General features: G+C 44.3%; 1 long non-coding RNA gene across 2 annotated transcripts; it reads left to right on the top strand.

Annotated features, from left to right (window-relative positions):
* Nucleotides 1–27,559: 27,559 nt before the first annotated feature.
* On the top strand, nucleotides 27,560–70,987 carry LOC308484983. 2 transcript variants are annotated; one of them, XR_013990264.1, is made up of 3 exons: nucleotides 27,560–27,817; nucleotides 66,387–66,528; nucleotides 70,742–70,987. It is a non-coding gene; the product is annotated as an uncharacterized lncRNA (long non-coding RNA). The 2 variants fall into 2 exon arrangements; XR_013990265.1 differs by lacking the exon at nucleotides 27,560–27,817 and adding an exon at nucleotides 64,022–64,521.
* Nucleotides 70,988–72,089: the final 1,102 nt, after the last annotated feature.

The following is a 72,089-nucleotide window of genomic DNA, read 5'->3' as shown; positions in this document are numbered from 1 at the left end:
TGCTTCTGGCAAAGCAGAGCAGCAGTTACCTTCCCACCGGAGTGATACCTATTTATCTACTTGCACTTGTGCTTTTTGAACTGCTAGGTGGGCAGGAGCAGGGACTGAGCAACGGGTGCTCACCCCGTTGCGGGGATTTGAACTGCCAACCTTCCGATCGGCAAGCCCTACGCTCTGTGGTTTAGATGACAGCGCCACCCATCATTTTCCATAGTATTGTTTAATTCAGGCGCCAATTTTTGTAAACTGTGAAAATGTACTTATCAAAGCAGACTTAATAATTCTCTAATCTCCCTAAAACCAGCTAAAGGTAGATTGCAATAATACTGAAGTAACTTGGGAAAGTGCTATAAAGTGCTATAAAGATCGTCAGCTCATGTTAGCGCTATATTTAGGCACGTGAAATGCTTTGGGGAATATGAACAATTTATATTTTGAGTGATATCCAAACTAACACTATGCACCGACACGAGTGGTTACCTGGCAATGAGATTTTATTGTACAGAGAGGTGCTTCCATACAGATCTGAGATTATACTTCAGCTCATTGGTATCTACGAGATGATATTATCACCTTCTTTCTGGGCGATGGAGAATTAGCTTCGTGTTTGGAAGTTGTTAAGGGAAACAGAGGTAGATAAGATCGCTTGGAGTCCTGTGCTTTATACTGCCATGCCAAAGCTGAAGGTTTTAAAAATAAACATGGAAACTCCCAAGCCAACAGACCCCCTTTCGGACTTTGAGGCAGGAAGGAAGCAAATTTCATTTTGATGCAAGATGTAACAGCTCTATTCTGAACAATGTTTCACTGACAAAAGGCAATGAGAGGGGATGCACACACAAAAATCTCCTCTGGGCCTCTGCCAGCAGATCTGCCTGATCATCTGTAGTTGAGCTTTGGTGAAGAAACATTGATGGAAAAACAAAGCAGAGTAGACAGCTAAGGACCTGAGGAGGTAGGGAGAAAGAGCCAGAGGGGGGTGGCGACAGGAATCTTGCCAACCTCTCTCCCTGTGTGTACAAAACAAACAGACTAGAGGTTACAAAGGGAGTCATCACTCAGCAGATGGCTTGCAGATGGAAGTAGGCTGAGTGAGTGAGGAATAAGGAAAGGGACGACAGGTTCTTTTCCTCTAGCTAGGAGTCCTTTAAGAGCTGCAGACTGAACCTGGTGGCAGATTCACCTTAATTCCAGGGACTTGCTTTTGAAGGATGTGCGCTCCTATCCTATGTGTGCTCTTTCAAAATAAGACTCTGGAATTCAGAGGGAGCAAGGAACTGCTCCACTGCCCTTAACTTCTTGCCTAATGGGCACACACAGTCTAGAAGGATGCACACAGAAATAAATGGTTTTAGGCATGCCTAGGCTTTAAAAGACGCCTGCTTCTTGGGAGAAAAGCAATGACAAATCTAGACAAATCACGACTAAACAACTAAACAAGGCTTTAAAAACCTGTTAAACCAAGGTGAATGTTCATTTATATATTTATTTCACAAAATCAATACACCAATTGATTGTCAAAAGGCAGTCTTGTCGTCTATCTGCTGCACATCATATATTTATTGTTCTGTTCTGCTGTTTTTGTATTGATAGCATTTATTTTTTTTACTCCTTTGCCCTATGATTGCTCTAACATAATGAAGTTACAAGATACAGATGTAATTAATAAATAATTTGGACTATATCTCATTCTTTTCTTGGTCCCCCCCCCCTCCAAGTCTCTGGAGCAGATTTGTTTGTGGTTGGGGACAGTAAGTCCTGTTGAACAAGCAGCAGTCATTGTGGAAATACAATGACTTTGTGGATACAGTTCTTTAAGTCCCATTGGCTACAGTGGGACTGGACCTGCAATCCTATACCCACATACCTGGGAGTAAGACCCATTGAACTCTATGGGACTTCTGCACAGAAATGCATTGCACTCTTTAGAATGTCAGAACAGCCCTGATGGATCAGACGAAATGCCCATCTAGTCCAACCAGAGATGCCCACAGGAAACTTGCAAGCCATACAAGAGAATGGTCCCAGCAACTGGTTTTTAGAACCATACTTGCTCCGACAGTGGAGATATAAGCAAGAACTTTCTATGAAGCCAGAACAAGTTTTAAATTCAAATTTTATTAAACGGTCACAGACCAGGTTAACTCGTACAGCTAGTCAGCGAAGCATAACACCGGAAAAAACAAAGGACAATTTCAATACAGATTAGGCCATAACAGCAAAAGAACAAGTTTTACTCTGGAGAATTATTGAATCCAGAAAAGTGTTCTACCCTCTCATCTACTCTGATCGTTTTCTGCCATTCTGTTTATGATTCTTCATATTCCGTGAAAAGAACTTTCTGAACATCTATCCTTTATTCCCTTTATCTAAATTTTGAATTGGCTACCAATTGTAGTATCATTTCATTTTTTTGAATTTCTGGCTTGGATCCAAAGTAACAGAGATTGTTGAGTTCCAGTTAACCAGAAAAAAAGTTGAGGTTCTGTTTGATCCCCTATGGATGAGGGAAGATTATTCCTCTCCTTCTAGCATGCAATATATTTCGATTTCTTTACCTAGTCAGAGCCATAATTTATCACGGACGTTTATTTTACATCGCAATGCTGAAATATCAGCTTGCGATCATTCTAGCTATATCTCAGTGGATGCAAAAGCATATTTTTCTGGTAGTTTTTTTTGTACCTTTCCCTGATATTTGTATTTTATGTAAATGTGTAACTGTGCCTTAGGGTGTTTGCATAAGCTGTGTTTGGAAACGTAAATCTAATTAATATCACACATCCATCTTCTGGCTTCCAGTTTAGCCTTGCAGCCTGACAAGGAGGAATGATTTAGTCCCACAGTGTATCTTAACCTTGTGGGAAAGTTGAGTAGGTAAGGCAGCTCCACCTTTCAGTAAAAGCACCTTCCTTTGCCAACACTTTCAGGTATTTAAACTGACCCCTGAATCTTTTGGGACACAGGTAGTCAATGGGGTGCCCTTCGGATGTTTTGAACTACAACTTGCCCTGACGTTGGTCTTGCTGGTAGGGGCTGATGGGAGTTGCAGACCACAATGTATGAAGGACACCATTTTCGCTAACCCTGCTTTGAGATGTGCGGGGAAAACCCTGATCAGCCATGACCAAAGTTGGCAAGTTGCCTGTGCATCATCCTCAACCAGGTCATTTTAAATATAAGATCTGGGTGAAATACATTCAACTATTATTCATCCTCCTCCTTCTCCTCCACCACATCTGGATGGAACTCCACCAACTTTTGCCTCACGTAGTCACTTGAGAAGAGGTACTGTCAGGGACTGGGCAGAGGAGGAATGGTGGAGACCACTTTCCCAGCCTGACCCTTCCAGAGAAGAAGAAGACAGTTCATAAATACAATAGGGGTTTGAGGGAGGTCACAGCTCCTATGGAAAGAGCTCCTATGGAAAGAGCTGGTCCTTGAGGTATTGCGGTCCTGAGCCATTGAAGGCTTTATAGGTCAAAACCAGCACTTTGAATTGGGCCCGGAAACTAATTGGTAGCCAGTGCAGTCGGACCAGGATGGGTGTAATATGCTCAAACCGTCCTGCTCCGGTGAGCAACCTGGCTGCTGAATTCTGCACCAGCTGAAGTTTCCGAACCGTCTTCAGAGGCAGCCCTGAGCCGTTTAGTCTTGTTGGCTTTTATACTAGCTTAATACTGCATTTAATTCTAAAAATTGCATTTGCTAATAAGTTTTATGCTAATTTCAACTGGCATTTCTTGCTGGGCTTTTTGTTATTGTGATTTATTTTATTTGGGTTTTAATTGCAAATTGTGTTTTGTATGTTATCGTTTATGTAAACTGCCCAGTTAGATGGGTGGGTTGCAAACGTAATAATCAACGATAAAATAAGTGGTACTATATTAGAAAAATGAAAGCCAGATGCAGGGCTCTCCGTATTCTGCAGATCTGTGCAGGTGCTTTTGGTGCATGGGATTTGCTGCTAAAGATTGGGCACCCTGAGACTCTCAGCTCATTTTCCCCCCCTGCGAGAAGCACGAGAGTCTAGATCACATGGCTGCAAAGACAGGCTGGGATGTGTGTGGATAATGTCTGGTGCACACTCTGATTTGGGAGGAGAGAGGAAATGTAGGGATTCAGTGATACTGAAACTCTTGAGTGGCAGAAGCAGAAAAGGTTCTGCAAAATGGAAAACCGGACATATGTTTGTATATTGTTATGTACTGAGTTGAATAGGATCCAAAATGCAGCAGTCTGATTGGTCCTAGAACAATGCAGCAGCATGATTGGTCCACAGGAGCCACCCAATCCAGCTCCAGGTGGAAGTGAATCCGCAACCTGATTGGCCTACAGGATTAGCCAATCACGTGCAGCCCATTGTGTAAATAATGTATATAAAGCAGATATTGTGGGGGAACTTCCATTCCTCCTCACCACTATGAGCTGAATAAAGAACATGAAATCCACTTGAGGCATCTGATCAAGATCTGTATTATGAGGCATCTGATCAAGATCTGCTTTGAGCTTAAAAAATATATTTGTAAATATTTATATCTCTCATGCCAGGGAGAGACCAGCTGAATACTCTGGCAGCTGTTCAAGGGCCCCACTGATCTATAGCAGTATTTCAGGGTTGTAAAAGGAAATTACAGGCTGGGAGCAAAAGGTCACACTGACCATACAAATTACAGAATACAATCAAGCTGCAAAAACACAATTAAGAGCTGGTAAATAGTGAAATTTATTGTTTAACAGAAGACTCGAGCCATATTTTCATAAGGTTAAAGGGTAAATTGAAGAAGTTGCTTTTAGAAACAGCAGCTGGCTAGGGAAAAAGGCTTCTCTCTGAAGCTGCTCTGAAGCTTCAGAGAACTTAGAGAACTTAGCTTTTACTAAGTTCACTTTGAAAAGGCCTTTCCTTCTAAAAATCTATCTATGTTATGTATGAAATATATTGGCTTAAATGTAATTATGCAAAGGATTTAGAAAGTAAGAAATGTTAGATTCTTATGTTAGATTCTTATTTCATAGATGGTGTGTGAGAAGGTGAACTCAAGATCTCTTTAAGATAAAAAAAATTAAAAACCATGCACCATCTGCTTTAGCCATCTGGTTTGCAGTGAATAGGGCAATAGGGGCCAAAGGTTATCTGGTAATTAAGGTGCCTGGTCGAGGTAAATATAAGATATATGGCTACTTGTCTGCCATTTATGGATAGAAGGAAATATAGCTCTTTGTCTCCCATAAAAGGTAATAGGAAATGGGTGTATCTTTTATGATTGGTTCTAGCAAACAACTAATAGGAATTTCAACCAGGCTGATTGGACAGAGGCAGCCAAAGGAGGAGCAAGGGGGCTGGGCTGAGGAAATATAAGTGCTGGCCATCAGGGCTGGAGTGGGCAGAGCTTTGGTATCCATATACCACTGTGTCTCTCATTTATTTGTCTGACAAATAAATTATTATTTTAATTTCTCTATTGCTGCGTTGAATATTTCATTCCAGCTAAGCGTTAACCACAAGCAGGGTGCTACACACTCTTGACTCCGAGTATATTTCACATATATTCTACAAGTCAGAGAATCCAGCCTTCCTGGTGTAGAGCAAAGCTGGCAGCAGTTTTGAGGGGCCGCCTCCTGACCAAATGTCTTCTGAAAGGCTCTCTTGTCAGGCTTACCTGCTGCTGGCAGGCACACCGCGATCTTCAGTGGGTGTCTCCAAGCTGCCAACCATTTTAATTACCCACAAATATGCTCCATGGCACTGGGGGGGAGTGACACCACACTGTGGTGTCTCGCAGGCCCAGATGCCTAGTAAAAACAACCAAAGGCCGGCATCCGAAGTGTGTTCTGTTGGGCTCTCCGCAGGAGCCCAAAGTGCTGACACGGATGCAGAATTTGGCTTAACGTGGCTCAAGATTTCCATTTTATTTAGCACAGCCATACACAGCGTGTTGCCAGTCCAACTCCCTTTACCGAAGTCCCGCCAGGGCCTGACGCAGAAGTGTTGGCAACCTTTTAAAATGTCTGGCTGACTGGCTGGCTTCTGGGGACGAGCCAATTCCAAGGGTGGGGTTTTTTAAAAACTCTGTTATGCTTTCAGTCATTTAAATTCTGTTTTATTATGACCTATTTGTAATTTGTTTTTAACCTATTGTTGCCCCAACAACTAAGCCTTAGTAGAATTGTCCTGGCCAGAAAGTGAATTTAGCAATTAAAACAAAAAACAACAAGAAACTGCACGAGAGCAGAAGCTCATGGAAGGTTTTGTTAAAAACCAAACCTGACATTAATGTCATTTTCAATTTTTTTTTTTTTTTTTAGGTTGCTCATCAGCCAAAAAAGGCTCCCATAGCAGCTTGTAAATCACTAAAATAATAATAATAATAATAATAATAATAATAATAATAATAATAATAATTGCCCTCAGGCCTACAATATATTAAAAAGGACACAAAAGGAAAATGGATTGGAAGAGAAGAGAAAAAAATCATCCCAGTGGCATATCCATAGCTTTTAATGTTTTAATGTTAAGCTTCAGAATGCACCCTATCCTGAAGGACTGGAGCTGGTAACCATTTCAAATAATAATAATAATAATAATAATAATAATAATAATAATAATTTATTATTATTTATACGCTGCCCATCCGGCTGGGCTTCCCCAGCCACTCTGGGCGGCTTCCAACAAAATATTAAAATACTGTAATGCATCAAACATTAAAAGCTTCCCTAAACAGGGCTGCCTTCAGATGTCTTCTAAAAGTCTGGTAGTTGTTGTTCTCTTTGACATCTAGTGGGAGGGCATTCCACAGGGCGGGCGCCACTACCGAGAAGGCCCTCTGCCTGGTTTGCTGTAACTTGGCTTTTCACAGTGAGGGAACCACCAGAAGGCCCTCGGCGCTGGACCTCAGTGTCCGGGCTGAACGATGGGGGTGGAGACGCTCCTTCAGGTATACTGGACCGAGGCCATTTAGGGCTTTAAAGGTCAGCACCAACACTTTGAATTGTGCTCAGAATACCATTGAACTAACCTTCTCAGAAGCCTATAGCCCACAGCTGTCAACTTTTCCCTTTTCTTGTGAGGAATCCTATTCGGAATAAGGGAATTTCCCTTTTAAAAAAGGGAAATGTTGATGGACTACATGGAACTGGCGGAAATGACTGGCAGAATCCGAGACCAGGGAGAAGAGTCGGTGGAAGAAGACTGGAAAAAGTTTAAAGACTATTTACAGAAATACTGCAAAATTAATGAATGTTAGAAAAATGTTGGAATGAAGTTATATGGCTTTAGTAGAAATGTTATAAGGAATTAAGTGTAAATAGATTAATAGAGTATTAAAGGGAAAAATAAGGTTAGAACGAGTTAAGATAATTATAGGATAGAAAATAGAGGACGATGGCAAGGAATTGCTGAAATAATTAATAGAAGTGGAATACAAAAAGGGAGGTGTGAGGAGGTCATGGAAATAAGTGGATGAAAGATGGGATAACGAAATTGTTTGATTTATTTTATTGCTTTTGTTTTTGTTGATTTGTTGTGTTGTATTGTATTGTTTTTTTCCTTTTTTAATGTCTAAGTTTTTGGAAAAATAATAAATATTATTATAAAAAATAAAAAAAAATAAAAAAGGGAAACATTGACAGCTATGCTATAGCCGCTCCCAGAGGGATCGTGGCCGTTCCCTTCTCTTTCTACCTGCTCCCACAGCAATTCACAGTGGAGCCACACCCCACCTCCAAGATGTGACTTACTTCTTTACTCCTTTGGAGCCCCATATTTCGTATGCCATTCTCACTTCTAGCCTCCATAGGGAAGCTATTCTTCTCCACAAGGCAGCACCCCCCCCCCACACACATTGGTTTTATTTTTCTCCATTGTGGCTCTCAGCTTGTGTGTGTATGTGTGCAAATATGCATGGGGTGTGTGCCAAACTGGCTCTTTAACCTGGGTGAAAAAAAGCCTAGTTTCTCCACTGCCGCTGGGGGGAGCACAGAGAGAAGAAACGCCATGGTGCACCCTGTAGCAGCACATCCGGATGCCTTCATCTGCCCTAGCTGCAACAAAACATGTCTCTCCCATATTGGTTTCTACAGTCACTGTAGCAGGCACTGTGATGCCCCAGTTGTTTGGCTTCACCTCTGAAGGCTCACTCTTCCATTGTCTCTCAAGACAGGAAAATGCCAACAACTATAATGGACTACTTTTGGTCTTTCGGTGAGCCAATCGAATGAATGAAGGAAAGTAGCTAACTTCCATTTATCCTTGCTTATCTTGGGCACACGTGTGGACGCTGGATATCGATTTGTGAGGAGGTGCACATCTCCCAGACATCGAAGCTCATTTTACACACAACCACATTCTCTTGTTGCATACAAATCTGAAACACCTTTCCCGCATTTAAAATATTTAAAATAAAAAAGTCAAAACAGAAACAATTGCACGCTCTTGATGTGTGCTCTGAGCAAATACACAAGTTTAGCTTCCTAGTGTAAAGTGGCCATTGAAATAGCAAGCCAATAATAATTTAAAAATTGCTTATCTCCTCCCATGGGATCTTTCTGAAATTCTGCTACATTTGGTTATGGGTTTAAACCCATTAGTGCTTGCCTGTTTTAAAATACATATTAAGTATTGGGTTTGCAGAGGGAATTTCGTTGTGCCCCTAATCAAAACTGTTACTCAACAGTGTCTGGAAGCTCAGGTTAGATGCCAGACCTTTAATGGTCGGGATTCTTTCTGGGAATTAGGACACTTCTGGGAACTTGGTATGTATAGACTGGTACATCTAGTTATTACACTGCACTGTATTTCGTTATTTCTTCCAGGATGCTTTATGAGAACCCAGTAAATTATTCTTGCAGTGGTACAGCTTGATCATGCCATACATGCAGAATTACTGTAATTACTGTAATGTATTCTTGCAGTGGTACAGCTTGATCATGCCATACATGCAGAATTACTGTAACTTTTTTTTTAAAAAAACACCACAATGACAATGTAAGACATGAGGTGGGGGAAATTCTTCTGCCAAGGAAATACCTTTCTTGTGATGGAGATGGGCAACATTTCAGATTTCTCTAGAGGGGAGAAAGATTTCATAATGTCTACAAGGGGGAGGAAGATTATTGGTAAGGTCTATAGCAATACATGTTATGAACCCCCTTTTAAAGCAAGAGTACACAACTTGGACCTTTTAGCCATGTACCTTAGTACAAAGGTGCATTTCATTATTTTTTTTAAGGCCATGAGTAAGTTTTCTTAGGTTTGTGTAGGCTTTGTGTTATAAGTTGTGGTGGCTGCAAGAATTGCCCTGATTTAGGTCACTCCCGCAACCTAGGTTTACACCACTTCAACAGTCACGGCTTTCCCCAGAGAATTATGGGAAATGAAGTTTGCTAAGGGTCTCTAAACAACTCTCAGAACCCTTAACCAACCACATTTCCCAGGATTCTCTGGGAGGAGAAGCCATAGCTGTCAAAGTGATATAAGAGTGCTTTAAATGCAGGGTGTGGACATGTCCTTAGTGAGCTTTGATTAACAAACATCTCCCGGCTTGGCCTCAATTACCTGCAAGAGTTTGGAAACTGCTTTCCCACGATGTGCATTCCACATTGCTTTGGGAGTGTGTAGATCAGGGGTGGGAAAACTTTACCAGCCTGAAGGTCACATTCCCTTGTGAGGAACCTTCCGGAAGCCACAATGCAATGGTGGGCGGAGCCAGAAGCAAACGAGCGCAGAGCAATGGATGCGACTCTTGCCTTTGCGCAGAATCCACTAGAGGTTTATGTGCACACCTCTCTCCATCCAAGCAAAGAAGAGACACTGCAGATAGGCAAAAGACCTCAAGGTGGGCATGGCGCACGGTTGGCCTGGAGAGAGGTACGGCCACAGGTGTGCCTCAAAGGCCAGACAGAGAGTCCTGGAAGGAAGCAGGTAGATGCTATCAATAATAATAATTTTTTTAAAAAAATTATATCCCACCCTCCCCAGCCGAAGCCAGGCTCAGAGCAGCTAACAACAATAAAAGTAACACAGTATTCTAAAATCAATTCATTTTAAAACCAAATCAGAATCAAATTAAGAGCAACCATTGGGCTAGAGTTCTACGGGGATTACCAAAGGAGGGGGTAAGCGTTCCACCAGATCGGGGCCACAGCCGAAAAAGCCCTGGCTCTGGTTGAGGCCAGCCTAACCTCCCTGTGGCCCAGGACCTCCAAGATGTTTTTGTTTGAAGCTCATCCGTGGGACATACTAGGAGAGGCGGTCCCGTAGATACGAGGGTCCTAGGTCGTATGGGGCTTTAAAGGTCAAAACCAGCACCTTAAACCTGATCCTGTACTCCACCGGGAGCCAGTGCAGCTGGTATAGCACCGGGTGAATGTGATCTCGCAGCGAAGACCCCGTAAGGAGTCTCGCCGCGGCATTCTGCACCCGCTGGAGTTTCTGGGTCACTCTCAAGGGCAGCCCCAGGTAGAGTGAGTTACAATAATCAAGTCTGGAGGTGACCGTTGCGTGGATCACAGTAGCTAGGTCAGGGCGAGAGAGGTAAGGAGCCAACTACTTAGCTTGGCAGAGATGAAAATATGCCGCCTTTGTTATAGCTGCAATCTGCGCCTCCATGGAAAGGGAGGTGTCGAAGATTACTCCCAAATTCTTAACAGTTCTTTAATGCGGTTCTTTCCACACAAACATCCTGATGAGCCCAGAACCTCTGGAATTCTTGTGCTTTAAGCATCCGCCTAAACTACATCCTATGTGGGGTTTACTCCACTCAGGCAAATAAGGTCCAAATGCTGATATGAGTCCAGAAGCTATAAGACTGCCATCCTCCCTCAGAAGCAAGTTGTTCACACTGAAGGAGCCCAACAGAATGGAAGCAATATAGCAGCAGGTGACTTGGGATCGTCTCTCCAGAACCATGTGGTTCCTAAGAACAGGGGGATTCTGGGTTATGGGATTAGCAACCTGTCTCAAACTGTTTACAATAAGGATGGAGAATCTAGTCCTCCAGATGTTGTTGGAGTCCAACACCTGTCAGCCCCAGCTGCTATGGCCAATGGCCAGGGATGATGGGAGCTGTAGTTTAAGAACTCCTGGAGGGCCACAATCCCCTATCTCTGGTCTATAGGGCCTTCCTCTCACCTAAAGCTTGAATGGCACAATGAAGATTAACTAGTCCCGACAAGCCTTGCCCTGATCAGTCCTGGAAGAGCTGACAAATAATGTCCACAAGTGTGGAGTGTTCATACCGACGGATCAAGTTACAGAACTGGCTCTTCTTTTTATTTTTATTTTATTTATATCGCATGAATGGTAGTATAACTAACTTTTAGTTTCTTGTATTCCGTGCCAAAATCTTACAAAACGTTTTAAAACAATGTCCATGCCTTTCTTTTTTCTTTTAAATATTATAAACAGTGCATTCAAAGTGCCATTTTTTTAAATAAAACAAAACATGAGAAAACTGCTGTCTAGCTTTGGACTATAAGTTCCTCACGGACAGGGGCATAGCATGATTTTGAAGGCGTGTGAACCAGGTGCGCTCTGCCTGTCACCGGGGATCTAGAGCCTGGCCTGGCCTTGCCGCCGTGTCCCTAGTGCCAGGACTCACCATGAACACCTCCCTTGTTCTTTTGTAATGAGTTCCAGTGAGCTCCAGCTGAAAATAAAGCTCTGCAAATCAGTCTCTTTCTGGTCTCTGTCACTTTTGCGTGTGTTTACCTGGAAGTCCTTTGACATTAGGCCATTTTCAGAGAAGCCTTGGCCCATACCATAGTCAACTTCCTAACAACAACTTCTTCTTCTTCTTCTCCTTCTTCTTCTTCTTCTTCCCCCACCCATGTGGCTGGGTTTCCCAAAGGAACATTAAAAATACAATAAAAGATCAAACATTAAAAACTTCCCTAAACAGGGCTGTCTTCAGATGTCTTCTAAAAGTCAGATAGTTGTTTATTTCCTCAACATCTGATGGGAGGGTGTTCCACAGGGCGGGTGCCACTACCGAGAAGGCCCTCTGCCTGGTTCCCTGTAGCTTCATCTCTCACAGTGAGGGAACCACCAGAAGGCCCTTGGAGCTGGACCTCAGTGTCTGGGCTGAATGATGGGAGGGAGATGCTCCTTCAGGTATACTGGGCCGAGCAAGAATAACTACTGATCAAGGTTCTAAAATTATTTGCGGGGTTTTTAGGAATATCCCTTCTACATTAGAACCAGGACACTGAGCCCAGAGAGACTTTTGCTCTCATGAATTGTGCTGTTGTTATGCAACTCTGATCAGTCTGCGCACCTTTCTGTTTTTAATGTACCTAATACCTCCATTGTGATTTTCTGTTTTGGTCTCCCGGCATTTCTTTCAGACCGAGGGTTAAACTTCGCAGAAACTTAGCAGGTATGGCTTTGGCTTTGAAACAAGGGACTGGAGGGCATATCTTACTTGACATGTTGCATTGTGAATTTTGAGCAAGGGTGTGGGAGGTCTAGCCTGACTTTGTTTGCAATCTGCACAGGTGTGCTTAGAACTTCAAAGCCAGCTACAGTAGAGTTTACAGCTGGGAGAGGGGGGGGGAACATTTGTCAAACCCACAACAGCAAAAATCTGCTGAATATTCAGGTGGAGCCTTTTCCCCTCAAGTAATCAGCTCTGAACATCTATTTCCACATAAATGGAGGGTCTTCTCTGTAACACCTGAGACGCTGATCAACTTGAAACAGGTTTCCCCTCCCACACAACAGTTGGATTTGTCCTGCCTGTTAAATATTATCTTGCACTTTCAATCTAATTTAATTTATACCAGTGAAGAGCATGGTTGATGAGGCCGTGCTTCAGATGTGGCAGTGACAACAGTTTTGCATCCCCACCCTGGAAACAGGTGTGGCGAAACATGGAATGTGAGTAGTGGTCTGAGTGCGCTAACCAGCATTCTTTGCAATGTCTGCATCTTTAAAGGGCATTGCACATTGCGCTCTCTTTGCATCAGATTGCTCGGGAGGAGTGTGTGAGAGAGATACTTCAAAGGCGGCCTTCTGAAAGCGAATGCCATCTTTCAATTGACTGCCACAACCTTCAAGGGAGATATCAAATCGTATAGCGTTTTGCATGAACGTGGGGTCAAACCGGTGCTCATTTGTGAAAGACATAATAACTTTGTCCTCAGTGACCACAGAACTACTTTTATTCCAGTGCCTGGAGATAGTTTATCACGTTGAAGAAGAAGAAGAAGAAGAGTTTGGATTTGATATCCCGCCTTTCACTCCCCTTCAGGAGTCTCAAAGCGGCTAACATTCTCCTTTCCCTTCCTCCCCCACAACAAACACTCTGTGAGGTGAGTGGGGCTGAGAGACTTCAAAGAAGTGTGACTGGCCCAAGGTCACCCAGCAGCTGCATGTGGAGGAGCGGAGACGCAAACCCGGTTCCCCAGATTAGGAGACTACCGCTCTTAACCACTACACCACACTGGCTCTCACGTTGGATTTTCTTCCTCCGCTTTGAAAACAGATGTGAAACCTCAGCTGATCCTCGTCACGACGCAAGGAGAACTCAAAGGACTCCTATGCAGGGATGGAAGGATATGTTGATTTTGGCTCTCATTTTTCCAATCTGAAATTCAGTCCTTGGTGATGATTTTTTAAAATAAAAAAAATAAATCAGCATTTTAGTGCAAATATCTCCTAATAAACCCATTTTTAAATGCAGTTTGGACTAATGTACACATTTTTGCAAGCAATTCCCCCTATAATATATTTCGCATGTTATTTTAACTAATATATGCATTTTTATCCACAGTTTTGCCTAATACACTCGTACCTTGGTTCTCGGATGCCTTGTGACTCGAACGTTTTGGCTCCCAAATGCCATCTGATGCCATCTGAACATCTGATGGCTTCTGATTGAGTGCAGGAAGCTTCTGCAGCCAATTGGAAGCCATACCTTGGTTTTCGAATGTTTTCGGAAGTCGAACAGACTTCCGGAATGGATTCCATTCGAGAGCCAAGGTACGACTGTATGTGCATTTTGATAACCATTGGTTGGAAAGCTGCATCACAAAATTCAGACAAGTGTCAATTTCAAAGGATGGCCATAGCTGTCAACTTACAGATTTGAAAATAAGGGACCAGCAGCCAAAATAAGGGACCTGCTGCCTCACCTGTTCCAGGCACTCCAGTCTTCCTGTCCTCCTGCAGTCTGGTCAAACTCATGCTGGTAGCTTCGAGAACACTGCCCAACCAATTTTGTAACCAGAGGTTCAACTAAATAGAATCTGAATCACATGCACCACAAGGCCTATGCAGCCTCAACTTAAGATGGCTCCCTGGCCTGGCTTTGCACTGCAAAGTTTGCAGCAGCACGTGCAACAAAATGGCGTCCAGCATTCAAAAACCCCCTCAGCTTGCATTAACTAGCCACACACAAGGCATGCAAGCTCCACCCCCCAGTCGTTCTTAGACTTCTTATTGGGTGAGCAACACAGTTGGAGCCTCCCTCCTACCTGGCCAGCAGGGAGGGAGGGAGGGAGAGGAGTTGCTTCCTTTGAAATTTAAGGGACATCATTTAAGGGACATTTAAGGGACATCCATCAATAAGGGACAGCAGCGGGACATGGCGCTGGAATAAGGGACTGTCCCTTCAAATAAGGGACACTTGACAGCTATGAGGATGGCTGTGTTTTGGTTCACTTTTTGTTTAGGAAAGTGTGAATTAGTTAGAGCTGGCTTTAACTGTGTACCAAATCAAATTTGTCCTCCATCCCTACTGACAACTTAATCTTGTCCTGTCTGAATTGGCAGTACAGCCTGGAATGTACCCAACCCATCTCTGTAGCTGCATTATTTAGCAGAAGACGAATAATTACTATATTTGGAGAATTATAAAAAAATGAATTTTGAGGACTTCCTCCTACTTCTAGATGTAAATCAATTAGATGTTGGAACTTTGAATTCTCTTCTATGCAATGGTAGAGTGGTGACCTGGCCAATAAGGAGAAAATTACTTATAATAAATACAGTGATTGTATCACAAACTTTTGATGTTATTTGGCCATCAATCAAACATGGGGGTTTCTCTTTTTTGAGGGGGACCCTGTTCTGATTCTTTCTCATTTTCTCTTTCTACCTGCTCTTTTCCTGAAAATGTTATCGGCTTTGAGTAACCATCACAACAGCAAACAATGCACTAAGTTGTAAATTGCGTTGCAGACATGACTTCAGACCTAGTGGACCACATTTAGATTTGGAGTGCAAGTCTGATCCATTTGAGATCAATCCGAGTTAATTGGAAGCGGGGTACATTCCCAGACTGCCTTTGTAATGGATGGCAGTGAGTACAAGGAGGGTTAAAAACTTGGGAACTGCAGTCTTCATAACCAACTCTCTGACTTTGGAGGGTGCTTTGCTGGGTCAACCGAAAACTAGCTAACAAAACCAGCACAACATTCGTTTTCGTTTGCTTCGCGATGATCTCAGTCTCCCTGGAGACTGCCGTGTATTGCAAAACAGAGGCTCGAGCCCTGCAGATGGTTAGGGCGGGGCTATCCATCTTAGGATGGCCTCAACAGGGTGTGTCCTTTGAAGACTGGGGGTGAGCCCTGCGTATCTTATCTGCTGGAGTCAGCTGCCAGTGTTAGACGAGTACATGTTGTTTCTTTTTAAAGCGCTGGTCGTGTGATCCTCCATCAGAAATGCTTGGGAGTCTTTTTTCCCTGTTCAAAAACATTAGTTTAGGAAGTAAAAAACAAGAACCCCATAAAGAATACAGTAAGATTCAGGAGAAAGCAATGAGAACGGAACAAAGGATCTAGGGCTATAATTCTGTGTATTGTTTCCTGGAAGTAAGCTCATTGTACACAGTGGGACATCTCAGTAAACATGCATAAAATTGCCCTGTCAGATTAATTGCTTAAACAGCTACTATCGCACGGACTTGCTAAGGAACCTTGGAATTCATGTTATTATTCCTTCATATATTAGAGAGACTTAGTGTGTAGCTTGTTAAATGAGGAATACAATTGCAAGTGTGCCTTTGGAGAGGGGTGTGTGTGCAATATGCCAAATTTGGTTGTCTGTTAGGCATTAGGAACCTAGGAAGCAGGATTATGTAGATTCAGTATTGCCTGCACTGACTGCACTTTCTAGGGTTTCAGAGAGGGTGTCTCCCTGCCTTACCCGGGGATGCCAGGATTTGAACCTGTGACCTTTTGCATGCAGACCAGATACCTTAACAACTGGGCTACAGCCCTTCCGCTTTGTCACATCTTTACCATTCCCAACATGATTCTGGATAGGTTATCATTTTGGAAGGAAGAATAAGTGTGATGTGGGCTGAAATAGTTCTGAAACAAAGAGGAAGTGAGCAGGGAGAAGAAGAAGAAGAAGAGTTTGGATTTGATATCCCGCTTTATCACTACCCGAAGGAGTCTCAAAGCGGCTAACATTCTCCTTTCCCTTCCTCCCCTACCACAAACACTCTGTGAGGTGAGTGGGGCTGAGAGACTTCTGAGAAGTGTGACTAGCCCAAGGTCACCCAGCAGCTGCATGTGGAGGAGCAGAGACGTGAACCCGGTTCCCCAGATTACGAGTCTACCGCTCTTAACCACTACACCACACTGGCAATAAAGGTAACTCTTTTGGGGAATAGTCCCTCTGCTCCTCCCAGCCCCATTTTCATCCCCAAACTGTTTGCCTTATAATGTTCCTCACATTCCAGCTGGAAACGACATAGTGGAAGGGTGCAGGGAGCAGTGGCGTAGCGTAGGTTGCCAGGGCCCAGGGCTGCGCAGTGGAGGTGGGTGGGAGAGAGGGAAACCGACAGAGCACGCATGCGCATTCAACTGCCCAACTGCACCCGCGTCACCCAGGAGATTGCAGCTGCAGAGATAAGAAAAGAAGAGTTGTTCCATTGTCTGGATACGTCACTTCCTGGTTTGCATGGAGAAGCTGTTTTCAATGGAGTCCAGTCACAGAAGCACACAGGTGTGTTGAGGCAGCACCGGGTGTTGAGATTGTGTGCCCCCTAACAATTTTTCACCTGGGACAACCATGCCACTGGCAGGGAGTGAGTCCTGCTGCACCTTAAAGATTAACCTGATTTATTGTGGTGTGTTCTTTGAGGCAAAGCTTACTTCACCAGATAAACAAAAGATACCGCCAGGAGAAGAAAGCCAAACATATGTCACTCTGCAAGGAGCACCCTAGAAGGGAGTAAACTTTCCTGATCCAAAGGATATCAAACAGAACCCGAATTCAAAAAATAGAATTCCAAGGCGATTTTTCAAGGAGCTGCAACGTAGCTCTCCCTATTACCTTGGATCCAAACCAGAAACTAAACGAAACCAGTACTGCTAAGCGGTTCACAACTGAAACAAAGAGAATAAAAGGCAAGGCTTTTAGACAGTTATTTTCAGCGTATTTAAGGAAGGCTCTCTCTCCTTTCAGTCATAGACAGATTGGCAGAAAACCAGAAAGCATAGAAGGGAGGGTGGAAGACAAGCAAATTCTGGAGCTGGTTATTCTCTAGGGTAAAAATGGTTCCTTGTCCATACAACAAGTACAATCCTATACATGCCTACTCAGATATAAGTCTCATTGAGTTTGCAAGGGCTTCCTCCCGGTTCCAGGTAAGATTGCAGCTGAAATTCTTATTTAATAGAAAAGGAGAGACCACAGCCTCTCACCATGTTTTCATGTGACAGCCCTGCTTTCCTGTGAAGCACCTACCTCTCCGTAACATGTTTTTCATTCAGTACAATTTGTTCTCCTTTTTCTGTCCAGCGTGACTGCTGGGTTTTTGTTGTTGTTTTCTCACTAAATCGCACTCGGCTCCACCTAGCAAACCACTCCCTTGAGGTCAGGCTGCATCCTTCCCTTTCAGATAAACGTAGAGAGGAACAGATGCTGAAGGGCCCTATGTGTTATTTCTCACCGAGGGTAAAAATTCAGCACTTCTCATTTCCCCTGGTCCTGATTATGGACTCAGTCAAGAGCAAATCTTTGAAACACCAAAGTTATTCTGCAGTTTTCAGGCATTGTTTTGCTTGCGTTATAAGGTTGCACAGTAACCATGCAGAGAGTGAATTCTGCTTTTATCTAATCCAGTCACCTCTATAATTAGGAAGAAGATGGATGCAACGTAAAAGTTAAGCACAAGTGGTTTTTGAGCACATTTTTTTCTGTCCTGAAAACGGATGGCTCTCAGAATGCAGCAAATGTGTGCTCAAACTACTTCCACCACAGTCAAAACATTGCGTCTGTCTTCACCTTTAATCAATGCTCATTTGATGTGGAAGAACAGACCTTGCTTGTTCAACTCAAGGCACCAGAAAGATGAGGCAGTTCCTGGCATACAGATCAGAATCTTCCTGGTCTCTGGGAATCAGGGCCACATATACTTAGTCCCATTAAACCTTATGAGCTTATTAGACATGCATAAAATTACATGGTTCATCTCCCAATTCCCGTCCCCAAAATTCCTAGCGTCCGACACATTTTAATCTTTTGGGGCTGTATGGGGTGTTAGAGGAGGGGTAGTACCTCCGGTGGGGGAGTGTATTTGGAAGAAGAAAAGGCTTAAGAGTAAACCCCTCACAAATCCAGAGTGGAGTTCCTAAGGCAGTTGAACGGTGCTTTGTACACTTCTGGCATCTCTTCAGCCAAGCTAGTGCCAAATGTATTGCTCTGCTTTTCTTTGGACTGCATCAGCAAGGCTAAGAGGGAGATCTTGTTGTCTGGGCATCCCAGGACCTCCATACACACTGCCCAGGCTTGCGCCCAGGAGAGAGATCAATTCAATACTGCTAGCGCAGCAGTTTGGCTTCACCCCTGAGGCACACTCTATTGTCTTTCAAGACACACAGAGACCAAGAAGCTTTGGAATAAATGATATTGGGGGCTCATTTAGGGAGGTAGATGCTCTTGCTCAAGCCACCCTCCTCCCCAAAATGTAGAGAAAACAATGCCTTTACAACTAGGGTAGACATCCTCCACTAAGATGGTCCTCATGACAGAGTGGTGCATGCTCTAGTTATCTCCCGCTTGGACTACTGCAATGCACTTTATGTGAGGCTAACTTTGAGGATGACCTGGAAACTACAACTAATCCAGAATGCAGCAGCTAGACACTAGACTGGGAGTGGCTGCCGAGACCATATAACACTGGTCCTGAAAGACCTACATTGGCTCCCAGTACGTTTCTGAGCACAGTTCAAAGTGTTGCTGTTGACCTTTAAAGCCCTAAACGACCTCAGCCCAGTATACCTGCAGGAGCGTCTCCACTCCCATCATTCAGCCCGGACACTGAGGTCCAGCGCCAAGGGCCTTCTGGCGGTTCCCTCACTGCGAGAAGTGAGGTTACAGGGAATCAGACAGAGGGCCTTCTCGGTGGTGGCACCCGCCCTGTGGAATGCCCTCTCATCAGATGTCAAGGAAATAAACAACTGTCTGACTTTTAGAAGACACCTGAAGGCAGCCTGAAGGCAGCCCTGTATGGGGAAATTTTTAATGTTTGATGTTTTATCGTGTTTTTAATATTATGTTGGGAGCTGCCCAGAGTGGCTGGGGAAACCCAGCCAGATAGGAGGGGTATAAATAAATTATTATTATTATTATTATTATTATTATTATTATTATTATTACTCATGGGGGTGAAATATAGAGAGGCACTGCACTCTCTGAATAAGGGTTTCTGCAACACGCACAGGCTGTTTCTCCATGCCTTTGGCCCATCATAATGATAGCACCTTGCTAGCCCTCAATATTCAGCAACTTCTGCCAGCAGGCATCTGTTCTAGTTAAGTGCATTTGTTCTGCGTTTGATTTGGAGGTCATGTCCCTGACCCAAATCTATAACGTAGGCATGTCTTCTTTCAAAAAACCAACACCATGAATCTGGAGAATGGTGTGTGATATATCGTTTGGCCAAAGGCCTAACTGGGAGAAAACTTACGTGTGCTTGTTCTGATAGCCGTTCAGCCGGACATTTTTGAACGCTTCAATTTTTGATCCTCCAACTTTTCTCCTCTTCAAGTGGAGGCGAGGTTTTCCAGAGCTGTCGAATTGAGATGTCAGCTTATGCAAGAACAGCTGTTTCAATCTTGAGTAAATGTGTACACACAGGAAAAAAACACGAGTCATGGCTTCTTCGCTGTTTAATCTAATCTCTCCATCATGATTTTAATGGAAATCTTATTAGCGACATTTTTTGCATGTCGGTAACACTAAGAAGTCAATTTGTTTCTTTTCTCTCTTGGACTGAAGAAAAAAAAAGACTACAGAAAATTGCACTAAATGAGAATTGGGTGGGGAGCAATTGAATGAGATATGATGATGGCTGAACTCCTAAATGGAAGTAAAGGCTGATCTATACAGTCAGATCAATCGCATGGAAGACTGGTCCTAGGATGTGTAGTTTTCAACTCCTCGTACAGGACAGCATTTTAATATGTTTTAACACCTCTAGTTTCCTCCACCTAGTGAAAAGAAGATCATCAGGCAGAAGACCCGAATTTAGCCTTTCCCCTGATGTGTCAGTTTTCTCCACACATGGAGAATGAGCAATTGCTTACAAGGGGAAAACTTTCAGATATATCTCTCTATGATATGAAGTGGTTTGGTCCTAAGTTCTGTGCCATATGTTTTATTATAGATGCCCCTGTGACGTTAACATATGAGAGAGTGCTGGAGGTGAAATAGTTAAACAGGTTACCCAATCAGGACCCAGGGGGGCGGAGTCAGAGGGACTATAAAACCAGCTCTGGGAGGAGTTCGTTGGGAGTTGGGTGGTTGGTTGGGGTGGGAGTGAATTGAGATAGAGTCTGGGGGTAGGTTGAGTTAGTGTAGTGAAATAGGCTGAGTCAGGAACAGTTAGGGAGCTAGGCAGACAAGTAAATATCGGAGAGGTGGTTTAGTGAGTGAGAGCAGGTAGCGAAAGTTATAGGTCTGGATAGGCACCCCATGAATGTAATTGACTGATACTGTTTATGAAACCACACGCTTGTTAAACTGCAGTAAATAAACAAAAGTTTATGTTTCAATTTAACCCTGACTGGACTCAGTATTGTCCCAGGTAGGGCCTGGGTGGTGGCAGCGAGAAATAAAGTGGTGGCACAGGGATCAATAGACGGTGAAACGTCCAGAGACCCTGTGTGATCGCCACAGCTCCCCCCCACCGGAAACATAGGATCAGACAATCGTAGAGTTACATACATATAGAAAAACGATAATTTAGAATGTTGCCTATCTAGGATTAAACAAACACAAGAGGAGTGATAAGGGGCCAGACAGCAGAATCTCGGAGATTCAACTGACTTTGCACATGACACCAGATGTGAGGGAGCTGATGCGATGCTGCTCCTAACCACATTGCCACAGGAAATAGCCTCACCCACGGAGGAGGTGCCCACCCTACAGTTCTTCCTCATGCCGGTGTTTCCTAAGGAACGACACTGATATGGAGACCAGCCATAGCAGGGACTCTTTCAGGGTTGCCAGGGCTTCTCTCATTATTCTTGCAAAGGACGCAGGTGGCGCAGTGGTCTAAACCACTGAGCCTCTTGGGCTTGCCGATCAGAAGGTCAGCGGTTCAAATCCCAGTGACGGGGTGAACTCCCGTTGCTCTGTCCCAATTTCTGCCAACCTAGCAGTTCGAAAGCATACCAGTGCAAGTAGATACTGTATTTTTCCGTGTATAACATGCCCTCATGTATAAGACACCCCCAATTTATTTTTTAATTTTCAAAATTAAGAAAATGGAGGGGGGAGGGAATCCCCCCAAAGTTGTTGAGCTTTTTTTTAGGGGGACTGCTGAAAATCGCACACCTACCAGACCGCAAAATCCACCGATCTTCTGTCCCCTCTCCGACAAAAGCGGCCACCAGTGACAATCTATGACTCATGGCAGCAACTGATCTCAAGTCCCCACAATGCACTATCCATGTATAGGACAACCCCCAATTTCTAACATGATTTTTGGGTAACAAACACAGTCTTATACCCAGAAAAGTACGGTAAATAGGTACCGCTGTGGCAGGAATGTAAATGGTGTTTCCATGCGCTCTGGTTTCCATCACAGTGTTCCGTTGCACCAGAAGCGGTTTAGTCATGCTGGCCACATGACCCGGAAAGCTGTCTGTGGACAAACGCTGGCTCCCTCGGCCTGAAAGCGAGATGAGCACCGCAACCCCATAGTCACCTTTGACTGGACTTAACCACCCAGGGGTCCTTTACCTTTTACCATTATTCTGGCAAGACAGGAAGGAGCAGCAGCACAGCAGTTCCTCTACTGATAGCATCATGCGAGATCCAGTCTTCATGCTAATAGTGGATACCAAATGGAGCACAAGGCAGCCCTGTAATGCTGGAAAAACCCCAAAACAATTATATTGCAAAAGTCAAGGTAATCTATACAATTTAATACGTGGTCCTGGGACGCAGGTTGTGCTGTGGGTTAAACCACAGAGCCTAGGACTTGCCGATCAGAAGGTTGGCGGTTTGAATCCCCGTGACGGGGTGAGCTCCCGTTGCTCGGTCCCTGCCCCTGCCAACCTAGCAGTTCGAAAGCACATCAAAGTGCAAGTAGATAAATAGGTACCACTCCGGCGGGAAGGTAAATGGTGTTTCCGTGCACTGCTCTGGCTCGCCAGAAGCGGCTTAGTCATGCTGCCCACATGACCTGGGAGCTGTACGCTGGCTCCCTCGGCCAATAAAGTGAGATGATCGCCGCAACCCCAGAGTCGGTCACGACTGGACCTAATGGTCAGGGGTCCCTTTACCTTTACTATGACCATACAACCTTAAAACCATTGCTTCATAAAATAAATTTGGTAGCCAACAATTCCCAGTGGCTGTATCTCCATTCAGGCTGCATGTTAGCAAACTGACACATATAAATGTACTGTATTATTTGGTGTGTAGGCAAACCATGCCAGATTATTTTTAGCCCAATGGTCTGTACAACCTCAGGTGGAGTTCTGTTTACAGCAGCATGGGCGTAGCCAGGATTTTTATTAGGGGAACGCAGGCCTATTGTTGGGGAGGGCAGGCCTTTTGTGTGTGAGGGGGAGAAACTCAGTTTGCTATGTATTTTTATTGATAGGGGGCAGTTGCCCCTCCTTGTCTCCCCTTGGTAGAGCGGGGTTTCCAAAACTTGGGTCCTCAGCTGTTTTGGGACTACAATTCCCATCATCCCAGGCCCCTGGTCCTGTTCTCTAGGAATGATGGGGGTTGTAGTCCCCAAACAGCTGCAGACCCAAATTCGGGAAACACTGATTTACAGTTTGCACTTGACAGAACTCTTCCACAGCCAGATGTTAGTGTTCCTCAGTGGCAAATCAACAAGTCCGAACGAAAAAAGCTTGAGCATGAAATTAGAAGGAGCCCTTGGAAGGGCTGATGTTACTTTTAGCTATTTGGGGAATTTATTTCCCCAAAACTTTAAAAAAGTGAAACCTGTAGGCATCCTTAAATAAATAAATAAAAGCATCACGGGCCAAACCGCACAGGAATTCTTCCTCGCAGCACCATACCTGCATCGTATTGAAACAAAATGCTACTGCTGCTCTTTACAAGTATCGTTTACAGCTTTTGGAAAGTACTGGTGGCTCGACTCCATTTGGCAATACAGTGCTGTGTTCACTTGGCAGCGTTATCTCAGGTACCTGGGGCTTGTTACCATTGTGTGTCAAATCACGGGAAGTCCGCAACATTTTGCATGTCTGTCTGTTGGCTCAGGTAGATAGATTCTGTGTTGTCCTATGGAGTGGTCCAGGAACATTTCAGGTAGACTCTGTACAGTGGTACCTCGGGTTACAAACACTTCAGGTTACATACACTTCAGGTTACAGACTCTGCTAACCCAGAAATATTACCTTGGGTTAAGAACTTTGCTTCACGATAAGAACAGAAATCGTGCAGCAGTGGCACAGCGGCAGCGGGAGGCCCCATTAGCTAAAGTGGTGCTTCAGGTTAAGAACAGTTTCAGGTTAAGAACGGACCTCCGGAACGAATTAAGTACTTAACCCGAGGTACCACTTTATTAGCTGTGGGTGGCATGGAGGGGTGTGTGTGGCTATGCCGCTCACCTGACCTTCCTCTAGCTTTATGGCTGCTGCGTGGCAAGATGGACACAGGGAGGCAGCAGTAAGGATGGTGCCCTGCAAGTCCTGGACCTGCAGAGCCAAGCCAGTGCTCCTGCCATCGTGTTTGCACTGCGCCTCCTCTCTCCTCCTGTTCTCCATCCCAATATGCAGCAGTGTAAAAATCTCAAAGCAATATTTTGAATCCAAGATCAAGGATGGGAGAGACAGGCCTTTGTAACTAGCCCTTAGGACTCTCCATAGTCCATAGCATTCCCCCCAACCACCACCACCCTCGCCCTTTACCAGGCCTGTTTTGCACCCTCCTTAAGTGGTTTTGCCTGGCTGGAATGTATTCCTCAACTCTGATCATGCGTTTTGCTTCCCTGAATGGGGGATAAAAACGAAAGAGAGGGGATAAGCGTGTGCAGAAACTAGCCGCCTGTACGAAGGTGAATTTCACGTATTTAAATTTAATTGTTCTACACGCCTTTGCCACTGGCATGCAATCCTTGGAAGGTTATGCAGAAAGGTGCTTTTCTCCTTCTGCTAAGAAGTAACCTAAAGGCGGGGGAAGGACTTGGGGGAGGGGGGTGCTGCGAGGAGATAAATAGCAGATTTAGCAATGGCAGCGCTCTTCCCGTCCCTGTGTCTGTTTTGCTCTAAAATGAGATTATACTTTTATTCTCACTCTCCATGATTTGAGAAAGGCCTGAGTTTAAACAAATTGATCTGCCACCATCAAATGTATTTGGAAAAAACTTGGCTGGCCATCTTGTACAAACACTCTCTCTCATGTAATTCTGAATTCTTAACATTTCAGGGGGTGGGATTTTTAGTGCTTGGCTTCTCCTTAAGCCCCTCCAGGAAGACCACGAGACCCTCAAGACCACAAGAATTTCCTGTTCTTCAATGTTTCATTATTTTCACTGTGCTTTCAACAACCACAGGAGAATAGAAAGCTATCCAATCTTTTTTTTTCTTGGATCCTAAACAATTGAAAAGGTATGTTTCCTGTTTTCTCTCTCCTTTCTTAAGTACTAGACAAAAAAGGTACAGATGTATGAGATGTGGTGGCAGAAATTCTTCACTCAAACTCAGTTACTTTTTCTTGTCAAGGATGGATCACCTTGACTATCTGTCAATTGCCTGATCACTTCTTTATCACTTCCTTGTTTGGACCCTTAACCTCATTTGGAGGGCATAGGTCAGTGGGGAAAGTAAAATGACCCCTGGACGGTTAAGTCCAGTCAAAGGTGTCTCTGGGGTTGCGGCGCTCATCTCGCTTTCGGGCCAAGGGAGCCAGCGTTTGTCCACAGACAGCTTTCCAAGTCATGTGGCCAGCATGATTAAATTGCTTCTGGTGCAATGGAACACCGTGACGGAAGCCAGAGCGCATGGGAACGCTGTTTACCTTCCCGCTGCAGTGGTACCTCTTTATCTACTTGTGCTGGTGTGCTTTCAAACTGCTAGGCTGGCAGGAGCTGGGACAGAACAACGGGAGCTCACTCCATTATGGGGATTCGAATTGCCAACCTTCTGATCGGCAAGCCCAAGAGGCTCAGTGGTTTAGACCACAGCGCCACCCATGTCGAGCATGCACATTGCATACAGGATGTCCCAGGTTCAATCGCTAGAGCCTCCAGTTAGCAGGTGAGGTGAAAGATTTGTGCTTGAGAAAGAGAGCCATTGCCAGTATGGTATAGAAACACAAAAGAGTCTGACCTTTTTGGCTTTATGTATTTCTAAAGCCAAATATTCACAGAGGGGAGGATGAGATTTTCCCATCAGTGGTGGGTGGGGCCAAGGTGGAGGGTGGGTGGAGCAACATTAGGCTGATGGCATGGACCAGTTGGATGCAGAGGTAAGGTGGGAGGAGCCAGCCGGGGAACCACCAATGGAAGAAGGCTCAGAGCCTGGGCATGGGTGGTGGGACGACGATGAGTGGCCAGAGGGAGGAGGCTGGGAGGAGGCGTCAGAAGCCGAACAGGGCTTCGTGAGTGGGGAGAGTCTGTGGTGGAGAGCAATCCAGAACCAGAGCTAGAAGCTGCAGCAGGAGAGTAGGATGAGGGAGGCCAAGAGGCAGAGATGAGTCAGGCTGATAAAGAGTCATGGGTGTCTCCCTCTCCCACTGCGACAAGGTCACCTCCCTCCTGGGACTCAGCTACATTAGTAAAGAAAAAGCGCTTTATGCAAGTTATAACACTGGGACACCAGGTGGCACTGTGGAGTCCCGTCTTTCGCCAACGGGATTTCCCTTTATGAAGTTTACAATGCGTTTAACTGAATCGCTTTTTTGATGTGTCTAGATCTGGCCCAGGGGACGCGGGTGGCACTGTGGGTTAAACCACAGAGCCTAGGACTTGCCGATCAGAAGGTCGGCAGTTCGAATCCCCGCGACGGGGTGAGCTCCCATTGCTCGGTCCCTGCTCCTGCCAACCTAGCAGTTTGAAAGCACGCCAAAGTGCAAGTAGATAAATAGGTACCGCTCCGGCGGGAAGGTAAACGGCATTTCCATGCGCTGCTCTGGTTCACCAGAAGCGGCTTAGTCATGCTGGCCACATGATCTGGAAGCTGTATGCTGGCTCCCTCGACCAATAAAGCGAAATGAGCGCCGCAACCCCAGAGTCAGTCATGACTGGACCTAATGGTCAGGGGTCCCTTTACCTTTTAGATCTGGCCCAGGTTCTCCCAGAACCAGGAGAGGCATGAAGAGGGCGGAAGAGAAGTTAGCTTTACACAGATGCAGTCTCAGATTGCTTGGAAGAAACCCTGGAGAGGAGGGGACTTAGGCAGCTGTGGGGTGGCAGGGACCTTCAGTCTCAGCAACTGCTTCATAGGGGCAAGACCAACTGAAGAAGAGTTGCTGTGCTCATTAGGCCCGACACTCCTGTGCAGATTCTGTTTTTTTCTAATGAAGAGTTGACTCCATTTAGTTTGTGGGGCTCACTGCTGGCTTGTTCCTGACAGCTGCACTCCCACGATGTGAAAGCCAGAGGTTCCTATGCACACCTCTCTCCAACCAGCTGAGCAAGAGGCATAATTATCACAGTTCAAGGACACATTCTAAGTACTTGAGCGGGCCTGAGAAGGGCAATGCCCTGGAATGAGACCCAAGGTCCAGACAGGGAGACCTGCACTGAGATTTCCATCCTCTGCGCATGTGTCATTTCTCCCCTCTTCTGGTCCAATGTGTGGAAGGGAATTAATTGGGTGAGTCTGCGGGAGGCTTGTAGGAAAGAATTTGTAAGTGGGGAAAGAGTTACCTTGCAAGCCAACTAGGGCAGATGCCCTCAAATTCACCTTAGGATTACGAAGGAGGTCTACAGAGATGGGAACCCTGTCTCCCAACACATAGCTCTGGCCTCAGACAGACTCTGACAAATAACTCTGACTCATCGGGGGCTGGTCAAGGTAAGTTTACTGGGCTTGTTGTAAATGTTTGCATATTCTTTTTTTCCTTTCTGTTACTTCTCCGCATTCACTAGCCTTTGGGTTATGAAATAGCTGGCCTTGTTTGAACCTCTCCCCTCCTTCTTGCAGCAGATCCCTCCCATCTCTTGCTGCTTTCGGAACTGAGTTTCCCTTCCATCACTCCTCTGATTACCCTGAAACCCACATCTGGAGAAAGGCACCTCCTCCCTCACAGGTTTTCCCTGGGATGCACACAGTCTATGGTGATGTGTGACCTGGAGAACATGGAGAATATTTCCACCATGGAGAGATGTTCCTAGGTTGAGCTCCAAACTTCATGCTTGTACGCAGACCACCGGTAAGGACCAAGCTTCTTGCACCACAGTTACTCTCAGCTTTGAATGCTCTCCTTGTCACTGTGCATGGTTGGAACAGTCTTAGAAATCATTGTTTTTTGGACTACATCTGTCATCAGGCCCAGCCAATACATACTGATGGGGCAGAATAAGAAAAAGAAAAAGAATTTTATTATTATTATTTATATGCCATCTGACTGGGTTGCCCCAGCCACTCTGGGCGGCTTCCAACAAAATATTACAAACATAACAAAGCATCAAACACTGAAACCTTTCCTGAACAGGGCCACCTTCAGATGCCTTCTAAAAGTCAAATAGTTGTTTATCTGTTTGATATCTGATGGGAAGGCAATGCTGGAGGGAACCAGGTTGGCAAAGGTTGTTCTTGCATAGCACTTTTTAAAAACACAAACGTTGTGTGGGCTGGGGGCTGGTAGAGAAATAACCAGATGGAAAAGGTTAGCTTCTAAGGCAGCTTCAACTGCCTCAAAACAATACCATATATTTGGAAGGCCCACATCTCTCCACAAGGCCCTGCTTTCTAGCCAGCCTTAAAATTCAAAATCTTTATGCTTTACTGTTGCTGAACTATTTCCCTCCAAGCTCGTGACCAGGCAATTGTCTACTAATTAGTAGCTGCCAGTCATCAAAGGTCCTTCAGCACAGCCCTTCAGCTAGTAAGCTGTGTACATACCTTGATTTTGCAAGGATGCTCACAGAAAACATTTCCAAAAATGTATTTTAAATTTGTTTACAATCACCATCTAATCAATGACCTTGTGGCCAATATTGTTCCCTTTCTGCAGATGAAGTTGAAAAAGAGTGGCTTCCCATAAGTTCCTCATCGATTTCCGATCTGAGAACAGCTTCTTAATGCAACAACCAATATGGAAACTCATAGATCTTACTACCAGTAGTAGCTGGAGTTGTTTGGCTCAATGGGGAAACATGTAGCCCACCCAGCTGAATGCAGCTTAGGTGATGAGCATGCCAGCCTCTCAGATTCTGGACAATTTATCTTTGCAGTTTCCGGAAAGCGGCAGAACAGAAGGATTTCTGTGTTCCTGCTAGACTGCGATTCCATGGCTGATGAAGTGTGGCAGTTATGGTGGATGTTGGTTCTGTTTGCCTGGTTAAGGGATCCTGAAAGATGCAGGGAGGAATTGAATTCATTTAATGTGAGAGAAGAAAGACTCTTCAGATTAGCAGTGGATTTCTTAAATAAATTGTTTGTGTGTGCGAAAGGCATAACGACCACTGTGGCTTAGATTTGGTGGGTTTGCTGATCAGAAGGTCGGCGGTTGGAATCCCTGCGATGGGGTGAGCTCCCGTTGCTCTGTCCCAGCTCCTGCCCATCTAGCAATTCGAAAGCACAAGTAGTGCTTGTAGATAAATAGTGCAAGTAGATAAATAGGTACCGCTCCGGCGGGAAGGTAAACAGTGTTTCTATGCGCTGCTCTGGTTCACCAGATACGGCTTAGTCGTGCTGGCCACATGACCCAGAAGCTGTCTGCGGACAAACGCCGGCTCCCTCGGCCTATAGAGTGAGATGAGCGCCGCAACCCCAGAGTTGTCCGCATCTGGACCTAACCAATTACCTTTAAATACCTCTGCCCCAAGTAGTGGTAAATTTCAAAGTTCAAGAGCTCCTTGTGACAACCACGCCGCCAAAGAGAATCCAAAAAGAAAGGCAGCCATGTTGATCCGTTATATTAGCTGGCAATCCTAGAAGAGAGAGCTGAAAAGTATGTTGGACTTTGGTAGGGGAATCACCTGGGCCCACATCCCTGATCGGTCATGAAGTTCCCTGGGTGACCTTGAGCAAGGCAGTATCTGAGCCCAGCCTGCCTAACAAAGGCAACATGTGCTAAACCAGACGTGTTCTCCACACTTCATGCTCCCAAGTTTACAACACTGCCTGATCCTGCTCTGGCAGATGAGGTCTTGCTCCACTCTTGCCACTGGCTCCAAGATACAGGAATCGCCACCCGCCAAGTACTGCCCTCATTTCTGTCACAAATGTTTCAGCCACCAGCTGATTCTTCCCGGCTTTTCCTCAGCGGGCAGCCAAATGGGTCTCCGTTGTGTGTGGTAATTTGGAGACTTAAGCCTTCGCTCGGTTGAACGGATGCAACCAGCTCTTCACAGCTCCCCTGCGGGGAAGGTGAATACGTCTAGCCTCTCAGTCACCACTAATCTCTGGTAGCTTTATGCTTTGGGGCTTCTATGAGTTCCTCTCACTTTGTGTGTGTGTGGTTCTTCTGCCAGCGGGCAGGCAGACAGTGCAAACAGTCAAGGAACGGCTGCCTGCTGAAGCCTCGCAGTGCGCGTCATGCGGGCAGAACTGTTACAGGAAGGAGAAAAGGGAAAGATTAGGTGAAACATTAGCCACGTTCTCTTGGCCTCCCTCCAACATCTTTCAATTATTCCTTTATGTGCTTTTCGGTGCTCTGCTTACTTGGCATCCAAAAGGGAGGCTTGGGGAGGATTTCACAATAGGCTTGCCATTTTTACAGCGCAAAACAGATGTGAGCTTATCACCGGTGGAAATTTATGTCTCCGCAATCCCCTTCCTCACCTCTCCTTTGGCGATTGTGGCAGAGGTTTCTCTAAGCCCATCCATCACGGCCGGAGGCTAAAAATAATACAAGTTGCTACAGTCTGGAACAGTTTGTGATTATATTATTACTATTATTATTTGGAGAGCGGGGGAAAGGGAGCACTTGGAGAGCCAAACATCAGTTCTTACGGATTCGTAAGTGCTCTTCTGGGTTGAATACTGAAGGCCTGGCAGAAACCTCTGCTGATGTATAAAACAAACACAACGCCTGTTCTCTGCTGTATTAGTCAAGGGGAGGAGAGGCCATTCGGAAATGCACACTTCTTAAAACATGAGATACAACTTCCTAACACCCACAATGAATCCACTGGATCAGTTGTGAAAACCATGGAAGGGGCTGCCTTGCCCATGTTGGATGATGCAATTAAGAACAGCTGATTTCTATGCTAAGCTTTTAGGTTTAACATGCATGGGCACAAGCCAGTCTTTGTGTGCAGCAGATGAGCAAGAAAAAAATGCAGCTCAACACAGGGCCCTTGGATTTTGCAATTTGAATGGTGGACAGTAGCTTAAGGACCTATAGATTTTTCTTAGATGCCACAATGCAGAAATAATAATTCTGATCTCCAGGAGTAGATGGTGGGAAGGAATGGGGCAATGGACCAGTGGCAGTACAGTGGTGCCCCGCAAGACGAATGCCTCGCAAGACGAAAAACTCGCTAGACGAAAGGGTTTTGCGTTTTTTGAGTCGTTCCGCAAGACGAATTTCCCTATGGGCTTGCTTCGCAAGACGAAACGTCTTGCGAGTTCTTGCGAGTTTGTTTCCTTTTTCTTAAAGCCGCTAAGCCGCTAAGAGCCGCTAAGCCGTTAAGCCGTTAATAGCCGCTAAGCCGCTAAGCCGCTAATAGCCGTGCTTCGCAAGACGAAAAAACCGCAAGACGAAGAGACTCGCGGAACGGATTAATTTCGTCTTGCGAGGCACCACTGTAATGTTGTTGTGTACTATCTCAGTGTTGCTGATGACAGAATGTGACAGGGAACTGAAAGCTAGAACTGCAGCCCAACCTATGTGGTGGTCTTGTAGTAAGGTTAGAGCTTACTGGGAAATGATCTACAATGAATTGGAAAAGATGTTCAAAATCACTTTTGTAAAAACAAACCCAGAAACTTTTCTTTGGGGAGTTATAGGGACAGAACTACCTAAATTTTACAGAAATTTATTTATGTATGCTACTACAGCAGCAAGAATGCTACTTGCCCAAAAGTGGAAAGAAGCAGAAGTCCCAACAAAGGCAGAATGGATACAAAAACTTATGGGATATGCAGAAATGGCAAAATTTACCGGAAGAGTAAGAAATCAAGGTAACAAGCTTTTTACAAAAGAATGGAAATGGTTTATTGAATATTTACAGAAAAATTGCAAACAGATCAAACATTGGCAGGATTATTGTAAAACCCTGCAGTTTCATAAGAGCATATATTTAAAGCAGATAATTTAATGAGCAAATTAAATGAGTTTGGATATACAGAAGATATTAAAAAATAAATTGAAGGAACCACAGAAAGAGGGGGGAAGGAAGTCATACTTTGAAATGTTACATTGATTGTAAAACTAAAGAAATGTATAAACTTGAAAAGTATAAATAAAAACTTAAAAAAAGAAAAGAACTGCAGCCTAGAAGTGAGTAGCCAGAGACAACTCTACTGATGAGGGAGAAATCTGGTTCATATTTTAATGCCAACCTGACAGATTTTCCACTACCTGAAACATAGTGGAACCCGAATTTTGCTGAGAGCTATGTTTTGGGTTCTGCAATGTTTCAGGCAGTGGGAAATTTGTCACGTTTGCATTAAGATGCGAATTTTGCAGTGGTGTTCTCCAATTGCAATGAAAAATGTTCACATTTATGGAACGTGTGTGTTAGTTTCACGTTAGTGGGGGACACACACATAGAAATAGGAGTTATTTTAGTGGAAATTGCTTTGAAAAACATAGGATTGGGCAAAGTTGCTCCCAAAAAGTATAATAGGAGAAATGCACACTAAAGCAGTGATTATTTTTCAGGAGGACCTTTTATTTTATTTTAAACTAAGCAACTTATACAGAAATGTGTCAAGCTGAACTTAAGCCTGGGAAAATTAGAAACTGAGAGGAACCAAAATTGACAGAATTGCCCATCCTTACCTGTGTCTAAAAGGGACGTGGGTGGCGCTGTGAGTTAAATCACAGAGCCTAGGACTTGCTGATCAGAAGGTCGGCGGTTCGAATCCCCGTGACGGGGTGAGCTCCCGTTGCTCCATCCCTGCTCCTGCCAACCTAGCAGTTCAAAAGCACGTCAAAGTGCAAGCAGATAAATAGGTACCACTCCAGCGGGAAGGTAAACGGTGTTTCTGTGCGCTGCTCTGGTTCGCCAGAAGCGGCTTAGTCATGCTGGCCACATCACCCGGAAGCTGTACACCGGCTCCCTCGGCCAATAAAGCGAGATGAGCGCCGCAACCCCAGAGTCGGCCACGACTGGACCTAATGGTCAGGGGTCCCTTTACCTTTACCTGTGTCTAACGCCATCATTGGACTATAACCACTCCTGTTTTATTGCATATAAACTTACCTTGAATCAGGTGGCGAACTTTTGGCTCTCCAGATGTTGCTGAACTGCTACTCTCATCAACCTCACCAAGCAAGAGCCATGGCCTGGGACAATGGGAGCTGTAATTCAGAAACATCTGGAAAGCCAAATGGTCCCTGTGCTGGCTTTGAACTTGTACACTGATCCTCTTGTTTCCTCCCCTGTTGTTGTTCTCTTCTGTTAAGCTGCTCACTTGTCTCTATCCCCCCCCCCTTCTACCCAATCCCACCTGGAGTATCAGCGGTAAAGAGGAAAGTCTCTAGAATACAAGTCAGGACTTAGCACAGCCTGTGTCAACATAAGCTTTCATTCCAGAAGCAGAAAAGAGCCAGTTGGAACATGTCCTCTGATGAACTGAAGTATTTGTGGAGCCCCACTGCATTCAGTTCTAATCATCCCTATTCATCAAGGACCCCTCTGATTTTCTGTCGCCTATTCCTGTTAAATTGTTTGTCTTAAAATTGTTTGCCAATCCAAATCCAGTTAATGGGCTACAATGTGCTTAGCTGGTTTATGGGATGAGTCTGCCCAAATAATGCAAGAAAATAGACAGATCATTGCTGCAATTTACACTGTTGTGAGCTTTGTCTGGCTACTGGCTAGAGAACGCCACTTCTTTAGTTTACAGAAGCAGCGTGGCCACTTCCTTCCCCTTTCTAATCTAGATACAGTTCGAACTGAGATTATATCATTACAATCCCCACTCCAAAGAAAAGGGAACAGCTTTTGTTTTTGAGCAGCTATTAAATACAGGTTTATAATGGTGGCTTAATTTGATCCAAGAGCTTTGCCTCAAAAAAATTAAAATACCCCACCACATTTTGTATAGAAATAACAATCTGTGTAGGTCTAGTTATCACAAACAGCAGATGAAGTGGCAAATTTGTGTTTGGCTTAACCACTTCAGACTGCAAGTGGGGACTTGCATTCATAATTGTATCTCTTGCCCTCTTCTGTTTCTGACACAAGAAGGGTGGATTGCCTCATGTAAAACACAATACAATCAGACCAGTAAGAAACAATTCCGCCCTAAACCTTAAAACAATAACTCCATGCAACAGATTACAGCAGGGGTGGGCAACATTTTTGGTCCAGTGGAGCAGATCTTGATATCCCCCACCTCCCTGAGCCAACTTTGACAGGTGGGCAGGACCACCTTCCTAACAATCACCAGACAACAGGTGATTGACAGATGAGGTCAAGCACCTGAACTGCCTTCTGCTTTCGGTGTTTCTCAAACTTGGGTTTCCAGCTGTTGTTGGACTACAACTCCCATCATCCCTAGCTGGTAGGACCAGTGGGCAGGGATGATGGGAGTTGTAGTCTAATAATAATAATAATAATAATAATAATAATAATAATAATAAAAATTTATACCCCACCCATCTGGCTGGGTTTCCCCAGCCACTCTGGGCGGCTTCCAACAGAACACTAAAATATAATAACTTATTAAACATTAAAAGCTTCCCTAAACAGGGTTGCCTTCAGATGTCTTCTAAAAGTTTGGTAGTTGTTCTTCTCTTTGACATCTGGTGGGAGGGCGTTCCACAGGGCGGGCACCACTACCGAGTAGGTCCTCTGTCTGGTTCTCTGTAACCTCACTTCTCGCAATGAGGGAACTGCCAGAAGGCCCTCAGCGCTGGACCTCAGTGTCCGGGCAGAACGATGGAGGTGGAGACACTCCTTCAGGTATACTGGACCGAGGCCATTTAGGGCTTTAAAGGTCAGCACCAACACTTTGAATTGTGCTCGGAAACATACTGGGAGGCAGTGTAAGTCTTTCAAGACCGGTGTTATATGGTCTCGGCGGCCGCTCCCAGTCACCAGTCTAGCTGCCGCATTCTGGATTAGTTGTAGTTTCTGGGTCACCTTCAAAGGTAGTCCCACATAGAGTGCATTGCAGTAGTCCGAGCGAGAGATAACTAGACAGTCTGCGGGCAGGTAGGGTCTCAGCCTGCGTACCAGATGGAGCTGATAAACAGCTGCCCTGGACACAGAATTGACCTGTGCCGCCATGGACTGCTGTGAGTCCAGAATGACTCCCAGGCTGTGCACCTGATCCTTCAGGGGCACAGTTACCCCATTCAGGACCAGGGAGTCCTCCACATCTGCCCGCCTCCTGTCTCCCAAAAACAGTACTTTTGTCTTGTCAGGATTCAACTTCAATCTCAACAGCCGGAGACCCAAATTTGAGAATCACTGTGCTTAAAGGAAAACCAATCCCTGCAGAATGAAAACAAGTGTGTCTTGGAGAATAGTTCTAGCCTCTCCTCTCAGACATGGTAGTTTTCTATAACTTTTCCCCCATGGGGGGAGGGTGGGTTGTTCCATCATGTGAGCCCCTCACACTTGCAGCCTGAACTGGTAAAGTCCAGAATATAATTCTTCTGTAAATCACAAACCATCAGCTGAGGCTTCAGCGATAGAAGCAGGGCCGACCCAAGACATGTCCACCTGAGATGGACCCCAAAATGATATCCCCCCCCCTCTCTGCCAGGGAAGATGGAGTGAGGGAAGAGCTAGATCAGGAACAAGGGGGGGGGATATAGATTGACATTGGGGTCTGCTAACCTGGTGGATTATGGTGGATTATGGTGCTGGAGGAGACTCTTGAGAGTCCCATGGACTGCAAGAAGATCAAACCTCTCCATTCTTAAGGAAATCAGCCCTGAGTGCTCACTGGAAGGACAGATTGTGAAGCTGAGGCTCCAATACTTTGGCCACCTCATGAGAAGAGAAGACTCCCTGGAAAAGACCCTGATGTTGGGAAAGATGGAGGACACAAGGAGAAGGGGACGACAGAGGACGAGATGGTTGGACAGTGTTCTCAAAGCCACCAGCATGAGTTTGACCAAGCTGCGGGAGGCAGTGGAAGACAGGCGTGCCTGGCGTGCTCTGGTCCATGGGGTCACGAAGAGTCGGACATGACTAAACGACTAAAGAAGAACAACAACAAAGCCTGGTGGATCTTGCTTCCTGAGATAGTCACCCCATCTTGCCTCTTGGTTGGGCTGGCCCTGAATAAAGATCTACCTCAGGATCTGCTGCTGCTGTGGATTCTGCCACCTGAGGCAGTCACCTCCCTTGACCTCGTGTATGGGTCATCCCTGGATAATCTCTTATAGGAAATCATTAGTTTGGGACATGTCATGCTTTAAACAACTCAGCTGTGTGCTTATGGAGTTTCTCAAATCCCTATAAGGAAGCAATCATGAACAGTGAACATCTAGACAACTTCCAGGAACAGGACAACATCTGACAGCTACCAGCCTGTTATTTGTATAAGGCTATAATTTGGTGTGATTGCTCCTCATAGATGTGATGTACCTCATACAGAGATCGAATCAGTAGAGACAGGACATGTGACATTTTGAAATGCCTGTTGGGGAATCATGTCTTCCTCCATGGACAAGATCTCTGTGTTATAACTCTCCTAAGTTTTTTCATACAGAGTTGGCCCTGTCCTTAGGCACACCGTGAGGCAGCTGCCACAGCCAGCTGATTGTATGTATAGGGAAAGTGAAGTAAATTATTTAAAAACTGGCTTGTTGGCAACCTCACATAAAGAAAGCTCTGCTTATATCTTGTCTGTGGCCAATCATTTTCCTGAGCTGACGGCGAGGGCGGGGACAAAAAGCTCCTGGAGCGACAAAGCAAGATCGATGGCTCTGATTGGCTGACAACTCAGGACAGCATCTGAAAGGTCATTAGATTTAAAATTAAGACTAATACAACAGAAAACAATACTTAGAGTTTATTGGACCCCTTTGCGGTTGTATAAAAAAAGGTTAGCTAAGATAGTTCAGTGTTGGAAATGTGGCAAGGACAATGCCTCGCTGAGACACATGTTTGTACAGTGTTCTTTACTTAAAAAGTTTTGAGAGAAAGTGTTGGACTGTGTAACTATGACTGTGCAGAGAAAGTCAAATCTTTCAGCGGAGAATATTTTATTGAACTATATACCTCCAGTATGGAAATTATCAGCGGGACAACGGAAATGGATTTTCCATGCCATAATGGTGGCCAAGAGATTGATACTGAAGAACTGGAAAAATAAAGATATGATACCCTCCAATCAATGGACTGATATGACATCACTGGCAATTTATGAATGGACTGCTTACAGGCGCAGACTCTGTATGGATAAATACGATGACATTTGGAATGAGTTTATACAAAATGTAGTAGGCTATTAGCATTTACATAAGCACTAGGACACTAACACTATACCAATTTATATGTATGGGAATATCGTATACTGCTTTTTTTGTATTTTTTCATTTTTATATGTATCTTTGTTGTTGTTTTTCTCCCTCTCACTTTTCCTTCTTTTTTCTGTATCACTTTATTGACTGAAATAACTTTAATAAAATATAAATATTAAATAAATAAAAAACTCAGGACAGCATCTTCTTTCACTTTGTATATATCTTATATACAGCATATACAGTGGTGCCCCGCAAGACGAATGCCTCGCAAGACGGAAAACCCGCTAGACGAAAGGGTTTTCCGTTTTTGAGTTGCTTCGCAGGACGAATTTCCCTATGGGCTTGCTTCACAAGACGAAAATGTCTTGCGAGTCTTGAGATTTTTTTTCCGCTCCCCCCCTTTTTCTAAGCCGCTAAGCCTTTAATAGCCTTTTAGCAGCTAATCTGATAAGCCGATAAGCCTTTAATAGCCGCTAAACCGCTAATAGCGCTAATCCGCTAAGCCGCTAATAGGGTTGCTTCGCAAGACGAAAAAACCGCTAGACGAAGACACTCGCGGAACGGATTAATTTCGTCTTGCGAGGCACCACTGTATACACAAATATATATTTGTATATATAAAGGCTATTTTATTAAGCTACTGGATAGTTCCTGCAAGGTAGTGCAGCACGAAACAGTTTTCTCTGCTTCATACACACAAAAGTCCCATGTACAGTGGTACCTTGGGTTACATACGCTTCAGGTTACATACGCTTCAGGTTACAGACTCTGGTAACCCAGAAATAGTACCTCGGGTTAAGAACTTTGCTTCAGGATGAGAACAGAAATCGCATGGCGACAGCGGGAGGCCCCATCAACTAAAGTGGTGCTTCAGGTTAAGAACAGTTTCAGGTTAAGAACGGACCTCCAGAACGAATTAAGTTCTTAACCCGAGGTACCACTGTACTGTTGTTGTTGTTGTTGTTGTTGTGTGTGCGCGCGCACACACACACACTGCTTAGACTTATGTTTTGGTATTCCTTTGGGGTAAAGAAGATCCATAGATACACCTACAATACTAGGGGGTAAGGTAAAGGTAAAGGGGCCCCGACCATTAGGTCCAGTTGTGGCCGACTCTGGGGTTGCGGCCCTCATCTCGCTTCATTGGCTGAGGGAGCCAGCGTACAGCTTCCGGGTCATGTGGCCAGCATGACTAAGCCGCTTCTGGCAAATCAGAGCAGCGCACGGAAACGCCGTTTACCTTCCCGCTTTAGCGGTACCTATTTATCTACTTGCACTTTGACGTGCTTTCGAACTGCTAGGTTGGCAGGAGCTGGGACTGAACAACAGGAGTTCACCCCGCCGCGGGGATTCGAACCGCCGACCTTCTGATCGGCAAGCCCTAGGCTCTGTGGTTTAACCCATAGTGCCACCTGCATCCTCTACAATACTAGGGGAGATGATGTTAAATGGTGTTGCATTTCACTCTTATGGGTCATTAAGGGACATCAAGAAACAAGGGGTGAGTTCTCTGGCTACCATCTATTTATATGTGCATTCTCTAACGCTCACGAGTTGGTTGTTGCAACACTTATTTTGCTGATACTTGTTTCTCGCCCTCCTCCTCTCGCTACCTTGCCTTAGGCTATCAAACAAAGCTGCCTTGCCTTCTATCTATCTATCAACTAGGAGCTATTAAGGGAACAGCAGAAACCTTGTAAGCAGCGGAGGGATGGCATTTTGGCTGCCTTTCAAAACGCAGCCTCAGTGCTACAAAAGTTCCGCCGCCGCCTGCTCCCCACTCTGCCCAGACCTGCTAGAAAAAAGGCTACTTGCATGGAAGAAACTCCATAAAACCTCACCTGGGTGTTGCTGCAAAACGGTTAATCACGTCAAGCTGAGTAGCAACCGTAGTGCATTTAGATCATAATAAGGTTTTGTAAGCCTTTCTCACGGGGGCTTGTTCAGCATATGGCACGGAAAACAGAGAAAAATAAGCTTTCTGCAAGCTGTTTGAAGTTGCATAGGTGAGGAACTTGTTGCGTGGTGAGTTCCTGCCTCCCCCCCCCCCGAGGAAATAAAGACACAGGACACAAGAATTCAGGTTAATGGGTCAAATTAGGCCACAACTTTATTGATTACAGGAATTGAGCGGTATTGGCTTAGGCATTGGTCCTAACTACTAACCTGCTTGAAGGCCGGAAGGGTTAATCACCAGTGGGAGGAGTCCTGCTGAGGCACGTTAACTAGGACCTCCCCCCAGTGTCACCGTGTGGGGGCGTGCCGTGGGCCCACACCTCCTTAGGTTTAGGACAAGGCCACGCCCCCCCGGAATCCTTTACCGGACTACCCTTGCTTGGGGGAAGGTGATGGCGCTCCTTCCCCCTTCATTTGCATAACAATAGGACAGTACCCCCACCAATGCCTAACCGACAATACCGAAGAGTTGTGACGGTTTGCTATGACGTAGGCGAGAACCAAATGGCTGGTGCCAATCTGCCATTTGGGAAAATTCCTACCAGGCCCCTTGACGGCGACCAACCGGAGTTCATAGCAACGTCAGAGAACCTAGCATAAAGTGGGTGGGATGGGAGGGAAAACCGGGTCAGCTGCAGCAAGGGATAGAGGGGGAGCCTCGGCTGCAGCAGATCTAAATAGCCGAGGCCCTGCCCCTGAAGCCAGCCGATTGGCTGGCCCGGGGTATGATGCAGCCGGGGATTCCCTTTGCTGGAGCCAGCCCCTGCGAATGTGGGGGAGGGGCGTGAAGCCCGCAACCCCACCTCCTCGTTATCGTGGAAGTGGCTTTCTGAGTACAGTTGTACCTTGGATCGCAAACACCTCGGCTCCTGAACAAATTGGCTCCCGAACAATCAAAACCCGGAAGTGACTCTTCCGTTTTTCAAGCGATTTTCAGAAGCTGAACGTCCGCCGCGGCTTCCCATTGGCTGCAGGAGCTTCCTGAAGCCAATCAGAAGCAGCGCCTTGGTTTCTGAACGATTTGGAAGTCGAACAGACTTCCGGAATGGATTCCGTTTGACTTCCAAGGTACGGCTGTACAGCCATCTGAGGATTTGTGCTTGGGGAACGGCCATCGCCGTTCGTAAAGGTCCTAACGCTCACTCCATCTTTACAAACAATTATTTATGATCTCTGGTATGATCCTCTGCACCAGGCCACTGCAACAACTGCTATGCAATGCAGAATTACCCCTAACTAGGAAGGGCGGTGGGCGGGGGGAATTCTGTTCCATTCACAAACCAACCTCATTTTCACTTCCCAAAACAATTTGCAAAGCAAGACAGGGGCTACCCTTTGACGTTCGCCATTCTCGGATATTTGTGATGTGGCTCTCCAACCCGAAATGTGTGCGAGATGATGTGCATTAGGAAAGGGTGCATCAAAATGCATAGGTCTGTGAAAATAGCATGGAAGGGTGCACAAAATTGCTTGCAAAATGTGTCTATTGGGCAATGCTGCATACAAAAAAAGCGTACGTTAGGGCCACTGAGCCAGTTAAATTCTGGTGAATTTGTGGAGTGATTTAAAAAAAACAAAAACCAAAACTGAAAGTGGTGCAGAAATGTGGTGAACCTGAACTCAAGACTGGAAATTCACCGATTCATCCATCCTTACCCACAAGGCCAGAGGAGTGGACCATGCAGAGAGCAGGCAGTTTACCTTGTTAGGTGGACAGCAGTCTTCTGGTCTCAAAGGAACATTTAGTTATTTCCTTTCTTCCTTGTGACAAACTAAAGTTCTCTCCTAACAAACTGTGAGGGAATTACTGTTCGACATGTTATCCTTTCTGACCACACACAGACCTGAATGGTTTCCCTGTGTTGACTTGAAGACGCCCACAAAACTCTTGTTATGAGCCAATGTGGCTGGGTGCAGCTATCTTGAAAGTTGCTAAGGACAGGGGTGTTCCAGGACCAGATTTAGGTTTGATGAGGCCCTAAACTACTGAAGGTAATGGGGCCCTGTATATGTCCACCTGTCCTTTGTCAACAACAAAATGTTGCTGTTTTTTGTGTTGAATATATGCTCTATGGTAATTTATGGACCTAATAGATATCTAAAGCCATTTGCACATAACAAAATATGTATTTTATCAAAGTAATTGTTGAACTGAAATACAATTAAGAAGTATATTAATAGTGAAATACAATTAAGAAGAAGTATATTAATAGTGAAATAATTATTAAGCTCTATCTTATTTTTTTTTTTAAATGATATTTATTAAGATTTTCAAAAATACAGAAAATAAAGATTAAAATACATTCAAAGCCTTATTTTCATACATCCACTTTCCGGGACTCCCCCCTTCCCCCACCCCTACCATATTCTCCTTTCATATTGTTGGCTCCACAAGCTCTCAGTTCTAATTGAAACTTAATTTGTTTAGACCATTATTCGAATTTAAAATTTATACACTCCTCATCAATACCCCTAATAAAAGACAAAAGTTCTCTCCCCAGGGCCCACCCCATTTTCATTCCACAATTTCCCTTTTTTTAATGATAAGGACACCCCACACAATAGAAATATAAGAAATAAGAAATAAAAAGTATAATAGATGAGAAAGAGCTCATTCAGGAAAAAAAAGTTGACAAGCCTTTGGATTTTAGTTCTCCCCCCCCCTGTCCCCGGTTTAATTTCCCCCTGACCACCAAACCATGTTATCTGCCTGGAATTCTTAAAGTCCATAAATCACCTATTTCCCCCAACTCCTTGCTGGCTTTTTCTTTTTATAATTATTTTTTAAAACATTTAACTTCGAATCTTTAATAAAACTCCCCCCATTGTTCTTTCCAAGTTGTAGTCCAGTTTCCTCTTGTTCCGCTGCTGAAACGTTCTAATTCAGAAGCTTAGTAACTCTGCAGGGATTATTGTTATTCAGGAACAAAAACTTGCGTTCAGTCCCTTCCTTTCTTCAATAGAAAATTCTATTGTCTCCTTTAGCTGAACACCCTGTAGACAAAATATTATTTCCGTTTTGCAGCTTTCCCAGAAGATAACCAGTCCTGTAAAATTCCAATGGTATTTTTCCACTTACGACCATCTTTGTAGTGTCCCGAAATTCCTCTAGGGGGATTGTTGTAACTTTGTTTTCTCTAGTCCAAAAGTCCGATTGTTATCCATGTTTTCGCCATTTTGTATCCAAGTTTTAACGGGTTATAGCAAATTGTAACAAATTTAACCAGCAAAGTTCTCATAATAAAATCCTCTCTGCTTTCCGACTTTGACAGCTACTTTGACAGCTGTCAAAATCTCCGACTCTTTTCACCAGGCTCTCTCTTCAATCACCCCGGTTCCCTGGGGGGGGGGGTTACATTTCCCTTCTCCCTCAATTCTTCCTCCAGCACAGTTCTTGTAGTTCCCCATCGTGGAATTCTTAGTTTTTATCAGCAATACAAATCTTTTTGGACCTTGGTTTCCCCATCCTTGTTTTGGAAGGTTTACAGTAGGGAGGGGGACTGACTTCCTTTTTGGATCCCCCCCCGCTCGTGTCCAATCCGAAAAAAAAAATTCTTTTTTTTTCTCCTTTTGAACCCGGTTTCCAAATTACTCACGGGTTATTGTTAAGAAGTCCGAATTTTCAATGGAAGAAGTCAGCGCTCTCCGCCGGATGGCATGCGGCTTCGCTCGGCAGGGATAGCAGAGGACTCAAAGCACCACGCTTCTCCCCGGCACCCGATCCGTAGCCTTTAAAAAGGCTCCTTCACGAGTCGGGAGGGCGCTAGCGGTGCCAGCCGAGTCTCCATGTCCACGGCCCCCGTGGCCGTGGTTTTTAAGGGTCCCCGCATCGCCGGTGCGGTAGGACCCAGCCCCTGCCGAGCAGGCTCCCTCCGGAGCTCGGAGGGAGTCCGCCATTCGGCGATGGCGCCAACCCGGAAGTATTATTAAGCTCTATCTTAAAATGATTTTTTATTCATAACAAACTTAATAATGCAAACACATTGGCATTTGGCAATAACAAAAGTTCCTTTAGAAACACAATTTACAAAGACTCATAATCTAGTCTCTAGAAACTTGCTATAACATGAAATAATAATAGCAAACAAGTGATATTTTAGGGAGCAGGCTAGCAGGCGGGGCCCATTACTTACATCATAGGAGCCTACATAACACAAAACACTGTTGCTGTATGTAGGTTTTATTTTATTTGTTTTTTATCTTATATTTTGGAAATGTACATCCAGTTTCTTTCCTTTAAATTTTTTTGGGGGCCCCAAGAGAGTGGGGCCCTAAGCTATAGCTTTTTTAGCTTATACGTAAATCTGGCACTGGGATATTCACATGTTACATGCAACAAGTGTATAATTTATGTACGCAAATGTACACCTGCAGAATTATTAACATGTCACGTTCAGCCAATGTACAGTCTATGACGTAGCTTTATGCACAACAGCTTAACTGTACAAATAGACAAATGTATGCTTATTTGCACAACATCACAGGTCTTGAACCTGCATTCATTGCAATGCGTGAACAAATATGGCATTGACTGGTATATTAGGGAAGCACCTAGTAGCTTACCTGGCAGCCAGTTCTCTCAAAACTATTTTAGGCTTGTTTGGAAGATGGTAAAGAATAAATAAGGACGTGGGTGGCGCTGTGGGTTAAACCACAGAGCCTAGGACTTGCCAATCAGAAGGTCAGCAGTTCAAATCCCTGCGACGGGGTGAGTGCCTGTTGCTCGGTCCCCGCTCCTGCCAACCTAGCAGTTTGAAAGCACATCAAAGTGCAAGTAGATAAATAGGTACTGCTCCAGCAGGAAGATAAACGGCATTTCCGTTCGCTCTCTGATTCGCCAGAAGCGGCTTAGTCATGCTGGCCACATGACCCGGAAAACCTGTCTGCGGACAAATGTTGGCTCCCTTGGCCTGTAAAGCGAGATGAGCCCAGAGTCAGTCACAACTGGACCTAATGGTCAGGGGTCCCTTTACCTTTAAAGAATAAATCAGCCTCTCTCACTTGCCAATAGAGGAAATAAAAGCCTGTCTTGGATTTTTTTTTTAAATTAAAAAAGCCTCTGCATATATCATTACTTCATCTCATTATTGGAGTGAGGTCATCGATTCTATCCTGCCATCTTCTGCATCCAATGATAACTTTGGAATTAACAAAGGAAGAGGAGTAAGGATAAAGCACAGTTCAGGCTCCCTGGCTAAGATCTAGATCTTTAGGTATTTATTTAGGCGGAGCACTCCACAGCAGCTCAGCATTTCTGGGTTCTCAGGACTTTAAATCTGCAAGGGTTTCTGAGAAAGCACCCAAGACCCCTCCCCCTCCCCTTAGGAATGAGGTCCCTGCACCAAAGCAGATTGTGCCACACTGTTATTCAGCACCATTAAGTCTCCTTAATTATCTCCAAATACAAACAGAGCATTGTGTGTTGCTTGCAAAGCCCTCATAAGGCTCATATTAGTAATCGCAGCTAGTATTCTCAGCCTGCAGCGCACAAGCTCTGATGTAACCCCACTGAAGCCAATGGGAATGCGGCCAGAGCCGAGGCTTAGCATCCCCAGCTAGGTCATTGTGGTGTTGTTTTATGTCATCTAATTTATTAGCGCAGTTATTGCAGAATTAAATGCTGTTTTTCCTGATGCCAAGTACGCTGTGTACCTGACAGCACAGATTTCGTTTCCCCAAACCGCCACCACCCTCCCTACCCTGCCCTGAAATATAATATGCACTGTAATATTATTATGTATTTGATTTATATACCACCCTTTATCAAAAGATCCCAGGGCAGTGTACAACATTAAAAACACGTTTTACAGAGCGCAATAATAAAAACGTAATTAAAAGCATAACAATAGACAGTCATAATAATCAAATAGTCCTAATAACAGTTCCCTGCAGCAACAGGCCATAGATTATTTACTGGCTGAAGGCCGGGGTAAAGAGGGGTGTTTTTACCTGGTGCCTATAGACATGTAATGAAGGTGACAGGTGAAGAAGAAGAAGAAGAGTTTGGATTTGATATCCCGCTTTATCACTACCCAAAGGAGTCTCAAAGCGGCTAACATTCTCCTTTCCCTTCCTCCCCCACAGCAAACACTCTGTGAGGTGAGTGGGGCTGAGAGACTTCAAAGAAGTGTGAGTAGCCCAAGGTCACCCAGCAGCTGCATGTGGAGGAGCGGGGAATCGAACCCGGTTCACCAGATTACAAGTTCACCGCTCTTAACCACTACACCACACTGAGCCTTTCCACAGAAGGGGAGCCACCACAGAAAAGGTCCTTTCTCTTGTCACCCTCTCAGGGAAATAGGACATAGAGAAGGGCCTCGAATGACAAGCACAGAGTTCTTGTTGGTTCATATGGGGAGAGGCAGTCCTTAAGGTTTGAAGGTCCTGAATCATTTAAGGCTTTATAGGTCAACACCAGCATTTTGAATTGGGCCCGGAAACTAATTGGCAGTCAGTGCAGTTGGGCCGCGATTGGCTTTATATGTTTAAACCATCTTGTTCTGGAGAGCATCATAGAGCATCATTAGTCTGTTTCCAATAAGTGGCCAGCCAGAATGCAGACAACAGCCCTTTCCTGTTGCTTGTCCTCCACGTGTGGCATTCAGAGGTAGACTGCCTCTGCACATGGGGTTTCCATTTAACTATCATAAAGGTAAAGGTAAAGGTACCCTGACCATTAGGTCCAGTTGCGGACGACTCTGGGGTTGCGCGCTCATCTCACTCTATAGGTCGAGGGACCCGGCTTTTGTCCGCAGACAGCTTCCAGGTCATGTGGCCAGCATGACTAAGCCGCTTCTGGCGAACCAGAGCAGCGCACGGAAACACCGTTTACCTTCCCGTTGGAGTGGTACCTATTTATCTACTTGCACTTTGATGTGTTTTCAAACTGCTAGGTGGGCAGGAGCAGGGACAGAGAAACGGGAGCTCACCCCGTTGCGGGGATTCGAACTGCCAACCTTCTGATCAGCAAGCCCTAGGCTCAGTGGTTGAGACCACAGCACCACCCACGTCCCTTATTTAACTACCATGGCTAGCAGCTATTGCTAGACCAACTGAGAGCATTTAATCCCTATTTAAAACTATCCAAGAATCTCTCTGACTGGCATTTAGGGAAAAAGAATATATGGCTTATAAGTTTGTTGAGTACTATTTGTGGCACAACTTCACATCATATTGAACTGGCAATGTGCATTTTTACAGGATTTGCGTTATTGAGCTGTAACTTCAGAAGCAGCATGAACTAAGTGTGCCTTTTCAACCACAGAAGTATTAAAGTGGTTCTGGAACTCTGATGGACTAAGAATATCACAGAATGTAGAGTTGGAAAGGACCCCCAAACTCATCTACTTCAACCCCCTGCAATGCAGTGATCTCAACATGCTGTTCCCCATCCAGTTTGAAACCATAGCGGACCTTGCTTAGCTTTGCAAATGTGTTAGCAGTTTTATTGCTGCACCACTAGGAGGTATGTGAAAGCAGGGTTTTTGTCCTGCAATTCCCCACCTCCATGGAATTCCCCCCACCTTTGAAATATTATCTTAGGCATTTATTTTGGTACGACAATTTTTTTTTTTAAATGGTGTTTTAAAAATAATGTTGCTATAGCCAATTGCACTGCTGCAAAACTTCAAGATTTAAAAAACCCTAATGTTTGTGTTGATAGCATTGCCTGTCATTTGCCCGGATTGACATTATTGGATGTCAGAAAGGCACTTTCAAAAGATGCAGGAAAGAGAACATCTCCAGGCATCTGGTCCAAACTAGAATAAGAATATTGCTTCTGGCCAAGAATGTTGCTTCTGCAACACAATGGACCTCTGACTCCTCTTGCTTCGCACTCATTTCAAATTCTGTGATAAATATAGTACTGTTTGTCGTCCGTCCGTCCCCCCCCCCCCCCCCCGCAGGACAAATAATAGCTCGGGCAGGAAAAAAATAGAAGAAAACAGCACAGAGAAAAAGGGTTACACACTCTCTTACTCAGCTCCTGCCCCTAGTTGCTTTTCTGGTTAGATCCATAACGTCCCCCTCCACTAAGCAATTCAAAAATCTTCAGGTAATAAATGTATTATATAAAATGCCTGCAGAGCTGCTAGCTTCAGAGGACTGAAGACAAAGTAAAAAGTGATCGGGGAAGAGAATCTGAGTTCGAATCACATTGCTGCCCAGTGTATGCTAGTCTTCCATTGGGTAGTTGTGGAGAACATGTTAGGCTCCGGCTGCCAATGTTCAAAGATGGGAGGCTGTAGTCCAGCAAGATCTGGAGAGCTACAGGTTCACCAACCCTGCAGTTCATGCTTATTTAAAAAACACAAAAATACCCTTTTGTTTATTTGCATGCGACTTGGCTTGCTTGCTCGAGCCATCTGCAGTGATGTGCTCTTTAGCAGTGAACATGCTTTTCTTCTTAGCTCACACTTGTGGAGATACGGATGATATGGGCTGGATTGGCTCTTTGTCGCGTGGCATTATTTGGAATTGCCTTTTGATTCTTCAAAGCCCTGCAGTCCCATCGTTGTTTATGAATACGTTGCTGTGAGAAGGTGATGGAATCTGTTCAGACAAGAGCTCTCCGTGGCCTGAATTTTGGAACACACCCCTGCAGTCAGCTTAAAGGTATCAAACGGTGCCTTCTCCAGGATACTTTGCAATCAGACATGGGGGATGATGGATTGTCCCCCACCCCACCCCCCCAACCCAGGAAAACGCTGACAATCAGATTCTGCTCTCGAGCCGCGCCTTAATTATAGAGTGAATTTGATCTGAATGAGTTAGAAATTGCCTTGATCATCTAAGACAAATCCACACCTTTCAGACAAGCGAGGAAAAAAAGCTTTGAGGTTCTATTCACATGTTTTATTCCTCTAATAATTGGTTTGGCATCCCGGAGCCCGAGCGAGGTGCTAGGAACCACAGAAGTGAAGTAAAACCAAGTTTTGAAAAACGGAAAACTTGCAGAGGCATCATATGACTCCAGAGTTTCTTGCCTGAATCTCCTTGAACATTCTGGGAACCAACCCGGATTTCTATGTATTTAGCAGTAGTGGCGCTGTGGGTTAAACCACAGAGCCTAGGACTTGCCGATCAGAAGGTTGGCGGTTCGAATCTCTGCGATGGGGTGAGCTCCCGTTGCTCGGTCCCTGCTCCTGCCAACCTAGCAGTTTGAAAGCACATCAAAGTGCAAGTAGATAAATAGGTACCGCTCCAGGGGGAAGGTAAACGGCATTTCCGTGCGCTGCTCTGGTTCGCCAGAAGCGGCTTAGTCATGCTGGCCACATGACCCGGAAGCTGTACACCGGCTCCCTCGGCCAATAAAGCGAGATGAGCGCCGCAACCCCAGAGTCGTCCATGACTGGACCTAATGGTCAGGGGTCCCTTTACCTTTACCTAAATGCAGAGTGGCCTGCTGCTGTCCCATGCAGTCGTAGAACTGAATAGTTTATGGCAACTCTAGGTAAGGCTGGAAGAAACCATTAAACCCTGGGGAGCGACTGGCAGTTATCACAGAACTGTCAAGTTGAAAGGGACTAGGAAGGTCATCTAGGCAACTTTGCCTGATGCCTTCATTATATATTTTCAGGCACCAATTCAAAGTGCTGGTTTTGACCTATAAAGCCTTCAATGGCTCAGGAGTGCAATACCTCAAGGACCGCCGCTTTCCATATGAACCTACCCGGATCCTGAGATCATCTTCTGAGGCTCTTTTCGTGTGCTCCCTCCTCGAGAGGTCCGGAGGATGGCAACATGAGAACAGGGCCTTCTCTGCAGTAGCTCCCCGTCTGTGGAATGCTCTCCCCAGGGAAGTTCGCCTGGCGCCTTCATTATACACCTTTAGGTACCAGGCAAAAACGTTCCTCTTTAACCAGACCTTTGGTTGATCCGATTTACATCCTATGCCCTTTTAAAATGTGCTTTTTATTTCCCTGTGGGAGGGCTATTGGGTTGTTGTTTTTATTTTTACTATGTATTTTGTGGTTTTATATCTTGATTTTATTCTGTGAACCGCCCTGAGACCCCCGGGTATAGGGCAGTATATAAATTCAATTTAAAAAACCACAAACCAGCAGTGGGTTCTGATTCCCCTGCTGAAGACCACAAGGTATAGACAATTCTGCTCTAAATGGATCGATGGTTTTAGCATAAGGCAGTTTTACTATGTTCCAGTTTTTATCTCCTCAGCTGCCTTACCTGCACAGACTGCAATGCACCTCATCCCTTCTTAATCATTTTAATTAGAGGCAAAAGGTGCAGTCGTCTCATTGTCTGGAGGCATACGTGCAACATTGTCTCTGCCAGGCAGGGCAGGGTGTGAAGGAATATATCCCTGCCTCTAATGCTGGGCGGTGCATAACTGCACCATCGTACTTTGCAGTCTGGCAATGCAGAGACCCAACCAGCTCCTGCGCAACATTCCTAGCAACCCTCCTGGTAGAGCGGCGATGCCAAAGCATCAAAAGGACAGCAACAACCTGGGAACAAAAGTCTACAGCTATGGGAGGATAATCAGTTCAGTCCAACCTCCCTGTGCTTGCAAAAGCCACTTGACTTGTTAAATAAATCTCTATTTAGTTACACACACACACACACACACACACACACACACACACATATATATGATGCATTTAACGACTCTAATCTAATCTTAAAGCATATGAAATTGTATCAGTGATTATCGCTTATATCATTTTAGGGGGCGAATCTGAATTATTGCAAATTTCTAAAAAATATGTTTTCAGGTGTCATTTAATTCAAATCTGCTATTATATTTTTGTGATTGGACAACGTTTAGCTTGGTTAAGCCGTTGTTTGGTTAAGAAGCAAAGAAACTGATCTCGGAAAACCAAAGAATTTTAATTTTACCTTCTGAAAGTGTCGGGTAATACAGTGGTGCCTTGGGTTACATACGCTTCAGGTTACATACGCTTCACGTTACAGACTCTGCTAACCCAGAAATAGTACCTCGGGTTAAGAACTTTGCTTAAGGATGAGAACAGAAATCGTGCAGCGGTAGTGCAGCAGCAGCAGCAGCGGGAGGCTTATATGATACATTAGTTTCAAGTTAAGTTTGGTTAGTTTCAGGTTCCATTAAGTTCCATTAGTTTCAGGTTAAGAACGGACCTCCGGAACGAATTAAGTTCTTAACCCGAGGTACCACTGTATAGAGTAATAATAATAATAATAATAATAATAATATAAAGAGTATAATTGCAAGTACTTGGAAATTGTTTTTAATTATTTCTATGAAATCTTACACACATTTTATTTACCAAGCAAAAACTGAATTATATTAATTTAAGTGAAATATCTTTTGAATTCCGAAGTCATGTTACAATTTTTAACAGCCCTCATTTTGGGAAGTTGAAAGTAGAAAAATTCAACACATCCCAACCATGAGCTAATGCCTATATAAGGATAATCTATGGGTTGTGTAATACCCCTGGAGGAGGGGCAAGGTCTACATCGGGGGGGGGGGAGGTACCTGCAACCCCAGACTCTTCCCAGTGCTGGATTTACGTATAAGCTAAACAAGCTATAGCTTAGGGCCCCACTCTCTTGGGGGCCCCCAAAAAATGTAAAGGGAAAAAAACCCTGGATGTACATTTTCAAAATATAAGATAAAAAACAAATAAAATAAAACCTACATGCAGCAACAGTGTTTTGTGTTGTGTAGGCTCCTATGATGTAAATCAGGCTTCCTCAGCCTTGGCCCTCCATATGTTTTGAGACTACAGTTCCCATCATCCCTGACCACTGGTCCTGCTAGCTAGGGATCCTGGGAGTTGTAGGCCAAAAACATCTGGAGGGCTGAGGTTGAGGAAGCCTGGTGTAAGTAATGGGCCCCGCCTGCTAGCCTGCTCCCTAAAATATCACTGGTTTGCTCATGTCTATATATAGGGTGCCTACGTTCTGTATGGACTGGTTGCATGGCAACATTTGCAAATGGCTTAGGTACCTATTAGGTCCATAAATGACCATATAGCATATATTCAACACATAAAAACAGCGACAATTTGTTGTTGACAAAGGACAACTGGACAAATAAAGGGCCCCATTACCCTCAGTAGTTTAGGGCCTCATCAAACCTAAATCCAGCCCTGACTCTTCCCCAGGTGTTCCAGTGTACATCCCTCGATTTTCTAGGAAAGAGATTCTCACCTCTTATCGCAGTGTGCCTTCCAAAACTGGATTTAGAAACAGAAAGGAAATTTATCGTCTATATGTGTAACAATAGGACCTGCTAACAATCAACTCTTCTCTTGCAACTGAACCAGGCATGGCCTGCCTTGTTTTTTTGGTTACATTTTTAATGCTAAATATCTTACGAAACAAAGAAAACAATCCCATAAAAGCGTCATTGTTTTCCTTTACTTGGACCTGTTTGGCTCTCCTCTGTTTTCTGCCTTACTTCTCTGGTGATTATAGGTTCTTCCATTTCCCCGTGCTTTTAAGATGCTAATAAATATTATGAGAAATTGCTACCTTAATTTTTATTGCGGCTATATTCTTTTTGAAAGATGGTTGTTTAATACATCAGTAATGGCAGGATATAATTGTATGAATGCAGAGTACAAAAAATGCCAAAATTATCCACAATTACAGCTAGGCTATACTTCAGTTTTCACTTCACAAAACCATGGATCAAATGAAGCTGAACATTCTGAAAGGTTTTCCCCTAAAATCCTTCAGTTTTTCATAATTCTACCCCTACACGGCAAAAAATTCAGGGAAGGAAACCCAACTCAGTTATTTGAATATAAATAGATTCAACTGTACACTAGATGAAAATCGGAATCTGATCTAATCTGAGATATTTAAGAGTGCACTGAAATAGATAAAGTTCTGCCTGTTTTTACATTTCCTGAAGGCCAGCTCAATGCATTCTATACTTCAAGTATAGGGAGGGAGAAACCCTCAAATTTTAAGATTGGGTTCAGAACTGCACATCCTGAAAAAGCTAGGGCCATGTTTTTGAAGAGATTTTGAAGAATTCAATATAAAAAGAAACTTGAGTGGATTTTTGCCTATTCGTAATGTCAGGAATGGAAATCAATCCAACAAACACAATTGTTTTCTTTTTTTTAATGCTGTTGTTTTCAGTCTGCGAATGACACATGATTTATTATGTTTCCCTCACCCCAAATTTGCATTGTGCTTCCATTAAATTGAAATGAATAGGGTGTGGATACTGTTTCTGGTTGTATTTTAATATAGATAGATAGATGATTGATCGATAGATAGATAGATAGATAGATGATAGATAGATAGATAGATAGATAGATAGATAGATGATAGATAGATAGATAGATAGATAGATGATAGATAGATAGATAGATGATGGATAGATAGATGATGACAGATGACAGATAGATACATGATAGATGATAGATAGATAGATAGATAGATAGATAGATAGATAGATAATGGCAGATGACAGATAGATACATGATAGATGATAGATAGATAGATAGAAAAATAGATATAGATGATATATAGATACTATACTATACTGCACTGAAATGTTTAAATGTTTCTTTCATTGTCCTTGAATCTTCTTACCCAGTGCTTTTTTTCTAAAAAAATGTTTAGGGGTACTCACACTTTCCTACTCACATTGAAATACTGCCTCTCAATGAGGCCAAACTTTGATTCACAAAATGTTTAGGGGTAAGCGTACCCCTGCGTACCCCTAGGGGGAAAAGCACTGTTCTTACCACATTTGCTATCCTCTCCAGCCCCACACCCTTTGAGAACCACTGCCTTAGACAAAACTAGCGGACTACAGTTTAGCACCTGAGGTTGAATGCTGCAAATTGTGTTTTTTCCTCGACATGCAAGAGAAATAAATAACAATTACCACTTTCAAAAGGTACCCAAAATCTATTGCTTGAGGCACCCATGTCATTCTGCCGGGCTGTCCCTGTCCCGAGGAGAAATGTTTAATCAGAAGAGAGGCCCAATTGAAATGTTGTCAGATAACTTTGTGATCCAGTTTCTGCTCTCTGCCTCTTCTTGGGAGTTGGTCTGCAACTCATCATGTTTACATGCCTAGCCAATGTGTTTCCCACCCCCCGCGTTCTGTTTGTTGGGCCGAGGTGTTTATAGCAACACGGTTTCTGCTTTTTGCTAACTTTTGCTAACTCTGATAGAGCGTGCCAAGCGCTATTTAGGTCAAGCCGAGCAGCGATATCTGGGATACACCTAGCCCAGAGCTTTCTCCATAAGCCAGGCAGCCCATGACGACAGAAGTCTAGTTAAAAGGAATTAAGGGCAAGTAAGTTGCTGAAAAGAACCAGGCAGAGCGCCAGATCCTTGCCCAACATATTTGAAGTTGTCAGTGTTTTATAGTCCTGATTAGGGCAATAATTTGTGCCTACAGGGTACCGTACAAAACACTGCGCTAATAGACAGCAATAAAATGGGAGGAGGGGAAGAAAAAGCAAAGCTAGTAATTTCTGCAGACGGTGCCAAGTTCTGCCAAGTCTTCAGGCATTTCACTGCATTCGTTCGGTGATGTCTTCAAAGATACTGCTGCTATTCAGTTGCATCTTATTTTCTGCATGGCTCAATGGCCCTAATTGTGTGTATATATTTTTCCCACACACACCCTCCATCTAACTGTGCAATCAGACTATATCATATTGACGTCTGCCACCGGGAAATTCTGTTTCCATGTGCTGGGATTTTGAGGTGCATTAGATTTGGGGGAGTGGGGAGTTGCAGTAGCAAATCAAGGAAGGGGGCGGGGGAGACCGGGAAAAGGCAGGCATAGGGAACAGGGTCTCGGAAACAGAAATAGCAAAATTGAGCTGTGCAGAGCACAGAAGGTACAGACTGATTATCTGAATCATTTAGATTCATCCCAGGATAGATTAGAATGAGGAAGGGGTAGTGCTACTTCTTCCCAGTTGATTTTGCTGTGACTGTGTTGCTGAGTAAGGTAAAGGGACCCCTGACTATAGGATCCAGTCGCGGATGACTCTGGGGTTGCACGCTCAACTCGCTTTATTGGCTGCGGGAGCGGGCGTACAGCTTCCTGGTCATGTGGCCAGCATGACTAAGCCGCTTCTGGCAAACCAGAGCAGCGCACGGAAACGCCGTTTACCTTCCCACCGGAGCGGTACCTATTTATCTACTTGCACTTTGACGTGCTTTTGAACTGCTAGGTTGGCAGGAGCAGGGACCGAGGAACGGGAGCTCCCCCTGTCATGGGGATTCGAACTGCCGACCTTTAGACCACAGAGCTACCCATGTCCCTTGTGTTGCTGAGTAGGGATGGATAAATTAATTTTGCCTTCTCCGAGTTTTTCACTTTTCTTAAGTTCAGTTCAACCAATTTTTGCATACATTGGCATGAAAGGAGGGACGGACAATTTCTGCATAAACTGGTGACTTTAAAAAAAGTGCATAAGAAAATTCCTACTTTTGTGCATGCATTTTGTAATGTAATGTAATGTAATGTAATGTAATGTAATGTAATATAATATAATATTTTTTTTGCACATTTCCCCTTAATGTAGACAGTTCTGAAAGCAATTTTCCCACAAGAGAATGTGACTTTATGTTTTCATTAATATTTGGAGGGTGGAGACATGAGAACAGGTCTTCTCAGTGGTGGCTCCCTGCTTGTGGGGTGCTCTCCCCATACCTTGCACAGTCACTATCTGATTTTAGACACAAGATAAAAACATTTTTATTCCCCAAGGCCTTTGGAGTTTGATATTCTTTGCATACTGTTAAGTCAGGTGGGGCCGAGTTGAATTTGTTCATCTGCACATTTTGTTATATTTCCGGTTGTTTTTATTATTGTTTTCGATCTTTGTTTTTGTAAGTCTCCTTGAGTTCATGCTTAGAAAAAAAAAAGTAGCTGATAAACAGGAACAAATGAACGAATAGAGAGTTGCATCGCAAAATTCAGAGATGTGCAAAATTCAAAGGAGAGCTTCCCTTTGTGTATTGGATTGGGAAGTGTAAATCTGGTAAAATCTGCACACAACGAATTTCTTTTCCCTCTCTACTGCTGAGCACACAATAAGGTATGGGACGAGGGGAGGGCAGTAAAAAATCAATCTGTCTCGGACAGCAAAAAAGAAAGAAACCTTTGACCAGCCATCTCGTCTGGGTCAGCTCTGGATCTTTGCCTGAGCAACACCTAGCTTGTGCCTTTGTCTGTCTCGTTCCCTTGACTCCCTTTGTATGTGTGCCAACTTGCCTTGGCTGCTTCTCCGCCTTCCCCAATCCCTTGGCTCTCGCTCCGGCTTGCGTGAATGACCTTTTCTTCGGATTACCCTCGCTGCCTTACATCTGTGCAAACCTGCTTCTTAGATCCCGCTTACACATTCCTCTGCCGTACAATCTTGCCGGGACTTGCAGTGCCAGCAACTCCAAGTCGCTCGGACTACCTTCTGCTGAGGGCTGATGCCAATGCAGTCCTAACTTGTCCCCACATGCCCAAACTGTTAGCGCGCCATAGCAATATTAAGGGCTAGAAACCTGTCTGATCTACAGAAACCAAGGCTGACAAATTCTGCACTGGATACCACATTGGGAGCCTGCATGGTCAGTTTGGTTTAGGATGGACCGTAGTTCAGTAATGGAGTGTCTGAATGCAGATGCCCCGGCATCTCCAGTTAAAACCAGGTGGCAAAGAAATAGTTGTTGCTAGATGGACAAATAGTTCATGTTGTTGTTGTTTAGTCATTTAGTCGTGTCCGACTCTTCGTGACCCCATGGACCAGAGCACGCCAGGCACTTCTGTCTTCCACTGCCTCCTGCAGTTTGGTCAGACTCATGTTTGTAGCTTTGAGAACACTGTCCAACCATCTCGTCCTCTGTCGTCCCCTTCTCCTTGTGCCCTCCATCTTTCCCAACACCAGGGTCTTTTCCAGGGAGTCTTCTCTTCTCATGAGGTGGCCAAAGTAATGGAGCCTCAGCTTCAGGATCTGCCCTTCCAGTGAGCACTCAGGGCTGATTTCCTTCAGAATGGATAGGTTTGATCTCCTTGCAGTCCATGGGACTCTCAAGAGTCTCTTCCAGCACCATAATTCAAAAGCATCAATTCTTCGGCGATCAGCCTTCTTTATGGTCCAGCTCTCACTTCCATACATCACTACTGGGAAAACCATGGCTTTAACTATACGGACCTTTGTTGGCAAGGTGATGTCTCTGGCAAGGTGATGTCTTCATGTACAATGGCTCAATCGGTAGAGCATGAGGCTCTTAATTTCAGGGTCCTGGGTTTGAGTTCCACATTGGGCCAAAGATTCCTGCATCACAAGGGTATGAACTAGATGATCCTCGTGGTACCCTCCAACTCTACAATTCTATAATTCTATGAAATAGTTGGCTCAGATATAAGGCAGCTTCCTATGTTCTGCAAGGCTTGGATCCTACTCCAAGACGTTTTCCTGGAGTTTCAGCCAGAAAGGAGTTTGCTAACATTTACACATGCCTTTCAGTGCCATTGACACGATGGACTAGGATGAGATGTCAACAAATGTTCAGTTGGTTCTTAGAACAACTAGATTTTATGTTGTGGTTTTGCCTAAAGGTTTTTTGCTTTTGCTTTTGTTAAGCTCATTAAATGGTTGTTCTTAAGAGCTTTTTTAAAAAAATCAACAGCAACAAACAAAAACGATAGCCACTGCCTATATATTTTCCTGCGGCAGAGGCAGTTTGGCTGTCAGTTGAAGGTCCCAGGCCTCAGAGAGGTTAGGCTGGCCTCAACTAGAGCCAGGGCTTTTTCGGCTGTGGCTCCAACCTGGTGGAACGCTCTGTCACAAGAGACAAGGGCCCTCCAGGACTTGACATCTTTCCGCAGGGCCTGCAAGACAGAGCTGTTCCACCAGGCCTTTGGTCAGGGCGCAGCCTGACTCCCTCCTTTGGCAATCTTTACAATACTTTAGTTTATGGTTGCCATCAATTTTGATTTTAATTAATTCTTTGATGTTTTTATAATGTTGCACTATTTTAGTGTTGTTAGCCGCCCTGAGCCCGGCTTCGGCTGGGGAGGGCGGGATATAAATAAAATTTATTATTATTATTATTATTATTAGCCGGGTCTCAAATCAAGGAATCCTCTTTACATTCTAGTTAAAGGATATCTACCTGCAACCTGAAAAATGCCTGTAGAACTCATCGTGAAATGTTTGCAACCATTTGATGTGTTTTGAACACAGAGTAAGTTTGAAAACATTCTGATATGTCTGGCACTAACTTTTTCTCAGCAGGCCTTGGGGAGGAGGCATAGGTGCCAAATCCCGGGGGCCCTGGGTGCTCCTGCACCCACAAAATTCCCCTTGAAGGGGCCGGGCACCCACAACTTTTGTACCAGGGCCATGCACGCAGCACGGCACCCACAGCCCTGGGCACTCATGGTCGTGGGATCAAGTTGGCACTCCTGGGAGGTGGTGAGATTATAATACACTATTCAGTTTGAAATAGTGTATGCACCAACAGTGACAGAGCACACGATGCTAATTATATGAATGGTTATTTAAATTTATGTGATTTTACCTTTGTTGCTATTTGTTGTTTTAATTATGTGTGTATCCCTGCTCTAGGACCATATGGCGAAGGGCAGGTTAGAAATGCCAGGGCGTGCCATAAATAAATAAACTCTCTTTCAATAGAAGAATTCATGAAAGTCTCTTGGATCTGCCAAGGGAAGTAAATATTGTTACAAAATGGGGGTGGCAGCTAAACCCTAGAAATTATTAAATGGTAAGATTATTTGAGATACGAAGGGAGAATTACAAGCTGCAGAGTAATTCCTGACCTAGGCTATGTAAAACGACCTGGCCAAGCTAGGGCTATTAAGAAACAATACAGGGCTATTGAGAGCCATTGGTAATGCAAGAGAACTGTCTCCCCCCTTTTCCCTGGGGTGTGAACAGAGACTGGGGTGGTGGTGGTGGTGGAAGGTTGTCAGGGTAACTGGGTGTGAGATGACAGGAAACGAGAGTCTTGAGCAAGGGTTGCTGGGTAGAAGGAGGGGGAAGAAAATCTGGGATCCATCTTGGGTAGGCTGGCTGAAGGGTAGCTGGGAGAGACTCCATGGCAGCAAGCCCCTCTTGAAACGACCATGCTGTAAGATCGGGACTCCTTACATGCAGACTGAAGGTGTAAATAGGCGAATAAAGCATATTTGTTAAAGCTACGGCAATCCCCGCTGTCTCTCAATTCTCTAGTATTATTAGTTGCAGTGGTAGCAATTTTCATGGTCCCTATAAGAGTACAGATTTTTTTTAATGACAGAATTTGTGAATGAGGGCAGACCACAGGGCTTAGAGCACAGATAAACAATTTTTCTCCTGGCCTTAATTCAAGAAGAGTGTCAGGACAAGAATCGACTGTCTCTGTCATTATGGGACGATGAAGAATCTATCCACGATCTCCTACTAGAAAAGATTCTAAGATCCTGGCTCCATGATGGCTGGGAGGATAAAGATATTATCTTGATGGAAAGGTGTGTCTCTGACCTCAGGTTTAGAAATATGTGTGTGATTGCTCTGCACTGGACTTCTGGAGCCAACTTGTCCCTTTTATTAAATTATTCTTACACAAGGACATAAGCAGAGCGTGCTGGATCTGCCCAATGGCCCATGTAGTCCATCTTCTTGTTCTCACAGTGGCCAAACAGATGCCACGGGAAACTGTGGTTTCCAAAACTGGTATTCAGAAGCATTCCTAACTCTGACTGTAGAGTCAGAGCACAGCCATCATGGCTAGTAGCCATCGATAGCCCTCTCATCCATTAATTTGCCTCTTTTTAAGCTATTCAAGTTGGTAAGCATCATTGTGTCCTGTGGGACCGACCAAGTTCCGCAGTTTAATTATGTGCTGCATGCAGAAGTTTTGCTTCTGGAACTGCTGTCCCCACTTTTCCCACCTCCTCTTTGTTCGAGGGACATATTCTAGAACACATCTGAATGCTGGCTCATCTCCCAATAACTTGTGAACATAAGACATTCAATCGGAGAAGCAAAAAGGCTTTTTGGAAATCTTACCACTTAGAGATAAAGATAATCACAGACCCTCCAACTGTCCCTATTTTTCAGGGACAATCCTGGATTTACAGAAGATGTCCTGATCCCAGAATTCCCTGCTTTTCCTTAGAACGTTGCTATTTTCATTGGAGAAATGTTGAAGGGTATGGTAAGGGTAAAGGGGACCCCTGACCATTAGGTCCAGTCATGGCCGACTCTGGGGTTGCGGCGCTCATCTCACTTTATTGGCTGAGGGAGCCAGCGTACAGCTTCCGGGTCATGTGGCCAGCAGGACTAAGCCGCTTCTGGCGAACCAGAGCAGCACACGGAAACGCCGTTTACCTTCCCACCGGAGCGGTACCTATTTATCTACTTGCACTTTGACGTGCTTTCGAACTGCTAGGTTGGCAGGAGCAGGGACCGACCAACGGGAGCTCACCCCGTCGCAGGGATTCGAACCGCCAACCTTCTGATCAGCAAGTCCTAGGCTCTGTGGTTTAACCCACAGCGCCACCCACATTCCTGAAGGGTATGGTAGAACATCCCTATTTTCATTGGAGGATACAGAGTTATGCAACCCCACCCCCAGCCAAGGTAATAAGTTACTATACAATTCTTGGAAGATACCTGAAGGCAGCCATGTATAGGAAAGTTCTTTAATGTTTAATGTCTTATTATGTTTTTGTATATGGTGGAAGCTGCCCAGAGTGGCTGTGGCAACCCAGTCAGATGGGCAGGGTATAAATAATAAAATTACTACTATTTCTATGGAATAGGATGTTCCTATTTCCATCAGGGAAATGTTGGAGGGTATGTAAAAAAAACATTGCCAAACGTGATGCTAAAGGAAAACAGGGAATGAGTTGTGCTGTCATAGGCCGATAGATCTTGATGGGCACTATCCCAGAGGCTTTGTCCAATTGGTTCCAGAGCTTACTTTAATCTGACTTACTTGCATAAGACAGACCAGGGAGACTCCCATAGTCTAGTTTTTCTGGGCAACTGTTTTTGTCCTGTACTTAATCTTTGAAACAAGGGCTAGCCCTCCATTTTTTCAAAAACTTTATTCCTCTGCAAAAGAGGATTCTGTTTTTCTTGACTCATTATCAGGGCACCGGAGAACATCATTAGGATTTTGACCCCAAGCTTCTCACTTTCAGTCGGCCATTCTTTCTTGCACAAGGCAAGAAACCATAGCAATCTTTAACATATCGGCTAAAAAAATGGCATTGTTGCTAGCTTTACAAATCAAATACTTTTAGAAAGATTCTGAAAACGGCACGTTTTGGGCAAGCCTTTAATTCCTGTTTGATCCCTTCTCTGCTTATAAACATGGCTCTCTTTTAATAACTGGTGGTTGTTTTAATTTGCTTTTGTATTTTATTTTAATTTATGTTACTGTTTTAGATGTAGCTGGGGGGGGCTCCCTTACGTCATTGGTAGAAGACTGGGGGGCAGGGCAAAACTATTTCCCTTCCAAGTGATTCACTCCATATACCTCCCCTGTTGCAAAAGGTCCCTACGAGAAAAAAACATACGGCCTGTGAACAGGATGCTACAATGCGAGGGGTTTTGGTATAGCACTAATTAGACACTTGATAGTTTTAAATATATAGGTTTGCACTGACTTTCATAAGAAATGAGAAGTTCATAAGATAATCAGATGCTTGATAGTAAACCCATGTCAGTCCTTAAGGTTTGAGGTTGCCCAGCCTCAATGCAGGCACAGAAAGCACGAAGGCACTGCAAACCCAGTTTCTCACTTTCTCCTCACACCATTCTAGGCTGGAAAAGCAGCAGAGACTCTTCCGTAACCATTGATCTCTGGCAGGCAAGCAAGACTTGATAAGAAGCAATGACTCTTGGCAAGTTTATGTACGTTTATTTACAAAAAGACACATCCAGAGCCTGGCTTCTCGCCTGCTTGCATTTACGTTTGTTGGTCAGTCTGAAGTTTCACCCCTCCCACAGCAGGAAGGATGCCAGACTCCTGCCTTTCCCCTCTTGCCCTTCCATTGCCATCTGATCTTATCCAGACGCCTAGAACGGGGTCTGAGAGGCTGGCCTGCCCCCTCCTCACTGCCACTCGACACAGACCCAGACCTCTGCTTATCTGCTGATTGCCTAGCAACGCTCTGGCTGCCTACCAACTCTTTCCCTTCTTGAGAGCTAAAAGTCTTCCCCATGAAGGGGAGTCAGACAGCCCTTTCTCGCTTCTGTCAGGCCATTCTCATGTTCAGAGTCGATTCTTCGTTCACTTAGTTCAATCTGAGTCTAACTCTTCTTTCCGCTCGGGGGGGGGGGCAAATTCCTGACACGGGCTGTGCAAACCACTGATTGGCTGACTCTTGTGTCAGTCATGAAGCCACTTCCTCAACCTATTGGAGCAGTTTATGTAATGTAAAATCTCACTTTACAATGTCAAAAAATAATGCATAAACTGCACGATCAGATATGCATTGTACATGAAGAATAGAAACAAAGCAAACAGCTATCCAGAAATATGGGAGGAGGGGGTGTGTGAAGATGACAGAATTTGATTCAGAGATCATACATGATTCAAGTTACAAGAGAGATTCCGACTAAACATCAGGAAGAACTTTCTGACGGTAAGAGCTGCTCAACAGTGGAACAAGCTCCCTCAGAAGATGGTGGACTCTCCTTCCTTGGAGGTTTTTCAGCAGAGGTTGGGTGGCCACCTCTAATGGATGTGTTAGTTGAGATTCCTGCATTGCAGGGGGTTAGACTAGATGACCCTTAAAGGTAAATTAAAGGGACCCCTGACCATTAGGTCCAGTCGTGACCGACTCTGGGGTTGCGGCCCTCATCTCGCTTTATTGGCCGAGGGAGCCGGCGTACAGCTTCCGGGTCATGTGACCAGCATGACTAAGCCGCTTCTGGAGAACCAGCGCAGCGCACGGAAACGCCGTTTACCTTCCCGCTGGAGCGGTACCTATTTATCTACTTGCACTTTGACGTGCTTTCGAACTGCTAGGTTGGCAGGAGCAAGGACCGAGCAACGGGAGCTCACTCCGTCGCAGGGATTCAAATCGCCGACCTTCTGATCGGCAAGTCCTAGGCTCTGTCGTTTAACCCACAGCGCCACCCGCGTCCCCAGATGACCCTTACAACTCTGCAATTTTATGATTTTCTGTGTTGTTACCTGAGTAAAGTTGGGGAAAGGAGAGCTCGCTCCATTGCAGAAAAGCTGAAACCCACTCCTGTCCAAAGGTACCCTCTATGCCATGTGATTGTTTCCTTGTGTTTTCCTGTTTCCAGTCAAATGTGACGAAGATGAACATCCTCTAGCAGCTTCACATACTGAGAGATGGCAGTCTGGTGTCTGCTCCATTGAAAAGCTCCCTTCCAAGGAGATATATCTCTACTAGATTCCTGAACACCCTGAATTTGTACACAAATGAGACATAACAGAGGCAGGTGCCCTCTGTTGACAGGAATCTTCCTATCTCTATTGGGAAATGACCACACTCTCGTTCAATAATTGAGCTGTCAATCTCTCAACAGGGCTCATTATTATTCGGCATAACAAAACCCCAAATCAGTGTCCTTTCTGACTGGTTAGATAGCTATGATGTCATCACAACCAGCACTGACAAAAAAGGAGGAGACCGGCTCTTCACCACGCTAAATAGGTGCTTCTTTTTAAAGCACCCCATTGCCTACCCACCCTTCCAAAAGCCTGGTTAAGGAATTTCCAGCAAAGTTTAATTATGCAAATAGTAATTTATTTATTTATTGGATTGACATACCATCTGTAGGTCTCGTGGTGGTTCACAACATAAAAATAGAATATAAAAAAACACAAAATGCATAATCAGAAGAACAAGTATAGGTAAAACTGAACAACAGAGGCCTCTTTTAACTATATATTTAGAGTGCAACTGGTGTCTCTCCCCACCTTCTGATGATACGAATGCATTGGCACCTTTTAACTAGGAAAATAGGTGCCTCAGTAGGTTAAGCAAAGTTTATTCTATGGGTCATTGCTCATCTTTCTAAAAGACGGTCCTATTCTATGCAGTCTCAAGTTGCTGGGAGATTAGCCAATGCTAACTCATGCTTGAATAAATTTCCCCAACCCTTTGTGTTGGCTGTGTTTTCTGTGATATGCAGGGCACATGTTATATTATATATTTATTCTGCTGCATTCGTAGCCTGCCTTTCTTCCAGAGAACTCAAGACAGTGTGCATTGTTCTCCCCTTCTCCTTTATCCTCCCAACGCCTGAAAGGTAGGTGCAATGTTGTTTTTTTCACCTCTCAGGTGGGTGCCATTGTGGAGAAATGTTGGAGGAGGGGATTGAATAGGGAGTCCCCACTTTCACCAGAGAAATGTTGGAGGAGTGGCAGCTGCTTCTGCATGGTCTGATCTCTTGCTTCCTTTTTTTTTAATGATACTTTATTTATAATTATGCATCATACAAACAAACACTAAATAAAACAAGCAAATAATACCAAAACAGAAAAAATACAAAGCCAGAGATGCAAATATATAAACATAATGACGTAGACTGCAATCAAAAATACAGTGGTACCTCGGGTTACATACGCTTCAGGTTACATATGCTTCAGGTTACAGACTCCGCTAACCCAGAAATATTGCTTCAGGTTAAGAACTTTGCTTCAGGATGAGAACAGAAATCGGGCTCCGGTGGCGCGGCGGCAGCAGGAGGCCCCTTTAGCTAAAGTGGTACTTCAGGTTAAGAACAGTTTCAGGTTAAGTATGGACCTCCAGAACACATTAAGTACTTAACCCGAGGTACCACTGTATAAACCTTATACTCTCTTTAAAAAAGAAAAGAAAATTAAAAGAAAAAAAGAAAAAAGGAGACTTCCAACTAAGTCCATGTAGTTCTTTATTTCTCATAACACTGGTTTCCTGTAATGATTAAATTTTTAGAACCAGTTCCCAGATTCAGACTTGGCTTAGCTTAGAATAAAAATCTCACAGGCAATTAGAATAATTTTCTGATCTCTTGCTTCCTAAGTTATGGCTGTAAACATGATGGAACTATGTCATTCAGTGGTGAAATGATTAGGCTCCTTCCACAATCGAATATGCATCCCTCAAACCTGCATTCTGAAGTGCTGCAATACTGGAATGGCTGTGCCTTATACTTTTAAGAAAGCATTTACTTTTGCAAAATTTCAATGTCAGGTTGTTTCTTGAAAGGTGAAGAAAGGGGGGAAATGGGCATGCAGTCTTACAACACCCCAAAAGGAAGTACACAGCATCTAAAAATATGGTTTCTTATTTTTTTCAGGAAGTCCTCCCTCTAACTTGAGAAAATACGAATTGTTTTGAAGCCCACCGTAAGAGTCTGAAATGAACAATAAATACAGGAGATGCAGTAAGCATAGGATGTAACAAATCATTACCTAACAATATTGTGGCATTTGGAGAGTAGAATGTGACTTCGATATAGATCTCCTTGGAAGCCTTCCGCTAGCTTTAATGGATTAATAATGCACCCCATTATTGTGTGAACTGAGCAACTTTTACTCAATTTATGCTGTGGTCTAAACCACTGAGCCTCTTGGGCTTGCCGATCGGAAGGTCAGCAGTTCAAATCCCCACGACAGAGTGAGCTCCCGTTTTTCTGTACCAGCTCCTGCCTACCTAGCAGTTCGAAAACACGCTACTGCAAGTAGATAAATAGGTACCACTGTGGCAGGAAGGTAAACAGCGTTTCTGTGCGCTCTGGTTTCCATCACGGTGTCCCGTTACGCCAGAAGCGGTTTAGTCATGCTAGCCACATGACCCAGAAAGCTGTCTGTGGACAAACGCTGGCTCCCTTTGCCTGAAAGCGAAATGAGCGCTGCAACCCCATAGTCGCCTCTGACTGGACTTAACTGTCCAGGGGTCCTTTACCTACATTTCTGTGGGGATAGAACTTTAGGTGCAACAGTCCCTTTCATCACAAGTTTGCATTTTGAGTTAATTGGCAAGACATCAAAAATAATAAACCAGTCCAAAACCGAATGCTGAGGACTGTAAGCTGTTCAAGAGGAGCTTATGAGCTGGTTACCAAAGGTAAAGTTTGCTAAATTTAAAGACTCGGCTCTTTGATCTTTGCAAACAGTAAAACTTTAATTAAATCAAATTTGAACAAGCCTCGTTAACATTCGTGGGAATACCTGTGGTTTCTATAAAGCACCGAGCATTAATTTAGCCTGGTTTCACTGCTGCTGTAGTAATTTATGAATACATGAGTAAAAAAAAAAAGTCATTTGGATATTAAATGTTTAAAATGGGCCTAGTTCTGACTGAAATATTTCATGGACACCTGTGGTCTGGTCCTTTCACTTGATATGCTAAGGTGCCATAACTCTATGGTCAAGAATTTGGTCCCTGCCCCCTTAAGAGACAGTGCAAACATAATAGCAGCCATCATGTGATTGACTTAGAGGCAGATAGATACACAGCAATGTGAAAATGTGGTTTGGCATGGGCTTGAATGGAGAATATGGGAGCCACAGGGTGATCATAATGGATGTAGCTCCTTTTTGACTCACATGTTCCACAGTTAAGTTGCATGGAGTCGCAACTTAACAATTCTGGGTTGGGCCCTGCCTGGGTACAGGCCAATATGAACTGTTCTATCTCTTGAATTCCTTTTTCACATAACTTTTACATTTATGCTGCGTGCTAAATGTAAATAATTCATGACCATTGTGTCCAGCTCAGCTTCATTGTTCCAATGATATTTCACACAGCTGAGTGTTTCGTAAGTGGCGGAAGTCTTCCTTCTTGACGGAGTTCTAGTAAATTAAAATTTGAAATGAGGACGCCAAGTTTTATTTGGTTTAAATCAGCAAATTAGAAGATGCAAAACTGGTATGGGGCAGACCCTCCAAGTGTCCCTGTTTTCCAGGGACAGTCCTGGATTTAAAGAAGCCATCCGGTTTCTGATTTGATCCCGGAATGTCCTGCTTTTTAAAATTTCTATTTTCATTGTCACCTTTTACAAATATTTAAACAAGAAAAACAAAATCTTTGCAAATAACTTGATGCAGTTATTTATTTTATATTGTTTTATTAGTGCACATCTACTTCAAATATATCTACTAATTTCCCCTCATTGTCCCCTTAATTATCTCTTCCTGCATGTGTTTATATCAGTCATGCTAATGTTTTGTTCACAATGCATCTTCAAATAGTCAATAAATTTTCCCCATTATATTTTAAAATTCGGAATGGCCTGCTTTTCCTTAGGATACCCCTATTTTCATCGGAGAAATGTTGGAGGGTATGGAGTTATGCGACCCCCGAGGCTCCAGAGAAGCGGACACGGAGCAATGGATCCAAACTACAAGAAAGAAGATTCCACCTAAACATTAGGAAGAACTTCCTGACAGTAAGAGCTGTTCGACAGTGGAATTTGCTGCCAAGGGGTGTGGTGGAATCTCCTTCTTTGGAGGTCTTTAAGCAGAGGCTTGACAACCATATGTCAGGAGTGCTCTGATGGTGTTTCCTGCTTGGCAGGGGGTTGGACTCGATGGCCCTTGTGGTCTCTTCCAACTCTATGATTCTAAGGAGATAAGTAACTGTTCAGTCTTTAAAAGACATCTGAAGGCAGCTCTGTATAGAGAAGTTCTTTTAATGTTTACTGTCTTATTATGTTTTAATATATGTTGGAAGCCACCCAGAGTGGTTGGGGCAAACCTGTCAGGTGGGCAGGGTATAAATATTATTATTATTATTGTTGTTGTTATTATTATTATTGAATAAAAGGGTAAAGGGACCCCTGACCATTAGGTCCAGTCGTGACCGGCTCTGGGGTTGCGGCGCTCATCTCGCTTTACTGGCCGAGGGAGCCGGTGTACAGCTTCTGGGCCATGTGGCCAGCATGACTAAGCCGCTTCTGGCGAACCAGAGCAGCGTACAGAAACGCCGTTTACCTTCCCGCCGGAGCGGTACCTATTTATCTACATGCACTTTGACGTGCTTTCGAACTGCTAGGTTGGCAGAAGCAGGGACTGAGCAACGGGAGCTCACCCCGTTGTGGGGATTCGAACTGCCGACCTTCTGATCGGCAAGTCCTAGGCTCTGTGGTTTAACCCACAGTGCCACCCGCGTCCCCCATTATTATTGAATAGGACATCCCTATTTTCATCAGAGAAATGTTAGAGGGTAGGACAAGGGCAAGGAGAGGTAAGGCACTCTGTCAGTGAACATTGGGCATTGTTAAGACCCAACAGGCCCAGCTGCCTCCCCCGGTGTGCTGAATATGTACCATAGACCACTACCCAGAATCCTTTGCAACTCACGGGAAATCCATGACAGATGTGCCACATTCCTCACCAGACACCTTGATGCACCGGGAATGCTCTGAGGATAAAATGTGCTTAGAGTTAACATGAGAAACAAAATCCAGCGCACTGTATTTTCAGGTGGTGACGGTGGTGGTGGTAAATCCCCCAAACCCCAAATTCCCGACATGAGGGGTGCTAAAAAGTTGCAAGATGACTTGGGAAGATATTTTATTTCAAGCAATGTAATTTAGTTTTGCTTGGTAAGTAAAAGGTGTGTGAAATTGCATAGAAATCATAAAAAAATGATTGCCAAGTACTCTGCGGTTCTATTATATATTAACTGTAATCGTATTAGTATTATCTCGCATTATCTGACATTTTCAGAAGCTAAAATTAAAATTCTTTGGTTTTTCCAAAAGCAGTTTTTTGTTTTGTTTTTTTATAAAATTTTTATTGGGATTTTCTCATTTTTTAAGACAAACACACAAAAAACATAAACATCAACATTACACACAAAAAACACATATAATTTCAAAATCTTATTTTCCTAACCACTTTCCCAGACTTCCCCCACCTCCCCTTCTTGCATCCCCATTCAAAATTTAGCCCAGCAAGTTCTTTATGCCCAAATTAATCCCTTATTAATATTTTATTTAAATCATCTTCATTAACCATTTTCAAGCTTCTATACCTTATTTTAATACCCACATCCACCTTTTCTAAGATCGATCCACTCTCCCTTTCACGAAATTCCCAATTATATATATTTACAGAAAATCTTAACAAGTAAGAGCATATGCTTGTAACCCTTTGGATTCTAACGTTCCTCCCCCCCCTCCCCCGGTTTTGATCCCCAAAATATTGTCTTTCTATCTGACAGTTCTCAGCCTGGATCTATCACGTCCGAGGCCTTTAAATCTCTTTCAGTCCCTTTCAGCCGGTTTTGTTGACAGTCCTTTATGTTGGACATCCAATCTCGGAGCATCTTCGACCCGAAAGGGTCCAAATCTTTTCCAACCAGTCCTTCGTGTTCAAAATAAGAGTCCAGATCTTGCTTCTTGTTCTTTCCAAGTCCAAATATCCCAAATGCCTCAAACGGTCCAATTTTCACCTTCGCCACATTTGTAATCCATAAGTCTTTCGGACTCCCCATGGGAAAAAATCCCCACTCTTCATTCTCAATTTCAATTTCAAACCATATTTTTGACATACAAACTTTATCTTCCATGCATCCTGACCTTGAAGGCCTCTGGTTGTCCTTTTTCACTTGCGTCATTTCTGCTCCTTCTTCACATTCCTCCAAAACAGCACACAAGTCTTTCTTCCCAGCTGTAGATTCTTCTTGTGTCAGGTCCACCACTTCAGCAGAGTTGTTTATTTTTAAATTCAAGGTTGTCAGATTCGTAGCCATAACAGAACTCTGCTTTTGCAGCTTTCCCAGCAGTTCAAAGACCCTATTTAACTCTGCTTGTAATTTTCCATCTGCAGCCATTGTAATGTTCCAAATCCCCTCTAGAGGGATTTTTGTTACTAAGTGTTCTTTTTCCAACAATCCGGATATTTTGTTATTGTTGCCACTCTAATTTTAAAAGCTTACAGTTCCAATGTTACAAAAGTAACCGACACAAATAGCAAAAAACAGAATTTCTTGACTTTGACAGCTCAATTGACAGCTGTCAAACTCTGTAAATATCTTCACAGGCTCCCTCTCGGGTCACTCCCGGATCGGGGGGGGGGGGGGTTGCACTTCAACTCCAAAGATCAGTTCAAATCCTCCAGCAATTAGCTTATAAGTCCAAATCGTGAAATTAAGAATTTTATCTCAAAAAGAGAAAGACAGTCTCTCGATCTTAGTTGTTTAATTCTTGCTTTAAATTGCCTGCAAGAGGGGGGGAGGCGGACTTCCTTTTAGCACCTCCCCCGGTCGTACCGAATTCAATTAGAAGAAATTTTTAGTTCCAATTACTCATGGGTTGTTGCTTTTTAAGTCCAAATATTCAAGGAAAGAAGTCAGCGCTCTCCAGCCATGGCTTGCGGCTTCACTCCGTGGAAGAAGCGGTCTACTCACAGCACCACGCCGCTCCCCGTATCCTCTCCAAAGCCTTTAAAAAGGCTTCTTTGTGGGTCGGGGGGGCGCAAATGGTGCCCGCCGAGTCACCAGGTCCACAGGCATCCGCGCCTATGGTTTCTAAGGGTCCCCGCGTCGCCGCCGCGGCAGGACCCCTCCTCCACCGAGCCGATTCCCTCCAGAGCTCGGAGGGAATCCGCCATTAGCTGGTCGCGCCAACCCGGAAGTGTTTTTCCAAAAGCAGTTTAGGTGCCTCTTCATCAAATGTAGACATTTCGATGTAAATGTTGTCCAGTCACAAAAATAATAGCAGGTTTGAATTCTTCACAACCAAATGCATACTTTTAAGACTTCCAACTTAAAGTTGTGGGTGAACATATCAGACGACACAGCAATCCTCCAAACAGCTCTTTTTTATTCACAGGTCAGAACAGAACTGAACTGAAGGGTTCAGCCAGCCTGCTTATATAGAGCTCCACTAGAACACAACAGTAACCATTTTCTGTAACTATCCAATCACTGAACTTTCAATCCCTTATTTGCATATGTGGACCTGAACTATCTACAGTATCCCCCTGCTGGCCCAGGATGAGAAATTGAAGAAATTGGCAAAAATGCAGTTTCACTCCCTAAAATGACACACCCTACTCTTCCTATCAGTGGAGACCAGGGATAGGGATCCTGCGACTCTACGGGCTACAGTGCTGTGGCTGTTGGCCATTCTGGGTCAGGGCTGATAGGATTTGCAGTTCAGCAACGTGTGGAGAGAGGAATGCATTTTCCTTACCTCTAGGGCACACATTACTGAGTTAAATGAAACCGTGTTATTGTGGGATGTAACATAAGTAGTCAAGTACAACACTTCCTGTTTGCCCAGAATGGACACACAGGGGGATGTTACTCCAGCCAGGAGGACTTCCTGTCACACCTGGTCTGGAGCATCCTCCCCCTGCATGTGACCAGGTCAGTGGGCATGACCCTGGGAGACCCTGTAAAAGGGCCAGTCAAGCAACCATCTTCCTCTCTTGTCTCTTGATTCTCTTGATGCTATTATACTGATGTATTTTTGCTGTCTGCTGGCTCTCAGCCAGCAGCACATGAGCTTATTCCCATATGGGATGAACTCAAACTCTCTTCTGTAACTATAAGCTAAAGCCTGCCTTCAGGGAACCAACTGTGAACTGAATGTAAGTAAACTTATTATCATTACTTTTAAAGAAGACTGTTGTGTCTTTATTCTTTTTCAGAGGGAACAAAGGGGATTTTCCAGGAAGAAACCTAATCTGGACAAGCCAGATTGAATTGCTTAAGTAAAGAGATTCAGACAAATCTACCAACCATAGCTTTCAACTTACAGATTTGAAAATAAGGGAGCAGCAGCCTCGAAAATAAGGGATCAGCAGCCAAAATAAGGGATTTTCTGGGCACAGGTATGTTCAACTGCTGAGCCCCTCCGAGTCAAAGGCAGAAAGCCCAGCCAGCAGCCAAACGAAGCCTCAAGCGGTGGTTCCCATAGCGCAGCAACCCGGCAAAGGGGATGCAGCAAGGAAAACCACCGTCACCTCTCTGCTGGGAAGCGCTGAGCAAAGGCGAGTCCCCAGACAATGCGGCCGATTTGATCGGCACAAGGCATGCAAGCTCCACCCCCCAGTCGTTCTTAGACTCCTTATTGGGTGAGCAATATAACAGTTGGAGCCTCCCTAGCTGGCAGAGAGGGAGGGAGAGGAGCTGCTTCCTTTGAAACCCGGGAAATTTAAGGGACATCATCAATAAGGGACAGCAGCGGGACACGGCGCTGGGATAAGGGAGTTTCCCACCAAATAAGGGACAGTTGACAGCTATGCTACCAACTAACTTCCTGCCATATACTGGGGAATGTACTCTGCTACTAACCCACTAGCATGCGTGAGGAAGGACAATATTTAATCAATATATCTTCTCCTACTATCTACAACATTGCCACAGTTATGACTTTGAAAAAGGCAGATCCAAACGTTCCTATGAATATGAAGGAAGGAGCAGTATGAGAACATACTAAATGTGGACAAGCTTTGTCTGTAATGCTGATCAAGAGCAGGGCTCCTGAAAGATGAAATGACTAATTAAAATTGTGAATGTGTGACAATGCTAGCATTCCCTTTGCTTTTAAAATATATAATGAAAACACACCCTGGTGCATATAATTGGAATAAAGGAAATTCAAGCTCAAAGATGTGATGAAACAGAGTTAACAGCAGTAACCAACATGTAAGGTAATGAAAGATTTAAACTGCAGTTTTGGCCCCGTCGAAACTGAAGGGAATTTAGTTACTGACCTAAATGGAGCCAGGACTGCACCCTGGGGAGAAATCACCCTGCTTTCGTTTACCAGCAAAGTCCCTAAGGGATTAAATGGCGTCAGGATTTGACCTTGAGACCAATTTGCTAGCTACAGTAAAAATGATAAGCAATGCATGATTTCAACATGAACTAATTAGATTTAATTGAAATTAATTAAGAATTAAAGCGAACTGTTATCTTCAAATGCAGGAGAGAAACCTCCCTTAAGAGCTTAAGGGCAAAAAAACTCCATATTTTGTATGTTTTGTTGTTTGT

Source organism: Podarcis pityusensis, assembly GCF_964106645.2.
Source record: "Podarcis pityusensis genome assembly, chromosome: 9".
NCBI lineage: Eukaryota > Metazoa > Chordata > Lepidosauria > Squamata > Lacertidae > Podarcis > Podarcis pityusensis.
This window is presented reverse-complemented; position numbering and strand designations above follow the sequence as displayed.